The 72,089-nt window shown below is 46.3% G+C and overlaps 1 protein-coding gene across 1 annotated transcript; it reads right to left on the minus strand.

Annotated features, from left to right (window-relative positions):
- Positions 1-7,366: 7,366 nt before the first annotated feature.
- Positions 7,367-45,176, minus strand: LOC311125136 (proto-oncogene tyrosine-protein kinase Yrk-like). The gene is made up of 13 exons (XM_084199199.1): positions 45,039-45,176; positions 18,801-18,844; positions 16,497-16,739; positions 16,114-16,216; positions 15,899-15,997; positions 15,618-15,721; positions 15,121-15,270; positions 12,338-12,502; positions 10,723-10,902; positions 8,869-8,945; positions 8,356-8,509; positions 8,149-8,280; positions 7,367-7,956 (listed from the first exon to the last, which is right to left on the minus strand). Exons 3-13 carry the CDS (start codon positions 16,717-16,719, stop codon positions 7,748-7,750), a joined length of 1,596 nt encoding a protein of 531 aa, XP_084055325.1. The 5' UTR covers positions 16,720-16,739; positions 18,801-18,844; positions 45,039-45,176; the 3' UTR covers positions 7,367-7,747.
- Positions 45,177-72,089: the final 26,913 nt, after the last annotated feature.

Consider the following 72,089-nt stretch of genomic DNA (forward strand, 5'->3'; position numbering starts at 1 on the left):
TCCTTAAACGTGCTGAAAATGTTCCAAAGCCAAGCAACTATCCTGCACCATTCCCAGAAAGTTTATGGGAAGGTTGTATGCAAGATAAACATAGGACAACCACGCTCTCACCAAGCTCTAAGAAACATATTGTTCTCCGAACGTTACGTGCTAGCTGGGCTCTCTCCATCTCTAAGTAATTAGAGTAAACATCTGTCGGAGCGCGCCCTGGGCTCACGCCACAGCAGCACAGCAGCACCAGAGCACCGAATGTTCCATTGAGCTCGCCTCCATTCACGGTGAATGCAGAGGAGAGACAGTCTGTCTCAGTAACGGGGATCCGGTCCTGTGTGAATATGTGTTTGTATGGTAGACATCTTGGGTTTCACAACCAGCAGAAACAATAGCCTTAACTCTGTGTGTGTGTGTGTGTGTGTGTGTGTGTGTGTGTGTGTGTGTTAACCATCAGTAATAAGAGGGGAGCCCACCACGTCAGTGGCAGACTGACCCAGCGCGAGTTATAACGGCACCGCCGAGGTTAATACAAATTCCTTCAATAAAAAAAAATGCAGTGCTGCCGCGCGCTTCTGGCAGCGGCGCTTAGAACGGCCCAGTACGCAAATATGGGTTGTGTACACAGACGATGCATGCGCACTCACCGGGAGAGGCTCGGTGCTGCAGCGGGGCTTCTCTCCTCTCGTCGCGCGGGTCACGAATTTCTCGGTAATATCACGGCTGCCACCGCTGGCGCACAGCATTTTCCGTTCCTTCCTCCAGTTAACGTCGTTGTCTGTCTGTCTCCTTCTGTCTGTCTGTGTGCGTGCAGGGCTCCGACACAGAAAACCGTTTCTCTAAAAACAAGCTGGTGTTCATCAACAGCAGAGCCCAGAAAACGGAGGAAGATTTTTTTTTTTTTAAAGAAGACGATATGGAGAGAAGGGGAGACGGACAGGGGGGCGGATACCCCTTTTGCATGCACGCACTCACAGGATCACTCCTCAAACCCCGCTAGAACGATCCCGTGGCAGACAGGCGCGGGACAGACGTTCCAGGAAGAAAACAGAGGAAAGAACCAAATCTTTCATCCGTTTCTCTCTCCCCGCGATATTATATCCCCCTTTCTATCTCTGTCTCTCTCTCTCTCTCACACACTGCAATCTCCCCTCTCGTTTATCGCTAGACGTGCCTGGCTGTCAGTCCCACACGGGAACCCGTAGTTGCCCTCGGTTCTACCGATAAGAACTCTGGGAAGTGTATTTCTTTTTTCTTTCTTTTTTTTTTATCAGAAGCTGTTGTCTGGGTTACGCAATGCCGGTGGGGGTAGATAGAGAGTCATCAGAGAAAGAACGGAGATGGTGAAAGAGAAAGAGAGAGCGAGACGAGAGAAACAGTAGGGCACTCAGTGCTGTAATAACCGGTTGTAACCCTATGGTTATGGGGGACAGTGATGGCATAGGTAAAACAGCAGACAAACTGACCTAACCACAGGAGGAACCCAATTTGTAGTAGACTCACCACACCAGTCAAAATGTGTGTGTGTCTGTGTTTGTGAGGATGGAAAGACAAATGTGTATGCAGACTACCCTTAGACACAAAGGAAAGAAGACACACGGGTATTGTGGAATAGACCTTTACCACAGGCACAGAAACATCTGAAGGTTCCAATCATCATAAAAACAGTAAAATAAATAAATCCACACTCCTGCTCATGGTCCCAACTCCGACCTCTCACCTTTCACCTATATGACCTCTGATCATTAGTGTGACCCCTCACCTGGCTCACCTCACCTGGCTCTCCCATTGGTTAAAATATGTATACAGGACAGAGAAGTGAAACAGTCAAAACAAGGTTATTATAGTTTTTATTTCTATTAGTTTTTAGATTTTTATTTGAAATTCAGTTTAGTTTCAGTTAGTTTACAGACTTGATTTACTAGTTTTTATTCAGTTTCAGTTCGATAAAAACATTTATATTTAGTTTTTATATGTTTCAGTTTCTGTTTTCGTTTCAGTTTCAGGGGCAGAAAGCAGCCTATGTGTGGGAAGAGCCATTTATGTGTTGTAGGCCTATAGTTCGTTTTTTGGGGATGTCACTTCTTGCCACTGGTGGGCAGTAATCAAATCCAGGCTCTGTCGTAGCCGGCCGCGACCGGGAGACCCATGGTGCGGCGCACAATTGGCCCAGCGTCGTCCAGGGTAGGGGAGGGAATGGCCGGCAGGGATGTAGCTCAGTTGGTAGAGCATGGCGTTTGCAACGCCACGGTTGTGTGTTCGATTCCTACCAGTATGATTTATTTTTATTTTTATTATAATAATAATAATAATGTATGCACTCACTAACTGTAAGTCGCTCTGGATAAGAGCGTCTGCTAAATGACTAAAATGTAAATGTAAAATCCAGTAACATATAAGGAGATGGGACCATAGACTTGGATAGACAGCATCTCTGTATCTGTGTCATGACGGCGTCTGTGAGAGCATGGGCAGCTCCATCTTGAAATAGTACATTTTCTTCTTCCAAGAGTAAAATGTATCATCTGATCCCTCCTGATGACCCGGCTGTCACGACTCCAACCGGGTCATCAGGTCACGCCAACCCGGGTCATCAGGAGGGATCAGCCAATGAAGTTGGAAGTCCCGCCCAGTTGACTGAATCAAAATGGCTTAAGTTCTCAGTGGCGCTGCCCATGCTAACTCAGGCTTTTGGCCACTAGAGGACTCTATACAACTCCATGGCCAGGACATAGGTTTGGTTAGGTTTAAAATTATAAATCAATCTTAATGTGACTTGGATTTAAAGGATACGCAACTAGACTGGTGTAAGAAATATGGTAGAAGGAAACTCTCTTGCCCATGTTTACACCAATCCAATGCTTTTTAAACGTTAGTTGTAGATGTAAGAAGAATCAAGTGTCTTTACCTTTACCTGACAGAAAGAGAGAGGAAAAAAAAACAAATGAAGTCATGGCACATTTGACATGTTATGTTTATGTAATATTAAACATGTCACTGATTAACCCCTTCAAATAGGGTTAATAAAAAACAACAGCAAAAACATAAGCAATACAACACTTCTTCACAAATCTATCAGTGTGTGTTTCTGTTCAACCAAACAAGATTCTCTGGTTCATCTTCAAGAAGAATCTGCGTTCCAGAGAGGTGGTTGTTCGGTTTCTCAAGCCTGATGAAAGGCTGAATATTCTCTCCAATAACGCTTGGGATGCAGGGGCAGACACCAGATCCAGTGCCACAGGTCACAGCTTTAGATAAACATCCATCCTGTCAGTGTCACAATCGTCGTAATGAGCGGACCAAGGCGCAGCGTGATATGCGTACATCTTTTAATGAGTACTTACATAATAACACAAAACAACAACACGATACGTGAAGTCCTAAGGTTAACAAACACAAACCTCTCCGGAACAAGATCCCACAAATGACAAGTGCAAAACAGGCTGCCTAAGTATGGTTCCCAATCAGAGACAACGAGCCACAGCTGTCTCTAATTGGGAACCACCCTGGCCAACATAGAAATAAACGATCTAGAAAGAAACACATAGAAAACAAAACATAGACACTACACACCCTGGCTCAACATTTAAGAGTCCCCAGAGCCAGGGCGTGACAGTACCCCCCCCCCCCCCCCCCCCCAAAGGCGCGGACTGTGACCGCGCCACACAAACTCAAGAGGGTAGGGGCTGGGTGGGCATTCCGCCTCGGAGGCGGATCCGGCTCCGGGCGTGACCACCACTCTCTAGCTACCCCCCCGTAGCGCCCCTGGTCTGGTCCCGCTGGCTGGAGCTGGACTGGACATCGGTGGAGCGGATTGCTTAGGCTCCGGTGTGGAGCAGCTGACCGGTACCTGACCAGGCACCGGTGGAACAGGCACGGGCTGTGCCGGACTGACGACGCGCACCACTGGCTTGGTGCGGGGAGCAGGAATGGGCCGGACCGGGCTGACGACGCGCACCACTGGCTTGGTGCAGGAGCAGGAACGGGCCGGACCGGGCTGATGACGCACACCACTGGCTTGGTGCGGGGAGCAGGAACAGGCCGGACCGGGCTGACGACGCGCACCACTGGCTTGGTGCAGGAGCAGGAACGGGCCGGACCGGGCTGACGACGCGCACCACTGGCTTGGTGCGGGGAGCAGGAACGGGCCGGACCGGGCTGACGACGCGCACCACTGGCTTGGTGCGGGGAGCAGGAACAGGCCGGACCGGGCTGGCGACGCGCACCACTGGCTTGGTGCGGGGAGCAGGAACAGGCCGGGCCGGGCTGGCGACGCGCACCACTGGCCTTGGTGCGGGGAGCAGGAACAGGCCGGGCCGGGCTGGCGACGCGCACCACAGGCTTGGTGCGAGGGGCAGGAACAGGCCGGGCCGGGCTGGCGACGCGCACCACAGGCTTAGTGCGAGGGGCAGGAACAGGCCGGGCCAGGCTGGCGACGCGCACCACAGGCTTGGTGCGGGGAGCAGGAACAGGCCGGGCCGGGCTGGCGACGCGCACCACTGGCCTTGGTGCGGGGAGCAGGAACAGGCCGGGCCGGGCTGGCGACGCGCACCACAGGCTTGGTGCGAGGGGCAGGAACAGGCCGGGCCGGGCTGGCGACGCGCACCACAGGCTTAGTGCGAGGGGCAGGAACAGGCCGGGCCAGGCTGGCGACGCGCACCACAGGCTTGGTGCGAGGGGCAGGAACAGGCCGGGCCGTACTGGGAACACGCACCACTAACTTAGTGCGGGGAGCAGGAACGGGCCGGACCGTACTGGGAACACACACCACTGGCCTTGTGCGGGAAGCAGGAACGGGTCGGGCCGTACTGGGAACACGCACCACTAACATAGTGCGGGGATCAGGAACGGTCCGAACCGGACTGGTGACACACACCACTTTCTTGGTGTGAGGAGCGGGACTGGGTTTCCTCATAAACCTCCGCTCCCTCTGCTGCCTAACCAGTTCCTCTCGCCGTGCCTCTACACTCTCCTTCTCCCTTATCGCCTCCAGTAGTTCCTCCCTCTGACCAACTAACTCCTGCTCCCTCATGACCAATAGCCCCCGTAACCTGGTGGCCTCCTCTCCTATTCTGCAGATTCGCCCTGTAGCTGCCTCCTGCTGCCCCGTCGTCCAAGCCGTGTGCCCCCCCAAAATGTTTTATTGGGGTTGCCTCTTGCGTGTCCGACGTCGGCACGGTTGGTGCCGCTGCTCCTCTCTATGGCGCGCCTCCATAGTCTCCTCCCACGGACGGCGATCCATTCCGGCCTGGATTTCCTCCCAAGTCCAGGATCCCTTCCCATCCAGGATCTCCTCCCATGTCCAGGCTGTCTGCTCCTGGACACGCTGCTTGGTCCTGTTTTGGTGGGATCTTCTGTCACGATCGTCGTAATGAGTGGACCAAGGCGCAGCGTGATATGCATACATATTTTAATGAGTACTTACATAATAACACAAAACAACAAAACGATACGTGAAGTCCTAAGGTTAACAAACACAAACCTCTCCGGAACAAGATCCCACAAATGACAAGTGCAAAACAGGCTGCCTAAGTATGGTTCCCAATCAGAGACAACGAGCCACAGCTGTCTCTAATTGGGAACCACCCTGGCCAACATAGAAATAAACGATCTAGAAAGAAACACATAGAAAACAAAACATAGACACTACACACCCTGGCTCAACATTTAAGAGTCCACAGAGCCAGGGCGTGACAGTCAGACCTGGAGAGGTGACTCTGTCCCCCTTTACCTCTTCCAGGTAGTTCCAGCTCACACGGGGCACTTAATGCCCTGCCAGGTTGACCCTCCAGCTGGACAATCCTCGATGCGAGGAAGCTATATTTCTGAAGAACTGTGGTCGAGATGCTTGCTTGATTCAAAGTGCTGGCATCTTGCTTGGGTCCTGCTGCTCCACGGCTGTATTCTCTGATTTGCTGAAGTACAAAAAGACTCTGCTTCCCTCATCAGTGGCTCCATCTGTGTTGAGCGAAGTGCCAGAGACACACTTGGGTCCATCAGGCAAGCTGCTGCAGGGGTTGGATCGAAGTTGGCTGCCAGAGGAGTCAGTATGCATGCGAAGCGCTCACACAGTGACTTCAGGAGGATCTGTGCCAACTGTTTTGCAACAGTAGTTGACTGCAGGTGTGCCTCAAGGTTGAGAAGGTACACCACCACATCAGACTGCGACTGGATGTTAGTTTGAAGTTGGTCGGTGTGGATTACGAACGGGCTCCAGCAACTTCACAAGCTGCTGTAGCTTGGCTCATTCACGCTTCGTGCTCACCCTAGGATTTCTTCCCTGTTAGCTAGCGTTGGCTAGTGATGGATAGTGATAGCTAGTGATAATGATGCACAAGCTAGGCTTATTTGTAACATTGGCATTTACTGGCAGCATTCTTCTCTGCATATCTGCTAAAATCTGGGTAAAAGATTGAAAGGAATGTGAGTACTTATTCAGTACATTTAGTTATTGCTTGCTTTTTCTAAAGTCTACCAACCTTGACAGCAGGCATGCCAGCTAAGACAGACAAGCTAGCTACTCTAACGTGATTGATAGCCTGAAATGGCTTCTTGGTATCCAGTTATGAGGTTGGGAGATTGGGAACCTATCTGGGCTAAAACCAACTTTATAAAATTACTAGGTGGCTAGTGGTATTACAGAGAAACAACAACAACAATATATATATATATACACATATATATTTTTTATTGAATGTTTTTAAACAGGGCACATTTGAGGGGGCACGTGCCCATGTGCCCCCCTATGGGCATGACCCCTCTGGTAGCATTTACTCTCCAGATTCAGAAGCTCTAAAAAAACAAAAAAACTAAACCAAGGTTGTCATAAAATATCTGACTTAAAGGGGAATGGAAACACTAGGATCTAGAACGGCAGCTAACTGTAACTGTAAATCGGCATATTGGCATTGTTGCGTCACTGGCAGGAGAGAAAATGTTGGAACTCCCCAAAATTTCTCAGAGTCTGAGAAAGAGTTTATAACAGAGGATGAAATAGCGTTAGTTAGGGAGCCAATAAACCTACTGAAGCCATTCATGTTTGAGCCGATCGTTGTCCCAGATCAAAGAGTTTGTTCTCGTAGCAGTAACAACACAGACGTGCTGCCTGAAACAGCTCAGCTAGAGGGTCAGCGGTGACACAAACTGGTGTGAGTGGGGATGCTGCCAGATAATGGATAGAGAGTGTGTTGTAGAAAGATGGTTACAGTAAAAATCCACTTTGACATTAAAGATGGTTAAAGAGTAAAAAGCATTGGAGTGAAGTCATCATCATCATCATCATCATCATCATCTTACACTGAGTAAAGATTTAAGGCACAAACTGGCCCGCTACAGCCTACAAAACTATAACCTGGATCCCTAACCCCCATATAACCCAAACCCTAACCTTAACCCCCCCCCCCCAACCCGCCATCTATAGATGTAGCCTTGTTGTCATGGTAACACAGTAAAGCTATCAAGACACAGTCCCATTAACTCTGCTGGTCTGGTCTGGGCAGCCGAGCACAGATAGGAGGAGAGGGAGAACTCTGTGGCTTGTGTTTGATTGCTCTGCCCTGACAGCAACAACAACAACAACAACAACAACATAGAGTAGATAAGGCTTACAGTATGTAAGGTTGTAGGTTGTGTGTGTGTGTGTGTGTGTGTGTGAGTGTGTGTTTATGTGAGTGTCTGTCTGTCTGTGAACACACAAGTGTGTGTGTGTGTGCATGCGTGTGTGTGTGGGTGTGAGTGTGCATGTGTGTGTGTGTGGTCACAGGTTCTCCCCAGGCTGGTACTGGGGTTCAGTAGCAGTGAAGTAGTCTTCCAGGAAGCCCTGCAGGTATTCAAAGGTGTGTCTCTCGTCCGCCTCTCTCCTCCAGCACTGCACCATCAGCTCATGGAGGGAGGCAGGACAACCCAGCGCACAGGGCATCCTGTAGCCCCTCTCCACCTGCTCCAGGACCTCACGGTTATTCATACCTAGAGAAGAGGAGGGAGAGGGAGAGGGAGAGGGAGAGGGAGAGGGAGAGGGAGAGGGAGAGGGAGAGAGGGAGAGGGAGAGGGAGAGGGAGACATACAGAGAGATGTTTAGTAGTGTAACACACGGCATCCTACGTCTGGAAAAAAGGAGGGAGATAGAGTCAGACCCCCCCCCCCCCCCCCCCCACCCACCTGGGTAAGGTACGCGTCCCTTTGTGATGAGCTCAGTCAGCAGGATACCAAAGCTCCACACGTCAGACTTGATGGTGAAGCGCCCGTATAGAGCTGCTTCAGGAGCTGTCCACTTGATGGGGAACTTGGCACCTGTAAAATCAATCAATCAATCAAATGTATTTATGAAGCCCTGTTCACATCAAGAGTTGCCACACGCTCCCTTACCTTGTCTGGCAGTGTACTCGTTGTCCTCTATGAGTCTGGCCAGACCAAAGTCAGCGATCTTGCACACCAGATTTTCACTGACCAGAATGTTAGCCGCTCGCAGATCACGATGGATGTAGTTCATTCGCTCTATATACGCCATGCCCGCCGCTATCTACCCACAACACGCACACAAACACACAAACAAACACACAAACAAACACACAAACAAACACACAAACAAACACACAAACACACAAACACACAAACAAACACACGCACACAAACACACAAACAAACACACAAACAAATAAACACACGCACACAAACACACACAAACACCAAACACACACACACACACACACACACACACACACACACACACACAGGAGGAAGGGTTAGAGATGCACGCCATCCGACTCACCACGTGTCCCCACCTGCAGCAGAGTGTGAGGCGGCACCAGTGTCCGAAGTGCTAAGCCGGCCCCCAACCACATGAGGAACATGGTCAAGATGGTGAATGTGTGTTCTTACCTGTGCTGCCATATCCACCAGTTGAGGCAACTTCAGATTTCCTCCTTCCCCGTCCTTTAGAAAGTCCAGTAGGCTTCCTACAGTACACACAGTTGAATAAATGTCAGAAATCTTTGTGAAAACATGTGGGGGTGTGGGTGTGTGTGTGAGTGTATGAGTGTGTGTGTGTGTGTGTGTGTGTGTGTGTGTGTGTGTGTGTGTGTGTGTGTGTGCATGCTACAGTGGGGAGAACAAGTATTTGATACACTGCCGATTTTGCAGGTTTACCTACATACAAAGCATGTAGAGGTCTGTAATTTTTATCATAGGTACACTTCAACTGTGAGAGACGGAATCTAAAACAAAAATCCAGAAAATCACATTGTATGATTTTTAAGTAATTCATTTGCATTTTATTGCATGACATAAGTATTTGATCACCTACCAACAAGTAAGAATTCCGGCACTCACAGACCAGTTAGTTTTTCTTTAAGAAGCCCTCCTGTTCTCCACTCATTACCTGTATTAACTGCACATGTTTGAACTCGTTACCTGTATAAAAGACACCTGTCCACACACTCAATCAAACAGACTCCAACCTCTCCACAATGGCCAAGACCAGAGAGCTGTGTAAGGACATCAGGAATAAAATTGTAGACCTGCACAAGGCTGGGATGGGCTACAGGACAATAGGCAAGCAGCTTGGTGAGAAGGCAACAACTGTTGGCGCAATTATTAGAAAATGGAAGAAGTTCAAGATGACGGTCAATCACCCTCGGTCTGGGGCTCCATGCAAGATCTCACCTCGTGGGGCATCAATGATCATGAGGAAGGTGAGGGATCAGCCCAGAACTACACGGCAGGACCTGGTCAATGACCTGAAGAGAGCTGGGACCACAGTCTCAAAGAAAACCATTAGTAACACACTACGCCGTCATGGATTAAAATCCTGCAGCGCACGCAAGGTCCCCCTGCTCAAGCCAGCGCATGTCCAGGCCCGTCTGAAGTTTGCCAATGACCATCTGGATGATCCAGAGGAGGAATGGGAGAAGGTCATGTGGTCTGATGAGACAAAAATATAGTTTTTTGGTCTAAACTCCACTCACCGTGTTTGGAGGAAGAAGAAGGATGAGTACAACCCCAAGAACACCATCCCAACCGTGAAGCATGGAGGTGGAAACATCATTATTTGGGGATGCTTTTCTGCAAAGGGGACAGGACGACTACACCGTGTTGAGGAGAGGATGGATGGGGCCATGTATCGCGAGATCTTGGCCAACAACCTCCTTCCCTAAGTAAGAGCATTGAAGATGGGTCATGGCTGGGTCTTCCAGCATGACAACGACCGAAACACACAGCCAGGGCAACTAAGGAGTGGCTCCGTAAGAAGCATCTCAAGGTCCTGGAGTGGCCTAGCCAGTCTCCAGACCTGAACCCAATAGAAAATCTTTGGAGGGAGCTGAAAGTCCGTATTGCCCAGCGACAGCCCCGAAACCTGAAGGATCTGGAGAAGGTCTGTATGGAGGAGTGGGCCAAAATCCCTGCTGCAGTGTGTGCAAACCTGGTCAAGACCTACAGAAAACGTATGATCTCTGTAATTGCAAACAAAGGTTTCTGTACCAAATATTAAGTTCTGCTTTTCTGATGTATCAAATACTTATGTCATGCAATAAAATGCAAATTAATTACTTAAAAATCATACAATGTGATTTTCTGGATTTTTGTTTTAGATTCCGTCTCTCACAGTTGAAGTGTACCTATGATAAAAATGACAGACCTCTACCTGCTTTGTAAGTAGGAAAACCTGCAAAATCGGCAGTGTATCAAATACTTGTTCTCCCCACTGTATGTGCATGTGCTTGCATATGTGAGTACCTTGGCTCATGAACTCTGTGATGATGTAGATGGGTTCCTCAGACACCACAGCGTACAGCTGCACCAGTTTGTCATGTCTCAGTCTCTTCATGATCTGAGCCTCTTCTAGGAAGGCCTCTGGAGACATGGTGCCTGGCTTCAACGTCTTCACTGCTACCTTGGTGGTGCCGTTCCACATACCTGATACACACAACAGGCAGTTACACACACACAGAGGCAGACACCCACACAAACAATGATATACACACACGCACACCTACACACAGAGTTATATAGTAAACACATGAAGAGTGAGGATGAGGTCATGCATGGAGGAGGCAGGGTGGGGTAACAGTTGGGAGAGAGGGGAGGAGAAAGGGGAGGAGGGAGGGGAGGAGGGAGAGGAGGAGAGAGGAGGAGGGAGGGGAGGAGAGAGGGGAGGAGGGAGAGGAGGAGAAAGGAGGAGAGGAGAAAGGGGGAGGGAGGGGAGGAGAGAGGGGGAGGAAGGGGAGGAGAGAGGAGGAGAGAGGGGAGGAGGGAGAGGAGGAGAAAGGAGGGGAGGAAAGAGGGGAAGGAAGGGGAGGAGAGAGGGGAGGAGAGAGGGGAGGAGGGAGAGGAGGAGAAAGGAGGGGAGGAGAAAGGAGGGGAGGAGAAAGGGGGAGGGAGGGGAGGAGAGAGGGGGAGGAAGGGGAGGAGAGAGGAGGAGAGAGGTGAGGAGGGAGAGGAGGAGAAAGGAGGGGAGGAAAGAGGGGAAGGAAGGGGAGGAATGAGGGGGGAGAGGGGAGGAGAAAGGGGGGAGGGAGGGGAGGAGAGAAGGGAGGAGAGAGGAGAGAGAGAGGGGAGGAGAAAGGGGGGAGGGAGGGGAGGAGAGAGGGGAGGAGGGAGGGGAGGAGAGAAGGGAGGAGAGAGGGGGGAGAGAAGGGAGGAGAAAGGGGGAGGGAGGGGAGGAGGGAGGAGAGGAGGGAGGGGAGGAGAGAAGGGAGGAGAGAGGGTGGAGGGAGGGGAGGAGGGAGAGGAGGAGAGAAGGGAGGATAAAGGGGGAGGGAGGGGAGGAGGGAGGGGAGCAGAGAAGGAGTACCAGCATGAAGCTACAGTAGCAGCATGAAGCTGGACCAGTAACAGACCTCCTGGTGTGGACACACACAGACACTATTACACTGACACAGAACAGCACTGGACTGGACACTGGGAATAGAGAGCGCTAGATACACCACCATATAAGCACCAGATTGGGAACATCCAGAGACACACTGAGAAGCCCTTCTGGGACACAGACTGTAAGCAGTGTGTCAACATACAGTATAAGAAGGTGACTGATTGATTGATTGACAGTCGGTCTCACCCATCCAGACATCTCCGAAGCAGCCCTGGCCCAACTTCCTGTTTAGGGCCAGCATTTCCCGGGCAACCTCCCAGGCGTCCCGCCCCAACCCCAGGGTGAGGGGCGTTGAATTGGGACAGGACATGGTCAAGAAGTGACACATCCCATCGTTACTGCCTAGAAGAGGGAGGGGGTGGAGAGGGAGGAGGGGATGGTAGGAGTGGAGATGGGAGGGAGAGTGATAGGAGGATGGGGTAGAGGGAGGGAGATGAAATGAGATGAAGAGGCATGCAAAGACAGAGAACTAGTTCCTACCCATCCAGACTTCTCCAAACTGCCCGTTGCCCAGCTTCTTAATGAGCTGGAGAGACTCTCTGGGAATCTCCCACACGTCCTTTGTCTTTACCGATAGGTCCGCAAGCTTAGGCATGCCCCGCCTACAGCTGCCAATCAACCTACAGCACAGACCTGCAGCTCGCTCTGAGGGGAGTGAGAGAGAGACACAGAGAGAGAGACAGAGACATAGAGAGACAGAGACAGAGAGAGAGAGAGAGAGAGAGAGAGAGAGAGAGAGCGAGAGAGAGAGAGAGAGAGAGAGAGAGAGAGAGACAGAGACAGAGACAGAGACAGAGACAGAGACAGAGAGAGAGAGAGAGAGAGAGAGAGAGAGAGAGAGAGAGAGAGAGAGAGGACAGAGACAGAGACAGAGACAGAGACAGAGACAGAGACAGACAGAGACAGAGACAGAGACAGAGACAGAGACAGAGACAGAGAGAGAGACAGAGACAGAGACAGAGACAGAGACAGAGACAGACAGAGACAGAGAGACAGAGACAGAGACAGAGACAGAGACAGACAGAGACAGAGAGAGAGAGAGAGAGAGAGAGAGAGAGAGAGAGAGAGACAGAGACAGAGACAGAGACAGAGACAGAGACAGAGACAGAGACAGACAGAGAGAGACAGAGAGAGAGAGAGAGAGAGAGAGAGAGAGAGAGAGAGAGAGAGAGAGAGAGAGAGAGAGAGAGACACACAAAGGGAGAGAGACAGAGACAGAGACAGAGACAGAGACAGAGACAGAGACAGAGACAGAGACAGAGACAGAGACAGAGACAGAGAGACACAAAGGGAGAGAGACAGACAGAGCGAGAGGGGAGGAAGAGATCAAAGGCAACATACACATATAGAACATATAAAACAGCTTTACTTGATCCACTAAAAAGTACTAACAAACATGTGGACACCTGCTCATCGAACATATAATTCCAAAATCATAGGCATTAATATGGAGTTGGTCCCCCCTTTGCTGCTATAACAGCCTCCACTCTTCTGGGAAGGCTTTCCACTAGATGTTGGAACATTGCTGCGGGGACTTGCTTCCATTCAGCCACAAGAACATTAGTGAGGTCGGGCACTGATGTTGGGCGATTAGGCCTGGCTCGCAGTCGGCGTTCCAATTCATCCCAAAGGTGTTCGATGGGGTTGAGGTCAGGACTCTGTGCAGGCCAGTCAAGTTCTTCCGTACCAATGTCAACAAACCATTTCCGTATGGACCTCGCTTTGTGCACGGGGGCATTATCTTCCTGAAACAGGAAAGGGCCTTCCCTAAACTGTTGCCACAAAGTTGGAAGCACAGAATCGTCTAGAATGTCATTGTATGCTGTAGCGTTAAGATTTCCCTTCACTGGAACTAAGGGGCCTAGCCCGAACCATGAAAAACAGCCCGAGAGCATTATTCCTCCTACACCAAACTTTACAGTTGGCACTTTACACTAGGGCAGGTATCGTTCTCCTGGCATCTGCCAAACCCTGATTTGTCCGTTGGACTTCCAGATGGTGAAATGTGATTCCTCACTCCAGAGAACACGTTTCCACTGCTCCCTGAGTCCAATGGCAGCGAGCGTTACACCACTCCAGCCGACGCTTGGCATTTCGCATGGTGATCTTAGGCTTGTGTGCGGCTGCTCGGCCATGGAAACCCATTTCATGAAGCTCCCGACGAACAGTTCTTGTGTTGAGGTTGCTTCCAGAGGCAGTTTGGAACTCAGTAGTGAGTGTTGCAACCGAGGACAGAAGATATTTACGCGCTACGGACTTCAGCACTCGGTGGTCCCGTTCTGTGAGCTTGTGTGGCCTACCACTTCACGGATAAGCCGTTGTAGCTCCTGGAAGATTCAGCACTTACAGTTGACTGGGGCAGCTCTAGCAGGGCAGAAATGTGACGAACTGACTTGTTGGAAAGTCACTGAGCTCTTCAGTAAGGCCATTCTACTGCCGATGTTTGTCTATGGAGATTGCATGGCTGTGTGCTCGATTTTATACACGTCAGCAATTGGTGTGGCTGAAATAGCTGAATCCACTAATTTGAAGGGCTGTCCACATACTTTTGGTGATGCAGTGTATCTTACAGACACACACAATGCTATCCAATAGCACTGACACACAATGCTATCCAATAGCACTGACACACAATGCTATCCAATAGCACTGACACACAATGCTATCCAATAGCACTGACACACAATGCTATCCAATAGCACTGACACACAACGCTATCCAATAGCACTGACACACAACGCTATCCAATAGCACTGACACACAATGCTATCCAATAGCACTGACACACAATGCTATCCAATAGCACTGACACACAACGCTATCCAATAGCACTGACACACAATGCTATCCAATAGAACTAACACACAATGCTATCCAATAGAACTAACACACAATGCTATCCAATTGCCACAGCTGCTTATTTAATGTGCTTGATAATGCATTACTTGATCATATTTAGTATGCTAGAATGGATATTGGACATACAGACACAGGAATTAGCACACACATACGCAGTGCAGTGAAGCTGCAACACAAGACCGCACCACCAGAGGGCAGACAGACACTGGGAGAGAGGAGAGGAAACAGAGGGATCTGACTTACAGAAGGCTTGGACATAGATACATACACCCCCTCTGCACTTTACCCATAGCCCCTAGATTCTATTTACTCCCCCCCTAGCCCCTACACCCTATCCCCTATCCCCTACACCCTATCCCCTACACCCTATCCCCTACACCCTAGCCCCTACACCATAATCACACCTTTGTAGTGCTCCACCAGTTGTTGCACGGTGTCAAACTGTGTGCGTGTTGTGATGTAATATCCTCCACTGTCCAGCTTCCTGATCTTATAATGCTTGACGTGGTCACCTTTACCATCATCCCAGTCACAGACAGACAGAGAGTAGGCACCTAGAGAGAGAGAGAGAGAGAAAGAGGGAGGTGAGAGAAAGAAAGAGAGAGAGAGAAAGAAAGAAAGAGAGCGAGAGAGAGAGAGAGAGAGAGAGAGAGAGAGAGAGAGAGAGAGAGAGAGAGAGAGAGAGAGAGAGAGAGAGAGAGAGAGAGAGAAAGAAAGAGGGAGGTGAGAGAAAGAAAGAGAGAGAGAGAAAGAAAGAGAGCGAGAGAGAGAGAGAGAGAGAGAGAGAGAGAGAGAGAGAGAGAGAGAGAGAGAAGGGAAATCGAGAAGTTAATACCCTGATGATTCTAAAGCTGTACCCAAGACAATGTGTGTGTGTGTGTGTGTGTGTGTGCGTACGTACCCTTGGTGGTCTCACTCTCTCTGATAAGGAATGTTCCTCTGGGGTTCCCCTGACCCAGGAGCTGTCTCTCCGCATCCTTCCTCCCCATCTTCCCAAAATACCACCTGGCAACACACACACACACATTTCACATATTAGTCATACAATATATCACCATGACAACCAGTCACCTCTATATTTCTTACAGTTCAGACACAGATGTTGTACTGTAGTTGGCGAGTAGGGGTGTGTGTGTGTGTGTGTGTATGTGTGTGTTTGTGTGCATGTGTGTGTGTACTCACTCCTCAGCCTGTATAGAGTCAACAGGAGCGACGTAGTTACTAGGGACGTATCCTGAGTTCCCCGTGTCCAACGACCGGGCCTCCCACCAGTCCCCCTCTCTGTTGAGACAGACAGTCATCACATTGGATGGAGCTGACTCTTCATTTGATTCACTTCTGAAAGTGTGGAAAGACACTATCTGGAGCTGAGTGTGTAATGTGAACGTGACTCTCACGTGTTGTTGATGATGTGGAACTTCTCTCCCTTCTGGAAGGACAGATCATCTTCAGTACGAGCATCATAGTCATACAACGCTATAAAGAGCGTCACACCTCCACCTGCACACACAAACACACTATGAAGAGAGTTACACCTTCACACACACACACACACACACAGACAGACAGTAAGCATTGATAGTACAGCCACAAAATCAAACACACTATGAAAAAAAAAGAGTTCCCCTCTGCACTCCACAGTTCACACACAGACACACATACTTCACACACAAAGACAGACATCCCTACACACTACCTGTGATGGCCCCTGCAACAGACACACATCACTACACACTACCTGTGATGGCCCCTGCAACAGACACACATCACTACACACTACCTGTGATGGCCCCTGCCCGGGGTTGTGTGTTGGTGTTGGGGAAACAGGCAGAGCCAAATGGCCTGTTGAAGTCAGGTATAGTCTGGTGGGTGGGGTCAGGGTGATAATGGGGCGTGGCCAACACTGTAGACACACCCCCATCAGGGCTGTTGCTAGGAGACGGGTCAGATACCTCGGCTGCCTTGGCTGCAGCATTCTTCTGCTTACAGTGGGCACAGCCCATAATAACCACAGAGACTTTCGCTACGGAGACAGAGAGAGGAGGGGGGGTGCATATAAATATCATTATTTCACAGTAATTGTCTTTCTATAGAGGGGTGAAAGAGGGGACAAATGAGAGAGAAAGAATGAGAGAGAAAGAGAGCGAGAGAGAGGCGAGAGAGAGAAAGAAAGAGAAAGAGAAAGAGAGAGAGAGAGAGAGAGAGAGAGATGGGGGGGGAGCGAGAGCAGCACCTAGATCTTCTGCACAGATTCTGTCAGACCTGGGCCCTGACAGTAAATCTCAGTAAGACAAAAATAATGGTGTTCCAAAAAAGGTCCAGTTGCCAGGACCACAAATACAAATTCCATCTAGACACCGTTGCCCTAGAGCACACAAAAAACTATACATACCTCGGCCTAAACATCAGCGCCACAGGTAACTTCCACAAAGCTGTGAACGATCTGAGAGACAAGGCAAGAAGGGCCTTCTATGCCATCAAAAGGAACATAAAATTTGACATACCAATTAGGATCTGGCTAAAAAATACTTGAATCAGTTATAGAACCCATTGCCCTTTATGGTTCTGAGGTCTGGGGTCCGCTCACCAACCAAGAATTCACAAAATGGGACAAACACCAAATTGAGACTCTGCATGCAGAATTCTGCAAAAACATCCTCCGTGTACAACGTAAAACACCAAATAATGCATGCAGAGCAGAATTAGGCCAATACCCGCTAATTATCAAAATCCAGAAAAGAGCCGTTAAATTCTATAACCACTTAAAAGGAAGCGATTCCCAAACCTTCCATAACAAAGCCATCACCTACAGAGAGATGAACTTGGAGAAGAGTCCCCTAAGTAAGCTTGTCCTGGGGCTCTGTTCACAAACACAAACAGACCCCACACAGCCCCAGGACAACAACAACAACAACACAACTAGACCCAACCAAATCATGAGAAAACAAAAAGAGAATTACTTGACACATTGGAAAGAACAAACAAAAAAACAGAGCAAACTAGAATGCTATTTGGCCCTAAACAGAGAGTACACAGTGGCAGAATACTTGACCACTGTGACTGACCCAAACTTAAGGAAAGCTTTGACTATGTACAGACTCAGTGAGCATAGCCTTGCTATTGAGAAAGGCCGCCGTAGGCAGACCTGGCTCTCAAGAGAAGACAGGCTATGTGCACACTGCCCACAAAATGAGGTGGAAACTGAGCTGCACTTCCTAACCTCCTGCCAAATGTATGACCATATTAGAGACACATATTTCCCTCAGATTACAGCGATCCACAAAGAATTCGAAAACAAATCCAATTTTGAAAAACTCCCTTATCTACTGGGTGAAAAACCACAGTGTGCCATCACAGCTGCAAGATTTGTGACCTGTTGCCACAAGAAAAGGGCAACCAGTGAAGAACAAACACCATTGTAAATACAACCCATATTTATGTTTATTTATTTTCCAATTTGTACTTTAACTATTTGCACATTGTTACAACACTGTATATATACATAATATGACATTTGAAATGTCTTTATTCTTTTGAAACTTCTGAGTGTAATGTTTACTGTTAATATTTATTGTTTATTTCACTTTTGTTTACTATCTACTTCACTTGCTTTGGCAATGTTAACACACGTTTCCCATGCCAATAAAGCCCTTAAATTGAAATTGAAATTGAATTGAAAGAGAGCGCGCGAGAGAGAGAGAGAGAGAGAGAGAGAGAGAGAGAGAGAGAGAGAGAGAGAGAGAGAGTAAAAAGTAATGTTTACTGTTAATATTTATTGTTTATTTCACTTTTGTTTACTATCTACTTCACTTGCTTTGGCAATGTTAACATACGTTTCCCATGCCAATAAAGCCCTTAAATTGAAAATTGAATTGAGAGAGAGAAAGAGAGCGAGAGAGAGAGAAAGAGAGAAAGAGAGACGGAGAGAGAGAGAGAAAGAGAGAGAGAGCGAGAGAAAGAGAAAGAGAAAGAGAGAGAGCGAGAGAGAAAGAGAGAGAGAAAGAGAGCGAGAGAGAGAGAGAGAAGAGAAAAAGAGAAGTAGAGAAAAGGAGGAAGTGGAGAGTAATATTGGGCAGTTTCTTACCTGCTGTCTTCCTCTGTCAAATCATCTGTCAGTCAACATCGCCACTAAAGAGAGAGAGAGAGAAAGGGAGAGAGAAAGATATGACAAAAGAGAGAGCGATATGAAGAAAGAGAGAGATAGAGAGAGAGAAATATTAGCCACTTCCCTTTTCAGTCCACTGAGGAAGAGACCATGACCTACAGAATTCAATTCAATTCAAAAGGCATTATTGACATGGGAAACATATCTATCTATCTATCTATCACAGGTGTGGTCTGCAGTGAGAACATGACACAGTGACACTTGACTTAGGGATTATCATTACCACAGGTGTGTGTTATCACTCACTACACTTCCTGCTTTGCAGTGAGGTAGGAAGTCACAGCAGAGATCAGGAAGAACAAAATGGATGTTGAGAGGAAACGGTCTGAATTTTCTCTCTCCAGGACTAGCACTGATATACTGTACATGTAATGCTCTCTATTCCAACGCAAAACCCAGAATTCAGACTTAGTCACAATGACCCAACATATTCTACAAAGCATCATCACTGCTATTGGATCCATCCGTGGATCCAGGTGACTACACCTCAAGTCTTAGGAAGGCGACATCTCTGTGCGATGCTAGCTTAGCCATCCACTGCACTAGCACACTCCCTCCTTACATACTGCCATACAGGTCTGGAGATCTTAATAACATACAGTTGGGAGAAATCTGAGATCCCTGATTTACCAGGACTAATCGCATCTCGGGAATACCAGCCCATTTATCAAAAAAAATCCCAAACTTTCTCAAAACAACAAAAGCATGATGTTGATGGGCGCAATCCAAAACACATTTCAATGCTTACTGCTTAGTTTGCAACAACATTTTCACAAGAACTCCCAACACACACACACTATCTGGTCGGCCATCAGGAGAGCCACAGGAAGTCAGCCCTGTTAGAGTTTCCTGTACACCCCTCTGATGGCTCCCCCTTTTTCCTGGAAACACAGGACACAGTCCATCAACACACACACACACACACACACACACACACACACACACACACACACACACACACACACACACACACACACACACACACACACCCACACACACACACACACACACACACACACCTCTCCCTCTCTGTGCTGTTTCTCTCCTATGAGAAGAGAAGAGGAATGTCAGCTCACTGTGCTGCTATTTCAAAAGGTAACCTTTCAATGAGGCATTGGTGGGCCAAAACCAACACTTTTTTGGTTACTACATGATTCCATAAGTGTTGTTTTATAGTTGTGATGTCTTCACCATTATTCTACAATGTAGAAAATAGTAGAAAAATAAAGAAAAACCCTGGAATGAGTAGGTGTGTCCAAACTTTTGACTGGTAATGTATATTACTTTAAATATATATCTTTTAAAATATATTTTCCTCTATTATTATGATTTTCCCCTAACCCTACCACCCCTCCCCTAATTGGAGTAAACTAATGGACAACATTACTAGGCTTCCACTTCCAGCTTATACATACTACATACATTTCACAGACAGTATATTTTACATGAGTTATCTTTTGTTTGTTTTTAGTCCCAGCCTTCAGATAGCCTCAACTTGGGATGTGGTGGTCATTCATTTTGTCAGCCGGTGATCATCAAGCAAATAACTGCTTGTCTCAGGGTAATTGTGCGTTAATTAACATAAACACATTTAGCATCTCCTGGCTTCCACACATAGCCTACAAGCCACTGATGCTGACCTTTGGAACATTTAAAAAAAAGTCTAATAAATCCATGTAATATAGCCTACACCATCACAATAAATCCATGTAATATTGCCTACACCATCACAATAAATCCATGTAATATTGCCTACACCATCACAATAAATCCATGTAATATTGCCTACACCATCACAATAAATCCATTATTTATTTTAGACGGGTATAAAGAAACATGATATGAAGAAAATGTATTATTATCCATTTCAGTTGTCCTTGTGTTAGGCCCTGATCTGGCTATGGCATATGGCCGTGGGCTACACTAGTTCATTTAGCAGACAAGATTAGCTTAGAATTCCGTGGCATTATTTAATATTATTTTATAGTATGAAGAATACAATTGAACATTGCTGAATAAAATAGAAAGGATATTTTCTCCAAATGATTTGAGGGATGTGTTATGTCAGAGTGATGGAGAATGACAGATCTATAACACACATTTATTTCTATGTGAATTTGGTCGGGTCGCCCCAAAAAGTGACATTTTGCAGCTTTAATGATAATGCAGAGGACTTTCCCAAGGTTGCTGTTGACGCATATCCCACGGTAGTTATTGGGGTCAAATTTGTCTCCACTTTTGTGGATTGGGGTGATCAGTCCTTGGTTCCAAATATTGGGGAAGATGCCAGAGCTAAGGATGATGTTAAAGAGTTTAAGTATAGCCAATTTGAATTTGTGGTCTGTATATTTTTATAATTTCATTTAGGATACCATCAACACCACAGGCCTCTCTCCACCCTCCCCAGTATCTCTCAACTCTCTCTCGCTCTACTCTCTAGCTCACTACACTTGCTTTCTCACTCTTTCTACTTTCCAATCTCAATGAGAGGCAAATGAAACACACACAGAGGGCGGATGCAGGGCGGCTCTGGTCATTGTTCTCCATTGAGTTCCTGTTGACTAGAGTTTCTTTTTTCTCTCTCTCTCTCTTTCTCTCAAAATGCGTTGTTTTTGGCAGAAATGCCTTCTGGAACATGTGAACTTTCATGTGCCTTAATAACAAACTTCTATGCCATCTGTAAATACTAATACAATTGTTAAATTACCAGCCTAGTTTGTTTAGCCACGGAAAGAGACAGGAAACTTCCCGTTAGCCATGATTGGCTGAGATAATGCTGAGATAATGGATGGCCTGGACTTGCCGAGAGATGAGTTTGGATTGGTCTGCCATGTAGCACGCTTCTGTCTATAACATGAGCTACTCAGTTTGTGTAGGTAATCCTTTCTAACGCGGCTTTCTTGAAAGATATCACAAAGAACTGCAAAAGTGTTGCTAATGCTTTCGACTTTCTGGAGGACAGAGTTTAGAAAGCAATGCAATGCCCGGTGGAAACAGAGTATGATAGCTAAGGAGATGGAGAAAATTCAGGCGTAGGGAGCCGAAAAGAGAACACACAGAAGGCTGTTGCATAAAACACCTGTCTCTGGGTTACATCTTCAAACTAAGGGCAACCATGGCATCCATGACAGAGAGGGAGAAACATTTGTCCATATATACAGGTAAGAGAGTCTAGCTAGCTACATTTTCAGATATTATACGTTTCTAATTTTGTCAGAAAGTCGTTTTCCTTGCAAGTTAAAGCGCACTGTTAGTTAGCTAGCTAACATTGAAACTAGTTGGTTAGCATTAGCAACCTGTAGATTCATGCAGGGTAGTAACGTTATGAGTTGGGATAATGGTTCATTGTTTAGCTAGCTAGCTACATGTCTACACAAAATACTCCACTATGCAATGAACCATTTCACTGTACCGTTTACATCTTCTGTATCCTGTGCGTGTGACAAATAAACTTAGATTTTATTTGATACAGTGTGTGTTTACCACAGATGGTAATGTGAAGAACAACATGACCTGCACCAAAGTCAAATTAGGAATATAACGTTAGGCCAACGAGACAGTGTCCAAGTTAAAAGAATATCCGGTAGAATGCCCTGCTTTTATTTCGTCACACTCACAACGGTAAGCTATTTTGGGCGGCAGGTAGCTTGGGTGGCAGGTAGCTTAGTGGTTAAGAGTGTCGTGCCAGTAACTGAAAGGTCGCTGGTTCTAATCCCCGAGCCGACTAGGTGAAAAATCTGTTGATGTGCCCTTGAGCAAGGCACTTAACCCTAATTGCTCTAAATGACTAAAATGTAATTAGCTCGCAATTAACTTGTAAATAATGATATTGTTGGGAATTTATTTTCCTGTATTAATGAATACAAATTAAATAAAGTTAAGACGTTGTCAGCTATATGATATGGTCATTATTTGAACTGGCTAGCCAGCTAACAAGCTAGAAACTAACCAAAACATTGTTTAGAAAGTTGCCTGGTTTGCTAGATTGACATACACTAAATTAAATTTTAAACGGATGGATTTATTGATGTTAAAATACACCAGTTATGCTATTTTGGACCACCCGGCTGCTGATGTCATGCAGCCTGCAGTTTTTCTGTTTCTACTTTTTCATAACGACAACAACAAGCTTGATGTCAGATGACAATAGAATGTTCGTGATGTCACTGCGACAACTGTCTACAGACATGTCGATAGACGTAGTATAAACCAGCCTTTAGTCTTGAAATCTTTGGTTGTTTAGTACACTACCGTACTCACTCTGTTTAGCACATGGCCTCACATGTAAATCCTTAAAGAGATGGGTGGGGCTAAGGCTTAAGAGGTTGTGAATTATGCTTAATGGGTGTAGACAAAGAAGAGCTTCCCAGTAGGTGTACCAAAACATTCAAGGGCAATTTTCTCAAAAGTGGGGTTACAAGTTTATCAACTTTCAAAGCAGAATTACTTTCCCATTGTTCCTCAACTGTAGTGTATGATATACAATTTTCTAGCTCTGAGTCTCTACTTTTATCCATTTGAAACATTGTTACATAAGACTGAATCGAGCCGGTCGGTCACATTTATTAAAATTGAAAGTGGATTACGCTGGTAAAGTCAAACATCTCAACACATTCTGAACCACTCCGGTGACAAACCCAATTTTTTCCTAGTCTCCATTCGTCCACATGCGCTTTGCTAACACCTAAAATATCGTGAAGATGGCCCATTAGTTTGTTTTTGTAAGGACCCAAAATTGAGGCAGTTGGAGAATCTATTCAAGTAAGTACAGTGAATTCGGAATGTATTCAGACCAGAGCATATGAGCGGAGTGGAGCGGGAGCGAGCGTGGAGCGTGAGCGGACGGATTTTGAACAGAGCGCAGAGCGGCATTTTTAAAAGGACGGAGCGTCGCCCTATGTCCCGCTCCAATTTCGCTCGCTCACACCAAGAGTCTGAAGCATGCTCAAGCCTGACCCAGAATCCATCTGTTTAATTTAATTTGTGTCGTCCAAGAATTTGTATTTTATAGAGCGAGGAGCAGCAGCAGCAACAAGAGAAAAGGGTTGAGGAATTCAGAAGTTTATTCACTGCACGCAAAGGCCCAACCATAACAAGGGAGAGAAAAAGAGAGCTGGATGTAGCATTTTAAAAAATGATTTTCATGGACTATGAACCGCTGAGTAAAGGAGAACGCGAAGGGATGCAACACTTCGCCAGCGCAGCTCAACCGGGCTACACCCCCCCCAAGAAACTATGATAAATCAGTACTTTACTTTGTCAAATTTACATCTGAGATGCCCCATTCACATGCTTCAGCTGGCGATCAAAAACGCCGTTAACGAGCACGACAACATTAATAGGCTGTTAGTGAAAGTCGGGCACCTGGTGAAAAGTGTACGCAAGAGCACAGAGGAAACCGACCAATTAGGTGTCCGCCCCACAAATGCCTGCGCCATTCAGTCGTTCATCCGGTTGTTCCAAAAAGACCCGTTATGGCAAAACAAACTCAAGTCTAATGTTGCTAACATCACCCTGAATCAAGTACCGCAGCTGACGCACCTTGTCCGTGTGCTGACACCACTAGCAGACCTCACAGACAAAATGCAGAAGGAGCTGGGGAACCTGGGGATGATCCTCCCTGCTGTCACAGAAATCAAATCCCTGCTCACCGATTACACTCCCGCTGCACTTCCAATGGGCATCGCTGCTTTTGCAGAAACATTGGCAAACAACGTGTCAATTCGCTATGGAATATACTATACTGATTAACATCTCATTTTAGAGTCAGTGTTAGATCCCCGTTTCAAGACAGAATGGATAATCCGAGATGAGTCTGTATGCAACAAATTCGGGGAGATAAAGTAAGGCTGTGGTTTAAGCTAAAAGTGAAATACATGCAGATTTCGTTCCTTTTTTGGAGTGAGCGGGGGCGATTTGAGTGGAGCGCGATGCAAACTACGTTGAGCGCTGAGCGATAATGAGCGGACTGGCCTGATGTGGCTTTGAGCGGGGGGAGCGGAGGGGTGAACAACTCCGTGAGCGAGGAGCTGAGATTCTCACCGCTCCACTCCGCTCATATGCTCTGATTCAGACCCATTGACTTTTTCCACATTTTGTTACATTACAGCCTTATTTTGTTTATGTGTCCTCATCAATCTACACTCAATACCCATTAAGACAAAGCAAAAACAGGTTTTTGAAATTTTTGCAAATGTCTTACAAATAAAAACTGAAATATCACATTTACATAAGTATTCAGACACTTTACTCAGTACTTTGTTGAAGCACCTTTGGCAGAGATTACAGCCTTGAGTCTTCTTGGGTATGACGCTACAAGCTTGGCACACCTGTATTTGGGAATTTTATCCCATTCTTCTATGCAGATCCTCTCAAGCTCGGTCATGTTGGATGGGGAGGGTCGTTGTACAGCTATTTTCATGTCTCTCCAGAGATATTCGATCGGGTTGAAGTCTGGGCTCTGGATGGACCACTCAAGGACATTCAGAGACTTGTCCCGAAGCCACTCCTGCATTGTCTTGGCTGTGTGCTTAGGATCATTGTCCTGTTGGAAGGTGAACCTTCACACCAGACTGAGGTCCTGAGTGCTCTGGAGCAGGTTTTCATCAAGGATCTCTCTGTACTTTGCTCCGTTCATCTTTCCCTCGATCCTGACTAGTCTCCCAGTCCCTGCCGCTGAAAAACATCCCCACAGCATGATGCTTCCCCCAACCTGCTTCACAGTAGCTATGGTGCCAGGTTTCCTTCAGACGTGATGCTTGGCCAAAATTGTTCAATCTTGGTTTCATCAGACCAGAGAATCTTGTTTCTCATGGTCTGAGAGTCTTTAGGTGCCTTTTGGCAAACTCCAAGCGGGCTGTCATGTGCCTTTTACTGAGGAGTGGCTTCCGTCTGGCCACTCTACCATAAAGGCCTGATTTGTGGAGTGCTGCAGAGATGGTTGTCCTTCTGGAAGGTTGTCCCATCTCCACCGAGGAACTCTGGAGCTCTGTCAGAGTGACCATCGGGTTCTTGGTCAACTCCCTGACCAATGCTCTTCTCCCCCGATTGCTCAGTTTGGCCGGGCCGCCACCTCTAGGAAGAGTCTTGGTGGTTCCAAACTTCTTCCATTTAGGAATGATGGAAACCACTGTGTTCTTGGGGACCTTCAATGCTGCAGACATTTTTCGGTACTCTTCCCCAGATCTGTGCCTCGACACAATCCTGTCTCAGAGCTCTACGGACAATTCCTTCGACCTCATGGCTTGGTTTTTGCTCTGACATGCACTGTCAACTGTGGGACCTTATATAGACAGGTGTGTGCCTTTTCAAATCATGTCCAATCAAATTACCACAGGTGGACTCCAATCAAGTCGTAGAAACATCTCAAGGATGATCAATGGAAACAGGATGCACCTGAGCTCAATTTTGAGTCTCATAGCAAAGGGTCTGAATACTTATGTAAATAACATTTTTTATTTTTTTGAAATGTCTAAAAACCTGTTTTCGCTTTGTCATTATGGGGTATTGTGTGTAGATTGATGAGGGAAACATTAATTTAATCCATTTTAGAATAAGGCTGTAACTAACTGTTACTTACTGTTACTTTCCGAATGCACTGTATATACATTTTTACAATGTAAATAAACCTGATGTATTAGGCCACTTTGTAGGCTAACTCGACTGAGCTGCTTGCTAGCTAGTTAACTTTACACACTCTCTAGCTAACTGAATTAAATGCAGTCATCTAGCTAACTTCCGATTAGCTAGCTATCCTGATGTAATCATTTTTAAAAATTAAAAAAAACAGTCTCCAAATGCATTTGTAGCTCCAGCGGTCAGTAAAGGGAGAGTGTAGGCTACTGGATAGGAGGGCGGGTAATTTTGTGTGAGGACATTATGAAAAGATGATCCAGTTCCAGTCCCTAGAGGGTTAATCCTGTGAGTCAATGTAAGTAACATAGAACAACCCCCATTAAAATCCAGTCAGTATAAACTAGAGAGGCCGTTGCCTGGACCGTACTGAATATACCTCAGGACCACCAGTCAGTATAAACTAGAGAGGCCGTTGCCTGGACCGTACTGAATATACCTCAGGACCCCCAGTCAGTATAAACTAGAGAGGCCGTTGCCTGGACCGTACTGAATATACCTCAGGACCACCAGTCAGTATAAACTAGAGAGGCCGTTGCCTGGACCGTACTGAATATACCTCAGGACCACCAGTCAGTGTAAACTAGAGAGGCCGTTGCCTGGACCGTACTGAATATACCTCAGGACCACCAGTCAGTATAAACTAGAGAGGCCGTTGCCTGGACCGTACTGAATATACCTCAGGACCACCAGTCAGTATAAACTAGAGAGGCCGTTGCCTGGACCGTACTGAATATACCTCAGGACCACCAGTCAGTATAAACTAGAGAGGCCGTTGCCTGGACCGTACTGAATATACCTCAGGACCACCAGTCAGTGTAAACTAGAGAGGCCGTTGCCTGGACCGTACTGAATATACCTCAGGACCACCAGTCAGTATAAACTAGAGAGGCCGTTGCCTGGACCGTACTGAATATACCTCAGGACCACCAGTCAGTATAAACTAGAGAGGCCGTTGCCTGGACCGTACTGAATATACCTCAGGACCACCAGTCAGTGTAAACTAGAGAGGCCGTTGCCTGGACCGTACTGAATATACCTCAGGACCACCAGTCAGTGTAAACTAGAGAGGCCGTTGCCTGGACCGTACTGAATATACCTCAGGACCACCAGTCAGTATAAACTAGAGAGGCCGTTGCCTGGACCGTACTGAATATACCTCAGGACCACCAGTCAGTGTAAACTAGAGAGGCCGTTGCCTGGACCGTACTGAATATACCTCAGGACCACCAGTCAGTGTAAACTAGAGAGGCCGTTGCCTGGACCGTACTGAATATACCTCAGGACCACCAGTCAGTATAAACTAGAGAGGCCGTTGCCTGGACCGTACTGAATATACCTCAGGACCACCAGTCAGTATAAACTAGAGAGGCCGTTGCCTGGACCGTACTGAATATACCTCAGGACCACCAGTCAGTATAAACTAGAGAGGCCGTTGCCTGGACCGTACTGAATATACCTCAGGACCACCAGTCAGTATAAACTAGAGAGGCCGTTGCCTGGACCGTACTGAATATACCTCAGGACCACCAGTCAGTATAAACTAGAGAGGCCGTTGCCTGGACCGTACTGAATATACCTCAGGACCACCAGTCAGTATAAACTAGAGAGGCCGTTGCCTGGACCGTACTGAATATACCTCAGGACCACCAGTCAGTATAAACTAGAGAGGCCGTTGCCTGGACCGTACTGAATATACCTCAGGACCACCAGTCAGTATAAACTAGAGAGGCCGTTGCCTGGACCGTACTGAATATACCTCAGGACCACCAGTCAGTGTAAACTAGAGAGGCCGTTGCCTGGACCGTACTGAATATACCTCAGGACCACCAGTCAGTATAAACTAGAGAGGCCGTTGCCTGGACCGTACTGAATATACCTCAGGACCACCAGTCAGTATAAACTAGAGAGGCCGTTGCCTGGACCGTACTGAATATACCTCAGGACCACCAGTCAGTATAAACTAGAGAGGCCGTTGCCTGGACCGTACTGAATATACCTCAGGACCACCAGTCAGTATAAACTAGAGAGGCCGTTGCCTGGACCGTACTGAATATACCTCAGGACCACCAGTCAGTGTAAACTAGAGAGGCCGTTGCCTGGACCGTACTGAATATACCTCAGGACCACCAGTCAGTGTAAACTAGAGAGGCCGTTGCCTGGACCGTACTGAATATACCTCAGGACCACCAGTCAGTATAAACTAGAGAGGCCGTTGCCTGGACCGTACTGAATATACCTCAGCACCACATTGTATCATGGCAAAAGTAAAAGGGAGATTTAATGTAGCTTCTTACATGGCCCTCAGGCTGAAAATAATATGGGTGGCAATACAGAAGGGCTCCTCACGGAGACACCCTCTCACATGTTCTCCCAGGCCCAGAACCCAGGAGACTTGAAGCCCCACCCGTCTGCACCCAAATAAATAAATAGACTTCCCCGCTGTCACAGGTACAACTCATCACCTGTGATCAGAGATACAGGGAGGAGAGAGGGAAAAGAAGAGATCAAAATGACACCACATACTCTTTCACACAACGCCTTAAGAATAACGGATCAGGGTGTAATGATGAAAGTATGCGTATAACTGTAAGTTGATGAAATATGGATTATGATACTAGCCAGTATAAGTGGTCCTCTGTAGCTCAATTGGTAGAGCACGGCGCTTGTAACGCCAGGGTAGCGGGTTCGATCCCCGGGACCACCCATACGTAAAAATGTATGCACACATGACTGTAAGTCGCTTTGGATAAAAGCGTCTGCTAAATGGCATATTATTATTTTATATCAAAGGATTAACACAAACACATCCATATTTCCACTCTCTCATACTCAGCCGTCCCATCTAGACAAAGATGGCAGGCACCCCCGTGAAGATCTCTCTTCACATTTCCCAGACGAGATAAATAGTCTGCCACTATGTTGGAAGTGCCTGGCCTGTCTACCCTCAAGCTTGTAGTACGACTTTGTCTTTGCTTCACGAAAGTCCACTCTCTAAGTGTCTTTGTTGATTTCATACGTTTTGAGAATCGCTTCCTTAACACTGTCATAATCAGGAACGAAGTTAATGTCCATAGTCACATAGGCTTAAATAAATAAATAAATATGCCATTTAGCAGACGCTTTTATCCAAAGCGACTTACAGTCATGCGTGCATACATTTTTTTTTTTTTTTGTGTATGGGTGGTCCCGGGGATCGAACCCACTACCTTGGCGTTACAAGCGCCGTGCTCTACCAGCTGAGCTACAGAGAACCACTGTTGCCTTTCCTGTTAGCAGACTTACGAGCCGAATCACTCATGCTTCTCTCAGCCAGCCTCACGTAGCCGCCATCCATTCAAGCGTTGCAAGGTACACTACATTTCATCTTTGTCAGTGAGCTTGGGCAGTGACGGGTCCAGCCGGAACGTCACTGCCACCGGTCCCTTTGGATCTGGGTACAGATTGGCGCGATCAGGTGAGCCTCCACCACCATCGGCCCAGCTGGCCTTATGCCCCGATGCCAGCTCTGTTTTCTTGTAGCTCAATAAGAGTCATCTCTACCAATGGGAGCTGAGCCTCCTGTCTGTTGCTCGCGCTTTTTAATGCTCCGTTTGAGCAAGTCCATGAGCTCCAGCATTAGCGCACAGCTGTGGATCACGTTGCCTCTCGCCCACAGAAAATGCAGGATTGCTGATATGTGGTTGTCTGTGCGTCCCCAGCCCACTCCACAATATATCCTGCTGCATTCCGCCTTGTGCTACTGCCATCCGTACCTGGTTCCTTGGTAGTTTTGTGGTAGCTCCAAACTCGCGCTCCATCGTCGTATACAAAACGTGGTCCGTGCACTTTCTGTTTTTAGCGCACTAGAATCCTCAAAACCGCTGCCACCAAATGCCACAGAAAGATATCTGGATACACAAAAATGTATGCACGCATGACTGTAAGTCGCTTTGGATAAAAACGTCTGCTAAATGGCATATTATATTATTAATTATATTAATGTGGGCTGCGTCTCAAACCACCGCATCTGCCGACGTCGGCCTTCTGCGGTGGAAGGTGGCAGAACTACAGCAGTGTTTGTCAGACCATTTGAAATCCCGAAAATCGGTCTTCTAACAAAATGAAGCATCCGAACGGTTTGGCCTATGAATTACTATGACTACTCTATGGAAAGATGAGACTCTCACAAATCCGATGGTGTTCTCTGTTTTGCTCTATGACCCCAACAAGTGTCACGGGACTCGTCTGAAGGTAACCCATACAAAATGAATGGAAGTATGGAGGTAGTTTTGTGCCAACAAAAACAAGGGGTTAAATATGTGTCTGAAAAAAACATTGAGCTTTCTAATATCTCCTAGATATAGGACAGGCACTTTAAAACCTTATTCCTTATGATTTATGTTTGCCACCTATGAATGTGTTTTCAATGCATTTCTATGGGCTATAGTAGTAAAGGCCAAATTCAATATTTTATTTTGAAAGTGGCCCTAAAATCAAATAGCTAAATAATCCATGGTATGACCATTTTAAAACAATGCCATATGTTAGCTTACACCGGGTTCCGACCCCTCTTCAGCTGATTTCTCCCACTGTAGGGAAGCCTGGTTCGTGACGAGGCTACACACACACACACACACACACACACACACACACACACACACACACACACACACACACACACACACACACACACACACACACACACACACACACACACACACACACACACCCTGCTGAAAAAAACAGCATAGACCAGCCTAAATTTCAAATTGGTCGATACTGGTCTATGCTGGTCCATGCTAGTCCATGCTGGTCCATGCTAGTCCATGCTGGTCTATGCTGGTCCGAGCTGGTCAGTGCTGGTCTGACCAGCATGGTCTAGCTGGTTAGGTTGACCGACTAGCTGGTCAAGCTGGTGATGCTGGTATCCTGGTGACTGAGCTGGCCTATGCTGGTCCTGCATGTCTTATTAAGAACATTTAGGTCACCCCCTCTTAAACTTCCTTCACTTCCTGTTGAACGCAGAACGAGGGAGAACTCGGTTTGTTGTTTTCGAAAGTTCTGAAAGTTTATTGAAAAAGTTACTAGCTAGCTACCTTTTGAGTTTGGATCCCGCGACTTGGTTGGCATCGGTTGCTGGCGACAATACTATTTGTCCAGTGATCCTGCCAACCAAGGCCAGGTCTGAGGAGCTGCTTGGCATAGCAGCTAGCCTAGCCGCTAGCCAGCTTCCTAATTCCCTCAGGAATTGTGAAAAACTGAGTTTAAATGTATTTGGCTAAGGTGTATGTAAACTTACGACTTCAACTGTATACTGAGATCATGTGACAGATGATGTGACACTTAGATTGCACACAGGTGGACTTTATTTAACTAATTATGTGACTTCTGAAGGTAATTGGTTGCACCAGATCTTATTTAGGGGCTTCATAGCAAAGGGGGTGAATACATATGCACGCACCACTTTTCTGTTACTTGTTTAGTCAAAAAAATTTAAACAAGTTAGTTTTTTTATTTCACTTCACCAATTTTGACTATTTTGTGTATGTCCATTACATGATATCCAAATAAAAATCCATTTAAATTACAGGTTGTAATGCAACAAAATAGGAAAAACACCAAGGGGGATGAATACTTTTGCAAGGCACTGTAGCTGTTCTGGAAAGAGCCAAGAACTTGAGAGAAACGTACATCTTCCTCAACAAGGATAATCCTGAAGCTGTGCGCCAGAAGAGGAAAGATCTTATCGCAGCCATGAAAGGTGCCAGAGCGGGTGGGGACATTGCTTACATCCACTATGACAGGGTCATTGGTCACCCTCCCTCCCAAAAGCCTGGAAGGGATGAGAGAGCCAAGCCTATGGGTTCGTGGCTTCAACCCTGTAGCACACCAACTGATTAATGGACAGCTGAATGTATTTTTTTCTTTTCCTTTGTTCGCTCTTTTCCATATTATGTCTATATCTGATAAGCTACCCAGGAAAGGGCTGAAAATAGCCCATATTAATATATTGTATGTAGCCTTAGAAATAAGGTTCATGAAATCAATAACTTGTTAACATCAGATAACATTAATATATTAGCCATTTCTGAGACTCACTTAGATAATTCCTTTGATGATACAGCAGTAGCAATACAAGGATATAACATATACAGAAGAGACAGGAATGCCTGTAGGGGAGGTGTTGCTATATATATTCAGAGCCATATCCCTGTAATACTTAGAGAAGATCTTATGTCAAGTGTTATTGAAGTGTTGTGGTTGCAGGTTCACCTGGCAAATCTAAAGCCTTTTCTTTTGCGGTTTTGCTATAGGCCGCCAAGTGTTAACAGTCAGTATCTAAATGTGTGAAATGCTTGACAGTGAATGTGCTGTAAACAAAAAGGTAGACTTTCTTGGGGACCTGAATATTGACTGGTTTTCATCAAGCTGTCCGCTCAAGAGGAAGCTTCTCACTGTAACCAGTGCCTGTAATCTGGTTCAGGTTATTAATCAACCTACCAGGGTGTTTACAAACACTACAGGAACAAGATCATCAACACGTATCCATCACATTTTTATTAATAGTGTAGAACTTTGTTCTAAAGCTGTATCTGTACCCATTGGATGCAGTGATCACAATATAGTGGCTATATCCAGGAAAGCCAAAGTTCCAACAGCTGGGCCTACAATTGCTGTGAGTTATGTGGATGATGTTAAAAAATATTTGTTGGTCTCATGTGATTAATAAGGAGCATCCAGACGCTGCATTTGATGAATTTTGTAAACTGTCATGAATTTATGAAATTGCTTCTTCCAATTATTGACATGCACCTGTTAGGAAACTGACTGTTAGAACTGTTAAGGCTCCATGGATTGATGAGGAATTTAAAAACTGTATGGTTGAAAGAGATGGGGCAAAAGGAGTGGCTAATAAGTCTGGCTGCACATCTGACTGGCTGACATACTGCAAATTGAGAAATGATGTGACTAAACTCAACCAAAAAAAAAAGAAACTGTATTATGAAGCCAAGATCAATGATATAAAGAGTACTAATAATAATTTGAGTACTTTAAATGTAATTACGGGCAGAAAGACAAATTAAACTCCACCTTCATCGAATCTGATGGCTTATTCATCACAAAACCATTTGATGTTGCCAATTATTTTAATGATTACTTCATTGGCAAAGTCGGCAAACTTAGGCAGGAAATGCCAACAATGAACAGTGAGCCATCGTATTCATGCATAAAAAAAACAAATAATGAAAGAAAAGCATTGCAAGTTTGAATTTTGGTAAAGTTAGTGTGGGAGAGGTGGAAAAAGTATTGTTATCGATCAATAATGACAAACCTCCTGGCATTGACAACTTATGTAGATGGAAAGCTACTGAGGATGGTGTTTTGGCTTTTCAACCTCTGCCATATTGTGGATTCAGAGCCACCTATCTAATAGAACGCAGGGGGTTTTCTTTAATGGAAGCTTCTCTAATGTCAAACATGTAAAGTGTGGTGTACCTCAGGGCAGCTCTTTAGGCCCTCTACTCTTTTCTGTTTTTACCAATGACCTGCTACTGGCATTAAACAAAGCATGTCCATGTATGCTGATGATTCAACCATATACACATCAGCAACCACAGCTAATGAAGTCACTGAAACCCTTAACAAAAAGTTGCTGTCTGTTTTGGAATGGGTGGCCAATAAATAAACTTATCCTTAACATCTCTAAAACTAAAAGCATTATATTTGGTACAAATCATTTCCTAAGTTCTAGACCTGAGCTGAATCTGGTAATGAATGGTGTGGCTGTTGAACAAGTTGAGGACACTAAATTACTTTGTGTTACCTTAGATTGTAAACTGTCATGGTCAACACATATAGATTAAATGGTTGTAAAGATGGGGAGAGGCCTGTCCGTAATAAAGAGATGCTCTGCTTTTTTGACACCACACTCCACAAAGCAAGTCCAGCAGACTCTAGTTTTATCTTATCTTGATTATTGTCCAGTAATATGTGATTCGTTTCAGGAAACTAGGCGTATGTCGCGGGTCACTACTTCACAGGAGAGCCATTTTTCATTTTTTGGCAGAAATGCCTTCTGGAACATGTGAACTTTCATGTGCATTAATAACAAACTTGTACGGTATCTGTAAATACGAATACATTACATCTTCAAACTAAGGGCAACCGTGGCATCCATGACAAGGAGACACGTCCATCATGCATTATGTATACGGGTAAGATAGTCTAACGAGCTACATTTTCAGATATTACACGTTTCTAATTTTGACAGAAAGTGGTTTCATTTCAAGTTAAATTGTACTGTTAGCTAGCTAGCTAACGTTACGTTATGATCTTATTATTCGTATCTCAGAGCCATTTGCTTGCTAACATTTAACCTGGTTGGTTAGCTACCTGCAGATTCATGCAGGGTAGTAAAGTCATGAGTTGGGATTATGGTTCATTGTTTAACTGGCTAGCTAACATTAGCTGGCTGGCTCACTAGCTAACATTACGTGTATGATCTTATTATTCGTATCTCAGAGCCATTTGCTTTGCTTGTTAGAGCCTAATGTTAGCTAGCTAACATTTAACCTGTTTGGTTAACTACCTGCAGATTCATGCAGGGTAGTAACGTCATGAGTTGGGATTATGGTTAATTGTTTACCTAGCTAGCTAAGCTACATGTCTTAACAAAAGACTCCACTACGCAAGTAAACATTTCAGGTGCGTTCGTAAATTCAGTCTGAGTATGCCAGAGTGCAGAATAACTGATGAATTTACAAAAGCACAACACCCGTTGAATATGGACAGTGTCAGTAAACATTGGCAAAAAAGCTGAATTAAATTGTTGCCAGCAGCACAGTTACAGTCACCAACTCTCTGGATAACATGAAAACAGCCTAACCAGCTCTGCTAGCGCGACAATAGAATGTTGGGAAAGTAATTCTGCTTTGAAAGTTGATAAACTTGTAATCTCACTTTTGAGAAAATGGCCTTTGAATGTTTTGGTACCTACTGAAGAGCTCTTCTTTGTCTACACCCATTCAGCATCGTTCACACCCTCTTAAGCCTTAGCCCCACCTATCTATTTAGAGATTCACATGTGAGGCCATGTGCTAAACAGAGTGAGTATGGTAGTGCACTAAACAACCAAAGATTTCAAGACTAAAGGCTGGTTTACACTACGTCTATCGACATGTCTGTAGACAGTTGTCACAGTGACATCATGAACATTCTATTGTCGTCTGACATCAAACTTGTTGTTGTCGTTATGAAAAAGTATAAACACAAAAACTACAGGCTGCATGGCAACTTTCTAAACAATGTTTTGGTTCGTTTCTAGCTTGTTAGTTCAAATAATGACCATATCATATACAGTGAGGGAAAAAAGTATTTGATCCCCTGCTGATTTTGTAAGTTTGCCCACTGACAAAGACATGATCAGTCTATAATTTCAGTGGTAGGTTAATGTTATAAATTGATTTGCATTTTAATGAGGGAAATAAGTATTTGACCCCTCTGCAAAGCATGACTTAGTACTTGGTGGCAAAACCCTTGTTGGCAATCACAGAGGTCAGACGTTTCTTGTAGTTGGCCACCAGGTTTGCACACATCTCAGGAGGGATTTTGTTCCACTCCTCTTTGCAGATCTTCTCCAAGTCATTAAGGTTTCAAAGGCTGACGTTTGGCAACTCGAACCTTCAGCTCCCTCCACAGATTTTCTATGGGATTAAGGTCTGGAGACTGGCTAGGCCACTCCAGGACCTTAATGTGCTTCTTCTTGAGCCACTCCTTTGTTGCCTTGGCCGTGTGTTTTGGGTCATTGTCATGCTGGAATACCCATCCACGACCCATTTTCAATGCCCTGGCTGAGGGAAGGAGGTTCTCACCCAAGATTTGACGGTACATGGCCCTGTCCATCGTCCCTTTGATGAGGTGAAGTTGTCCTGTCCCCTTATCAGAAAAACACCCCCAAAGCATAATGTTTCCACCTCCATGTTTGACGGTGGGGATGGTGTTCTTGGGGTCATAGGCAGCATTCCTCCTCCTCCAAACACGGCGAGTTGAGTTGATGCCAAAGAGCTTGATTTTGGTCTCATCTGACCACAACACTTTTACCCAGTTCTCCTCTGAATCATTCAGATGTTCATTGGCAAACTTCAGACGGGCCTGTATATGTGCTTTCTTGAGCAGGGGGACCTTGCGGGCGCTGCAGGATTTCAGTCCTTCACGGCGTAGTGTGTTACCAATTGTTTTCTTGGTGACTATGGTCCCAGCTGCCTTGAGATCATTGACAAGATCCTCCGTGTAGTTCTGGGATGATTCCTCACCGTTCTCATGATCATTGCAACTCCACGAGGTGAGATCTTGCATGGAGCCCCAGGCCGAGGGAGATTGACATTTGCGAATAATCGCACCACCTGTTGTCACCTTCTCACCAAGCTGCTTGGTGATGGTCTTGTAGCCCATTCCAGCCATATGTAGGTCTACAATTTTGTCCCTGACATCCTTGGAGAGCTCTTTGGTCTTGGCCATGGTGGAGAGTTTGGAAACTGATTGATTGATTGCTTCTGTGGACAGGTGTCTTTTATACAGGTAACAAACTGAGATTAGGAGCACTCCCTTGAATAGTGTGCTCCTAATCTCAGCTTGTTACCTGTATAAAAGACAACTGGGAGCCAGAAATCTTTCTGATTGAGAGGGGGTCAAACACTTATTTCCCTCATTAAAATGCAAATCAATTTATAACATTTTTGACATGCGTTTTTCTGGATTTTTTTGTTGTTATTCTGTCTCTCACTGTTCAAATAAACCTACCATTAAAATTATAGACTGATCATTTCTTTGTCAGTGGGCAAACGTACAAAATCAGCAGGGGATCAAATACTTTTTTCAAACACTGTAGATGGTGACCAGTGTCCAAAACACAACAAAGGCTGGTGACCAGTGTCCAAAACACAGCAAAGGCTGGTGACCATTGTCAAAAACACAGCGAAGGCTGGTGAACAGTGTCCAAAAAAAACAGTGAAAGCTGGTAACCAGTGTCCAAAACACAGCAAAGGCTGGTGACCATTGTCGAAAACACAGCGAAGGCTGGTGAACAGTGTCCAAAAAAACAGTGAAAGCTGGTAACCAGTGTCCAAAAGACAGTGAAGGCTGGTGACCAGTAACCAAAACACAGCGAAGGCTGGTGACCAGTGTCCAAAAGACAGTGAAGGATGGTGACCAGTGTCCAAAAGACAGTGAAGGATGGTGACCAGTGTCCAAAAGTGACCAATGTCCAAAAGACAGTGAAGGATGGTGACCAGTATGACCATCCTATGCTGATCTATGCTGTTTTTTTCAGCAGGTCAGCCACACACACACAGAGACACACAAACACACGGTAAGCTCCATCCCTGTACCTGTGGCCCTTGTCAACAACAACACTTGGCACTCTGACTTCTGATGTTCATTGCTGAAACACTGTTTCTCAACTAACCAACAGACTAACCAACAGTCTAAGGAACAGACTAACCAACAGACTCCACTGTCTTCCTCCTTTGATGAACACTCAGACAGACAAGGGCCTGGGGGAGTCAGGACCCAATCTGTCTGTTTTAAAAATGACCTTTAAGCTAGAGGTTGAGAACTGACAAAAAAAAAGTGAGAGATGATTGTCTGACGGACTGGTAAGCAACACAGACCAGACTGACTTCCCCACAGACCTGAGGTTGCGAGTGTATGTGAGGGAGAGTGTATATGTCTGTGAGTGAAACTGTGTGTCTGGTGTGAATGTTGCAGTTCTCAGAAGTGCGGTTACAGTTCATATAAGGTCTGATTATGTCAGAGTAAATTTACCACTGTAGTTCCCCTCTGCTCTACCCTAACCAGTTCTCTCTCTCTCTCTCTCTCTCTCTCTCTCTCTCTCCCTCTCTCCCTCTCTCTCTCCCTCTCTCCCTCTCTCCCTCTCCCCCTCTCTCCCTCTCTCCCTCTCTCTCCTAAACTGACATTTGCGTAGATGAAAAAAAGAAGCAACACTATATCAGAGTGTTTTGGAGATAATGCCATGCCTATACACTAATACAAATACTTTAAAGTACCACTTAAGTACTTTTTTGGGGGGTATCTGTACTTTACAACTTTTACTTTACTACGTTCCTAAAGAAAATTATGTACTTTTTACTCCATACATTTTCGCTGACAACCCAAAGTACTCGTTACATTTTGAATACTTAGCAGAACAGGAAAATTGTGAAATCACGCACAAGAGAACACATGGTCATCCCTACTGCCTCTGGCCTGGCGGACTCACTAAACACAAATGCATCTTTTGTAAATAATGTCTGAGTGTGCCCCTGGCTATCTGAACATTTTAAAAACAAGAAAATGGTACCGTCTGCTTTGCTTAATAAAATGAATTTGAAATGATTTATACTTTTACTTTTGATACTTAAGTATAGTTTGGAATTACATTTACTTTTGATACTTAAGTACACCACCAGTCAAAAGTTTGGACACACCTACTCTTAATTTTTGCTATTTTTTACATTGTAGAATAATAGTGAAGACATCAAAACTATGGAATTTATTTCCTTCTTAATGCGTTTGAGCCAATCAGTTGTGTTGTGACAAGGTAGAGGGGGGGTATACAGAAGATAGCCCTATTTGGTAAATGACCAAGTCCATATTATGGCAAGAACAGCTCAAATAAGCAAAGAGAAACGACAGTCCATCACTACTTTAAGACATGAAGGTCAGTCAATGCGGAAAATGTCAACGTTTCTTCAAGTGCAGTCGCAAAAACCTTCAAGCGCTATGATGAAACTGGCTCTCATGAGAACTGCCACAGGAATGGAAGACCCAGAATTACCTCTGCTGCAGAGGATAAGTTCATTAGAGTTACCAGCCTCAGAAATTGCAGCCCAAATAAATGCTTCACAGAATTCACAGACACATCTCAACATCAACTGTTCAGAGGGGACTGTGCGAATCAGGCCTTCATGGTTGAATTGCTGCAAAGAAACCACTACTAATGGACACCAATAAGATGAAGAGACCTGCCTGGGCCAAGAAACACGAGCAATGGACATTAGACCGGTGGACTTTGGTCTGGAGTCCAAATGTGAGATTTTTGGTTCCAACCGCAGTGTCTTTGTGAGAGGCGGTGTGGGTGAACAGATTATCTCTGCATGTGTAGTTCCCAACATGAAGCACGGAGGAGGAGGTGTGATGGTGTGGGGGTGCTTTGCTGGTGACACTGTCTGTGACTTATTTAGAATTCAAGGCACACTTAACCAGCATGGCTACCACCGCATTCTGCAGCGATATGCCATCCCATCTGGTTTGGGCTTAGTGGGACTATCATTTGTTATTCAACAGGACAATGACCCAAAACACACCTCCAGGCTGTGTAAGGGCTCTTTGACCAAGGAGAGTGATGGAGTGCTGCATCAGATGACCTGGCCTACACAATTGAGATGGTTTGGGATGAGTGGGACCGCAGAGTGAAGGAAAAGCAGCCAACAAGTGCTCAGCATATGTGGGAACTCCTTCAAGACTGTTGGAAAAGCATTCCAGGTGAAGCTGGTTGAGAGAATGCCAAGAGTGTGCAAAGCTGTCATAAAGGCAAAGGGTGGCTATTTGAAGAATCTCAAATATAAAATATATTTTGATTTGTTTAACACTTTTTGGGTTACTACATGACTCCATCTGTGTTATTTCATCGTTTTTATGTCTTCACTATTATTCTACAATGTAGAAAATAGTAAAAATAAAGAAAAACCCTTGAATGAGTAGGTGTGTCAAACTTTTGACTGGTACTGTATATTTAAAACCAAATACTTTGACTTTTACTCAAGTAGTATTTTACTGGGTGACTTTCACTTTTACTTGAGTAACTTTCTATTAAGGTATCTATACTTTTACTCAAGTATGACAATTGGGTACTTTTTCCACCACTGACTGTAACACACCTGATTCAGCTAATCAAGGTCCTGATGAGCATCTGATTACTAGAATCATGTTAAAGCAGTGGTGGAACAAAACCCAGCACACCCAGAATCTCTCAAGAAGGAGGGTTGGCCACCCCTGATCTACAGGCAGTGACTCTCCATGCACTCAACAGGTTACAAGAAGTTCACTGGTTCAAATCCAACTCAGGCTATTCCCACCTAAATTGCCTAGCTAATGAACATCGAGGTATTTTTCAAACATAAACCATTTTCTCGGGACTGAAAACACATAGCAGACACACACCACCCTCATTCATCACACTCACAGACATCCAAACACACCCTTTCCTGCCCAATCTCCTACAGATAAACTGCTCCCAGCAGGGAATTCACAGTAGGAACAACACGCATGCACAGCTATGTGGAGTAAGTTTTGTTATTGCTAAGTAACTTCAGATGAGTTTTTATAAGGGACGATGGCCAGTGAAGCGTGAAGGGCTGTGCGTACAGTTCACACTGAGCCTGTTAAGTCAGTTATTTTGAAATCAAATTACAGAGCAATAAATGGAACACTAGATTAGGAGAAAATAACGGTGGTGAATCAAAGGCTGCATCTGACAACATGACAGTGTAGCCTATTCCCTATATATATGCCTAGTGTACTGTAGGCCCACTGGGCTAGTTTTGTCTAGAGCCATATAGGGAGGGATGCTACATAGGGAGGGATGCTACATAGGGAGGGATGCTACATAGGGAGGGATGCTACATAGGGAGGGATGCTACATAGGGAGGGATGCTACATAGGGAGGGATGCTACATAGGGAGGGATGCTACATAGGGAGGGATGTTACATAGGGAGGGATGCTACATAGGGAGGGATGTTACATAGGGAGGGATGCTACATAGGGAGGGATGCTACATAGGGAGGGATGCTACATAGGGAGGGATGTTACATAGGGAGGGATGCTACATAGGGAGGGATGCTACATAGGGAGAGATGCTACATAGTACATAGGGAGGGATGCTACATAGGGAGGGATGCTACATAGGGAGGGATGCTACATAGGGAGAGATGCTACATAGTACATAGGGAGGGATGCTACATAGGGAGAGATGCTACATAGTACATAGGGAGGGATGCTACATAGGGAGGGCAAAAAGTACTACAGTAGAGGAATATGGCTCTGGTCAAAAGTAGCCTAGTGCATTATATGGAAAATAAGATATAGCCTGACACTTTTCTGTTAGCTTGACAAATGGCTTTTTGGACGTGGTCATTAACGATATAAGGAGAATCTTCGGCTCTGTCGATTACAGGATGAGTGTACTCCTATGCCATAAAGGTTCAGACCTCTTGGTAGAGGCTATAGTATGCTAGAGGCAGGCGCCCACTGAAGCCTTCTTTCACTCTATATCCGTCAGTCTCTCTTTGACGCCTACTGAAGCCTTCTTTCACTCTATCGCTCCCTTTCTCTACTTTTCTCTATGGAGGAGGATGTGATGACATCACGTGGAAACAGGAAGACCCTGTGCCTGAGACAGCTGACTTCCCAGAACTTTTCCATCTCTCCCTCCCCCTTCATCCTTCTCTCTGTTTTTCTACCCCCCAACCTCCCCCTGTACCTCTCACTCAGTGGAGGCTCCTCAGAGGAGGATGGGGAGGACATTCCTCCTCAGTGAATTTCATAAAAATTTAAATGGTAAAACATTAAAAAAATATATCATTTTTTGATAAAACTGTGCTAAATATATTCATGTCACCAAATAATTGATTAAAACACACTGTTTTGCAATGAAGGTCTACTGTAGCCTCAACAGCACTCTGTAGGGTAGCACCATGGTGTAGCCGGAGGACAGCTAACTTGCATCCTCCTCTGGGTACATTAACTTCAATACAAAACATAGGAGGCTCATGGTTCTCACCCCCTTCCATAGACTTACACAGTAATTATGAAAACTTCCGGAGGACGTCCTCCAACCTATCAGAGCTCTTGTAGCATGAACTGACATGTTGTCCACCCAATCAAAGGATCAGAGAATGAATCCAGTACTGAAAGCATAAGCTACAGCTAGCTAGCACTGTGATGAGTAGTTGACTCAAATAGAGAGAAAGACAATAGTTGAAACGTTTTGAACAAATTAATTTCTTCCAAAATGAAGGAGAAGCAAGAGAGAGATATTCATTTTTGTTCACTTTCAGTTTCACTTACTTAGCTAGCAAACGCAGCTAGCTAGTTTAGCCTACTCAAACACAACACTGGAACTCTTCCAAGTCAAGGTAAGCTTTTGGTTTTACTAATTTATTGCCACTGGGGTCCGCCGGTGTAAGTGCTAAACTGCTTACTGACTATCCACTGTAATGTTACTGCATGATTGTAGCGGGTTTACTAACGCGTTAGTTCTATTAGCTATGTTGACTATGACGTTACTTTAGCTAATATGGTGACAACGATGTAGGCTGTGTGTAGTGGTTATGATATGGTTTGGCTTGGAAAGTTGTTTTCGCCTAGTCACATACAGCTGATGTGTTGTACATTGAAGTCCACAAGTGAAGGGAAAAGGTTAGAGGAGGAGAGCGTGTAGATGCGATTAGGCATACAACGTGGCTGCTATGAAAGTTAACTGTGTTTTTTCTCTCGACCTGTGTGCACCTACGTTGTAAACTTTCATTCATAGGCTAGGTTGTAGCAACCTCATGATGGGTATAGGGAAAATGTGAGTATCATGTAGTAGCCTAAACCTATTGCTGTTAAATTGAACTGGGTGAATGGAGTATGAATGACAGTCATCCAATATGCTGTAATAGAAATAAGGCCATGCTCATGAAGAAATAAAAATCGTGCTCCCTCATCTTAAACTGCACCGACCGCCACTGCTCTCACTATCCTTCTCTCTCTCTCCCCTCCTATTCTCTGTATATCTCCACCATCCTCTCTTTCTCTACATTGAAGGTTACGCTTTGAGAAAAATGTAGGGCTCAGTGTCCTATCACTACTGCTCCACTCACACCCTGCATCCTGTGGTGTTTCCTGTTAACCAGGAGAGAGACAGAGAGAGAGAGAGAGACAGAGACAGAGCAGAATTAGGCCAATACCCGCTAATTATCAAAATCCAGAAAAGAGCCGTTAAATTCTATAACCACTTAAAAGGAAGCGATTCCCAAACCTTCCATAACAAAGCCATCACCTACAGAGAGATGAACTTGGAGAAGAGTCCCCTAAGTAAGCTTGTCCTGGGCCTCTGTTCACAAACACAAACAGACCCCACACAGCCCCAGGACAACAACAACAACAACACAATTAGACCCAACCAAATCATGAGAAAACAAAAAGAGAATTACTTGACACATTGGAAAGAACAAACAAAAAAACAGAGCAAACTAGAATGCTATTTGGCCCTAAACAGAGAGTACACAGTGGCAGAATACCTGACCACTGTGACTGACCCAAACTTAAGGAAAGCTTTGACTATGTACAGACTCAGTGAGCATAGCCTTGCTATTGAGAAAGGCCGCCGTAGGCAGACCTGGCTCTCAAGAGAAGACAGGCTATGTGCACACTGCCCACAAAATGAGGTGGAAACTGAGCTGCACTTCCTAACCTCCTGCCAAATGTATGACCATATTAGAGACACATATTTCCCTCAGATTACAGCGATCCACAAAGAATTCGAAAACAAACCCAATTTTGATGAACTCCCTTATCTACTGGGTGAAAAACCACAGTGTGCCATCACAGCTGCAATATTTGTGACCTGTTGCCACAAGAAAAGGGCAACCAGTGAAGAACAAACACCATTGTAAATACAACCCATATTTATGTTTATTTATTTTCCCATTTGTACTTTAACTATTTGCACATTGTTACAACACTGTATATATACATAATATGACATTTGAAATGTCTTTATTCTTTTGAAACTTCTGAGTGTAATGTTTACTGTTAATATTTATTGTTTATTTCACTTTTGTTTACTATCTACTTCACTTGCTTTGGCAATGTTAACATACGTTTCCCATGCCAATAAAGCCCTTAAATTGAATTGAAATTGAATTGACACAGAGAGAGAGAGAGAGAGAGAGAGAGAGAGAGAGAGAGAGAGAGAGAGAGAGAGAGAGAGAGAGAGAGAGAGAGAGAGAGAGAGAGAGAGAGAGAGAGAGAGAGAGAGAGAGAGAGAGAGAGAGAGAGAGAGAGAGAGAGAGAGAGAGAGAGAGAGAGAGAGAGAGAGAGAGAGAGAGAGAGAGAGAGATAGATAGATAGAGATAGATAGATAGATAGATAGATAGATAGATAGATAGATAGATAGATAGATAGATAGATAGATAGATAGATAGAGAGAGATAGAGAGAGAGAGAGAGAGAGAGGAGAGAGAGAGAGAGAGAGAGAGAGAGAGAGAGAGAGAGAGAGAGAGAGAGAGAGAGAGAGAGAGTTTCATACCTGGGCCTGTGCCCTCAGAAATCGGGGGAAACAGCCAAAACAATATACCATTTACATTGCTACACACAGACATTTTTACTTTGCCATAGAAACACATACACACACACTGAGTATCTTAGTTTAGGCTACAGAGGTTGACACTCAGTCTCACACAGCTATAAAGAGTGGCAAACACACACCGACTGACTCACCGGAGAGCAGGAAGGGTCACCCGTTATTCGCGTGGGCTGGCGGAGAGAGGTGTGAACAACACCACGGAGTTAAAGCTCCAGGCACACGGGACAGAACGGGATGAGACCGTGGCTCGCGGAGCGCTGGGCGATAGCTGAGCGCTTCTCTCTAGAGGGGATGTGAACCTGCGGCGCTCTCTCGCTCTCTGTCCGGAAGGGTTGGATTGACTGACACGCGCACTGACTGACGTCCACTCCGAAGCGCGCAACCTGGCTTTGCTTGTGTCACTCACGGAATTTAAACAGGAAAAAATAGGAATCTGGTTTTGACTTTGAATAACGTGATTCATGTAGAAATTGTTCAAACGCAAAGTCCGGTGATTTGACACAACCGCTGAGCCCGGGAATAGAATCGCTGGGCCTGTTCCAGTCAGGTAGTCCCTTCCTATTATCCTGCGAGAGAGACACACAGAGAGATATAGAGACACCAAGACAGACAAAGAGACACTCTCTCTCTCTCTCTCTGTCTGCATCTAGAGAGGTGTGAGTGTGCTACTGGAAGATATTGCAGTGTGACCTCGCCTACAGTCTATAACTAACGAACGGGTTTTCAGTATAACATCAGTTTGTTCAAAACTGGAGACACCATAGAGCAGGGGTGTCAAACTCATTTTAGCTCAGGGGCCACATGGAGGAAAATCTATTCCCAAGTGGGCCGGACCGGAATAATCATGGTATATATAACTTAAAAACAACAACTTCAGATTGTTTTCTTTGTTTTAATACGATCAACATACAACATAAAGCTGGAGCCTGAGGACAGTGTGTCCAAAATAGTACAAGCACAACATCACTATTAATCATAAAACACGTCAAGTTTATTTGAAAATTCTAAAGAAAAAGAACACAAACACACAATGCCTCAGTGATTAACAGAACTGTTTCACAGATCACAGAACTATATCAGGGGGTCATTTCTCAGGCAGAAATGTAGATAAAAAGAATGAAATCCTGTTCCCCAAACAAGTGCAAGAACCACAGAGTCAAGAATAGGTTAAATATACAAATAAAATAAAATCAATTAAAAACAATAGCACATCAACATAAAAACATATAAACATAAAGCTGGAGCCTGAGGACAGTGTGTCCAAAAGCACAACATCACTATTAATCATAAAACACCTCAAGTTATTTGAAAGTTCTGAGGACAAAGAACACACAAACACACAATGCCTCAGTGATTCACAGAAGTATATCACAGATCACAGAACTATATCAGGGTGTCTCATGTAGCACTTTAAGTGGGGTTGCATAGTTTATTTGACTCCTGATACCTGGCATCTTTTAGCTTTCACCAGCGCATCAATATCAGGCGTCACATCCTGAGTGGCAGCCAACTTCAGGATGTGATTCAAGTGCTTGTGCGTGAGCCTTGAGCGCAGCTTTGTTTTATTTATGCTCATTACAGAGAAAACTTGCTCACAAAGATATGTGGTTCCAAACATGCACAACAGTTTTGCAGCGAGGGCTGTCAAGTTGGGGTAACCTGGCAAGAGATTCTGATTAAATATGTCCAAGCCAGCTGCGGCAAAAAGTCTATTATTTCAAGTTGGATGCTGACGGGCAGATCAGAGGGATTCACGGTGAATGGCGAGCAAAAAACTTTGAAGTCTTTCTCCAGTTCACCAAAAATCTGAAAGCGTTGCTCAAACTCCCGTAACAGTCCCGTTATTTTATCTTTGAACCGCTTCATGTCTGCCACATGTTGGGTCGCGCACACATTTTTCAGACAGGGGAAGTGAGCTGCATCACCACCGGCAAGTTGCGTCTCCCACAATGACAGCTTCAACTTGAAAGAACGTATGCTGTCATAATACTGCGTGACAACTTTGTTGCGCCCTTGCAGCTGTTTGTTCAAGTTATTCAGGTGCTCTGTAACATCCACCATAAATGCAAGGTCCTGCATCCATTCTGCAGAATGGAATTCTAACACTGTTCAATTTCTTCTCGTAAATCAAAGAAACGCCTCAGCACCTCGGCTTAACCATCTTACCTCAGTGTGGTATGGCAGGCCATAGATGTGGTCTTTCTCTCTGAGAAGGCTGTCAAACTGACGGTGATTCAGGCTTCTGGATCGGATGAAATTAACAGTTTGGATGACCACCTTCATGACGTTATCCATCTTTAATGACTTGCAACACAAAGCCTCCTGGTGCAAAATACAGTGAAAAGTCAAAAAATCACGTCCTCCATTTGCAGATTGCACTTTCTCTCTGAACTTTGTCACAACGCCTGCTTTTTTCCCGATCATTGAGGGCGCACCATCTGTAGCCAGGCTGACAGCGCGGGACCAGTCCACTCCGACCCTGTCCAGCGCGCCGACGAGTGCGGTAAAAATATCAGCTGCTGTCGTTGTATCTGCCATCGGCACCAACTCCACGAACTCCTTGGTGATGGTCAATGTGTCATCAACTCCACGGATGAAAATGGCCAGTTGTGCAACATCTGTAATGTCCGTGCTTTCATCAATTGCAACCGAAAACGCAATAAATGACTTTACTTTTTGCTTCAACTGGCTGTCCAAATCCACTGAAAGATCGGAAATCCTGTCTGCAACTGTGTTTCTTGTCAGGCTGATATTTACAAAAGCCTGACGCTTTTCAGGGCACACAATCTCAGCTGCCTTCATCATGCATGTTTTTACAAATTCACCCTCACTAAATGGTTTTGAAGCCACTGCGATTTCATTAGCAATGAGGTAGCTAGCTTTCACTGCAGCGTCACTGATGTCTCGGCTGTGATTAAACACAGACTTGACCTACTTGCTCTGCCCCGGTATAAACAGTTTGCTTGCTTAACACAATTGCTATTGCGCCATCCAGTGGACGCAATTGGAACAGCAGTTTATTTTATTGAAAAATTGCAGCGCATTTTTATACTTTACAAAATCATCTCGCGGGCCGGATTAAACCCGTTTGCGGGCCTGATCCGGCCCGCGGGCCGGACGTTTGACACCCCTGCCATAGAGAGAAATAGTAATGGCGTCTTTTTGTAGGCACTAACTCCGCCATGGTTCCTTGGACAAAGCCTACCTGGAAAATGAATGGCGTGTTTGTGGGTTTTTTGGATAAAAGGCGAAAATATGGTCTGTGGTTAACAAATACGTTTTGTTCTATGAAGATAATCTTCATCAGCTAACTTCACTTTTTTTTGTTTGTGAAAAATCTATGTAATGAGTAAAAAAACTAAGCACATAAAGGCTTAATAATCCATTAAGGTAATGTTAACTGACTGCTATTATCTCATAGAACAAAACGTATGAGATCTCCTAAATCTGTGTTAACCTCAGACCTTATTTTCGGCATATATTTCAAAACCCTATTCATTCCACATTCATTTTTCCCATAGGGATGGCTGAACGAACCAGAGGTAATTTATATCCGGGTTTTATGACTACAAACTAGTCTCTGTTGGGAACTAGAGATTATTTTTATTTATTTAACCTTTATTTAACTAGGCAAGTCAGTTAAGAACAAATTCTTATTTACAATGACGGCCTACACCGGCCAAACCCAGACAACGCTGGGCCAATTGTGCGCTGTCCTATGGCACTCCCAATCACGGCCGGTTGTGATACAGCCTGGAATCAAACCTGGGGGTTTGTAGTGACGCCTCAAGCACTGAGATGCACTGCCTTAGACTGCTGCACCACTCGGGAGCCCTCATAATTATCTATGAGTTCTATGAAACTCAGAAATTGAGGGAGGAGCCAGTAAGAGAAGGGACGAGCTGTCCTTTGTCTCCACGCGGTGGCCAGTCTGTGGAACTGCAGATGCCTTCAGTATGAACAAATAAAGGAAAAATAAATAAATATATGCACTCACTAACTGTAAGTCGCTCTGGATAAGAGCGTCTGCTAAATGACTAAAATGTACATGTAAAAATACTGTATGCCTGCAAAGTGTCTGGAACTCCACACCATGTGTTGATTTTGAAAACAAAATACATATTATTGTACATAGAAATACATGAACCATTCATTAAATTGTCTTATGTCTGATCTGAACCATCAATCGTAACAGCCAGTGTGAACACAGTTTTTTTTTTAATTGGGTGGGGTAGAAGGATTACTGTTATACTATTCCAGGTATTCCTTAAAGAGGTAGGGTTTGAAGTGTCTCCGGAAGGTGGTCAGTGACTGCGCTGTCCTGGCGTCGTGAGGGAGCCTGTTCCACCATTGGGGAGAGCAACGAATAGCTTTGACTGGGCTGAGCGGGAACTGTGCCTCCGTAGAGGTAGGGGAGCTAGCAGGCCAGAGGTGGATGAACGTAGTGCCCTCGTTTGGGTGTAGGGTCTGAAGGTAAGGAGGTGCCGTTCCCATCACAGCTCCGTAGGCAAGCACCATGGTCTTGTAGTAGATGCAAGCCTCAACCGGAAGCGGGGTGACATGAGAGAATCCAGGAGCGGGGTGACATGAGAGAACTTGGGAAGGTTGAACACCAGACGGGCTGCAGCGTTCTGGATAAGTTCTAGGGGTTTAATTGCACAGACAGGGAGCCCAGCCAACAGCGTGTTGCAGTAATCCAGACGGGAGATGACAAGTGCCTGGATTAGGACCTGTGCCGCTTCCTGTGTAAGGCAGGGTTGTACTCTGCGAATGTTGTAGAGCATGAACCTGCAGGATCGGGTCACCGCTTTGATGTTAGAGGAGAACGACAGGGTGTTGTCCAGGGTCACGCCAAGGTTCTTTGCACTCTGGGAGGAGGACACAATGGAGTTGTCAACCGTGATGGCGAGATCATGGAGCGGGCAGTCCTTCCCCGGGAGGAAGAGCAGCTCCGTCTTGCCGAGGTTCAGCTTGAGGTGGTGATCCGACATCCACACTGATATGTCTGCCAGACATGTAGAGATGCGATTCGCCACCTGGTTATCAGAAGGGGAAAGGAGAAAATGAATTGTGTGTCGTCTGCGTAGCAATGATAGGAGAGACCATGTGAGGATATGACAGAACCAAGTGACTTGCTGTATAGAGAGAATAGGAGAGGGCCTAGAACTGAGCCCTGGGGGACACCAGTGGTGAGAGCACGTGGTGCAGAGACAGATTCTCGCCACACCACCTGGTAGGAGCGACCTGTCAGGTAGGACGCAATCCAAGAGTGAGCAGCGCTGGAGATGCCCAACTCGGAGAGGGTGGAGAGGAGGATCAAAGGCAGCAGATAAGCTCTAGAAGCGTGTAGTCATGTCATGTAGCGTGTAGTCATGTCATGTAGCATGTAGTCATGTAACGTAGCGTATAGTCATGTCATGTCATGTAGCATGTAGTCATGTCATGTAGCGTGTAGTCATGTCATGTAGCGTGTAGTCATGTCATGTAGCGTATAGTCATGTAATGTCATGTAGCGTGTAGTCATGTCATGTAGCGTATAGTCATGTAATGTCATGTAGCGTGTAGTCATGTCATGTAGCGTGTAGTCATGTCATTATTAGGCATGTAGTCATGTCATGTAGCATGTAGTCATGTCATGTAGCATGTAGTCATGTCATGTAGTGTGTAGTCATGTCATGTAGCGTGTAGTCATGTCATATAGTGTGTAGTCATGTCATGTAGCGTGTAGTCATGTAGCATGTAGTCATGTCATGTAGCGTATAGTCATATCATGTCATGTAGTGTGTAGTCATGTCATGTAGCGTGTAGTCATGTCATGTAGCGTGTAGTCATGTCATGTAGCGTATAGTCATGTAATGTCATGTAGCGTGTAGTCATGTCATGTAGCGTGTAGTCATGTCATTATTAGGCATGTAGTCATGTCATGTAGCATGTAGTCATGTCATGTAGTGTGTAGTCATGTCATGTAGTGTGTAGTCATGTCATGTAGCGTGTAGTCATGTAGCATGTAGTCATGTCATGTAGCGTATAGTCAGGTCATGTCATGTAGTGTGTAGTCATGTCATGTAGTGTGTAGTCATGTCATGTAGCGTATAGTCATGTCATGTTATGTAGCGTGTAGTCATGTCATGTAGTGTGTAGTCATGTCATGTAGCGTATAGTCATGTCATGTAGCGTGTAGTCATGTCATGTAGCGTGTAGTCATGTCATGTAACGTGTAGTCATGTCATGTAGCGTGTAGTCATGTCATGTAGCGTGTAGTCATGTCATGTAGTGTGTAGTCATGTAGCATGTAGTCATGTCATGTAGCGTATAGTCATGTCATGTCATGTAACGTGTAGTCATGTCATGTAGCCTGTAGTCATGTCATGTAGCATGTAGTCATGTCATGTAGCGTATAGTCATGTAATGTCATGTAGCGTGTAGTCATGTCATGTAGTGTGTGGTCATGTCATGTAGCGTGTAGTCATGTCATGTAGCGTGTAGTCATGTCATGTAGCATGTAGTCATGTCATGTAGCGTGTAGTCATGTCATGTAGCGTGTAGTCATGTCATGTAGCGTGTAGTCATGTCATGTAGTGTGTAGTCATGTAGCATGTAGTCATGTCATGTAGCGTATAGTCATGTCATGTCATGTAGCGTGTAGTCATGTCATGTAGCGTATAGTCATGTAATGTCATGTAGCGTGTAGTCATGTCATGTAGCGTGTAGTCATGTCATTATTAGGCATGTAGTCATGTCATGTAGCATGTAGTCATGTCATGTAGCATGTAGTCATGTCATGTAGCGTATAGTCATGTCATGTAGTGTATAGTCATGTCATGTAGCATGTAGTGTGTAGTCATGTAGCGTGTAGTCATGTCATGTAGCGTGTAGTCATGTCATGTAGCATGTAGTCATGTCATGTAGCATGTAGTCATGTCATGTAGCATGTAGTCATGTCATGTAGCGTGTAGTCATGTCATGTAGCGTGTAGTCATGTCATGTAGCGTGTAGTCATGTCATGTAGCGTGTAGTCATGTCATGTAGCATGTAGTCATATCATTTAGCGTGTAGTCATGTCATGTAGCGTGTAGTCATGTCATGTAGCATGTAGTCATATCATTTAGCGTGTAGTCATGTCATGTAGCGTGTAGTCATGTCATGTATCATCCACCTATGTCTACACTACGTATGTCAGTCTCATGAGTCCTACTCCCCCTAAGTCTACACTATGTATGTCAGTCTTATGAGTCCTACTCCCCCTAAGTCTACACTACGTATGTCAGTCTTATGAGCCCCAATCAGCCTATTTCATGTTATGTCAGTCTTACTCACCAAGTGTCATTCTGCAGTGTGCGACCCTGTGTGTGTCTGTTGGAGGGGGTGAGGGGGGGGGGGGGCTCCAACACATCCATGAAGAGAGGCGATGTTGGGGTGGGGGTGGGTTTGGGTGTGGGTGGAGGGGGATTGGGGGTAAGATTGGGGGGTAATTCAGGAAGGTAGCTAGGAGGGGGAGGCTGGCGGGTCGTAAAGAAGGTGGGCTATACATGACAAGGTGTAGCTGCTTCACTGACGACAGCACTCCCTCCTCTTCCTGACCTGCCTGGGAGCCACAGACATTCACAGTCAAACATGAACAAACATGAACAATTGGTTTGTGTAGTGTGATTAATGGATGGATGGATTAATGGATGGAGGAATTGACTGCCTACCTGAAGGGCTGGAGGAGAGGCCTGCTAGCAGGATGCTGTAGGCGGGGAGGGCCTGGGTGGTAGGAGGTGGAGGTAGGGAGACACCAGATGGAGGGAGGAAGGGGACGATGTGCCCTGCGTCCACCCATCAACTCTCAGCTTGCAGTTTAGTTTGGCCATTACCACACAGCTGAAGATGGAGTCCCTGTCAGCCCTCCCAATGTGGCCATGCTTCAAGACCCTGTCAGCCCTCCCAATGTGGCCATGCTTCAAGACCCTGTCAGCCCTCCCAATGTGGCCATGCTTCAAGACCCTGTCAGCCCTCCCAATGTGGCCATGCTTCAAGACCCTGTCAGTCCTCCCAATGTGGCCATGCTTCAAGACCCTGTCAGCCCTCCCAATGTGGCCATGCTTCAAGACCCTGTCAGTCCTCCCAATGTGGCCATGCTTCAAGACCCTGTCAGCCCTCCCAATGTGGCCATGCTTCAAGGGAAGTTGCACATTATCTGGAAGAGTTAATCATTACTTTTGGCAGATATAAAATATGTTTTTTATTGTTGATGTCTGTAAGCGGTCATATTGCTGTCCGAGCCTCCTGGGGTGTGGTGCGAGGAGGGGTGTGGGGTTGGGGGTAGGAGGGGTGTGGGGTTGGGGGTAGGAGGGGTGTAGGGTTGGGGGTAGGAGGGGTGTAGGGTTGGGGGTAGGAGGGGTGTAGGGTTGGGGGTGATCCTCACCATGATCCTCTGGGGCGTGACGCCCACCGTGGCGCGATCTCCATCCTCTTCTCTCCGTCTGGGTAGTGGTCCTCCTGGAACAGTCTACACACACAATCAGGTTACACTCAGACACACATAGACACACACACACACACACACACACACACACACACAATCAGGTTACACACAGACACACAATCAGGTTACACAGACACACACACAGACACAATCAGGTTACACAGACACAGACACAGACACAATCAGGTTACACACAGACACACAATCAGGTTACACACAGACACACAATCAGGTTACACACAGACACACAATCAGGTTACACAGACACACACACAGACACAATCAGGTTACACAGACACAGACACAGACACAATCAGGTTACACACAGACACACAATCAGGTTACACACAGACACACAATCAGGTTACACACAGACACACAATCAGGTTACACAGACACACACGCAGACACACAATCAGGTTACACAGACACAGACACAGACACAATCAGGTTACACACAGACACACAATCAAGATTACACGCAGACACACAATCAGGTTACACAGACACACAATCAGGTTACACAGACACACACGCAGACACACAATCAGGTTACACAGACACAGACACAGACACAATCAGGTTACACACAGACACACAATCAGGTTACACACAGACACACAATCAGGTTACACACAGACACACAATCAGGTTACACAGACACACAATCAGGTTACACACAGACACACAATCAAGATTACACGCAGACACACAATCAGGTTACACAGACACACAATCAGGTTACACAGACACACACGCAGACACACAATCAGGTTACACAGACACAGACACAGACACAATCAGGTTACACACAGACACACAATCAGGTTACACACAGACACACAATCAGGTTACACACAGACACACAATCAGGTTACACAGACACACAATCAGGTTACACAGACACACACGCAGACACACAATCAGGTTACACAGACACAGACACAGACACAATCAGGTTACACACAGACACACAATCAGGTTACACGCAGACACACAATCAGGTTACACAGACACACACGCAGACACACAATCAGGTTACACAGACACAGACACAGACACAATCAGGTTACACACAGACACAGACACACACTCTCCCCAACAGTGCTGTAGAGTGTGTCTTCTTCTTGGTCCAGGGGGGCAACAGGGAGAGGTATCCCATGGTTACCACTGGCAAGAGGGGGATGGGAAGCACCTGGCCACGCCCCCAGGCGCTGTAGCGAATCGAACGGCGAGTAGAGTACACTCGAGTCACCTTCACCTGTGGAGGAGCAGAGTGTGTGTGTGTGTGTTCGTTCTATATAGAATCTATCCTGTCCTTTCACATCCCCAAGTACCTAGGGGTTAGGGGTTGTGTCAACTGTTTAGAATACTGTGCAGAATACTATTATAATGACATCACTCCTGAAAATATGATGTCATCTCCTTTGTTTGGGACGGGGAGGAGGACTGACACTGTGGGGGGGGCTTCACCCCCCTGAGTGGGACGGGGAGGAGGGCTGATACTGTGGGGGGGCTTCACCCCCCTGGGTGGGAGGGGGAGGGGGGCTGACACTGTGGGGGGGCTTCAGCCCGCTGGGCAGGAGGGTAGGAGGGGGGCTGACACTGTGGGGGGGCTTCAGCTCCCTGGGCAGGAGGGATTCAAGCTGGGTGGGGAATAGAAGAGTCTGGAAGGGACAGTAGAACCCCACGCCAGAGCTCAGGTACCCGGAGGCATCATGAGTGGTGGGCATCATGCCGATAGGGTCATTCGCCACGCCGATGAGGTCGAGAGGCAGAGCCTCCTCTGAAGTCATCGACGATGGCCCCATCACTCCTTCCTCCTTCTCTACCTCCTCCTCCCCATCTCTCTCTCTCTCATGTCCTTCTCTACCTCCTCCTCCCCATCTCTCTCTCTCTCATGTCCTTCTCTACCACCTCATTTACATTTACATGTATGTCATTTAGCAGATGCTCTTATCCAGAGCAACTTACAAATTGGTGCATTCACCTTATAACCAGTGGGATAACCACTTTACAATATATATATTTTTTTTTCTTTCTTTGGGGTGGGGTAAGGGGGGGTAGAAGGATTACTTTATCCTATCCCAGGTATTCCTTAAAGAGGTGGGGTTTCAAGTGTCTCCGGAAGGTGGTGAGTGACTGCTGTCCTGGCGTCGTGAGGGAGATTGTTCCACCATTGGGGTGCCAGAGCCAGAACAGTTTTGACTGGGCTGAGCGGGAACTGTGCTTCCGCAGAGGTAGGGGGGCCAGCAGGCCAGAGGTGTATGAACGCAATGCCCTCGTTTGGGTGTAGGGACTGATGAGAGCCTGAAGGTACGGAGGTGCTGTCCCCTCACAGCTCCGTAGGCAAGCACCATGGTTTTGTAGCAGATGCGAGCTTCAACTGGAAGCCAGTGGAGTGTGCGGAGGAGCGGGGTGACGTGAGAGAACTTGGGAAGGTTGAACACCAGACGGGCTGCAGCATTCTGGATGAGTTGTAGGGGTTTAATGGCACAGGCAGGGAGCCCAGCCAACAGCGAGTTGCAGTAATCCAGATGGGAGATGACAAGTGCCTGGATTAGGACCTGTGCCGCTTCCTGTGTAAGGCAGGGTCGTACTCTCCGAATGTTGTAGAGCATGAACCTACAGGATCGGGTCACCGCCTTGATGTTAGCGGAGAATGACAGGGTGTTGTCCAGGGTCACGTCAAGGCTCTTTGCACTCTGGGAGGAGGACACAACGGAGTTGTCAACCGTGATGGCGAGATCATGGAACGGGCAGTCCTTCCCCGGGAGGAAGAGCAGCTCCGTCTTGCCGAGGTTCAGCTTGAGGTGGTGATCCGTCATCCACACTGATATGTCTGCCAGACATGCAGAGATGCGATTCGCCACCTGGTTATCAGAAGGGGGAAAGGAGAAGATTAGTTGTGTGTCGTCTGCGTAGCAATGATAGGAGAGGCCATGTGAGGATATGACAGAGCCAAGTGACTTGGTGTATAGCGAGATTAGGAGAGGGCCTAGAACTGAGCCCTGGGGGACACCAGTGGTGAGAGCACGTGGTGCGGAGCCAGATTCTCGCCACGCCACTTGGTAGGAGCGACCGGTCAGGTAGGACGCAATCCAGGAGTGAGCCGCGCCGGAGATGCCCAACTCGGAGAGGGTGGAGAGGAGGATCTGATGGTTCACAGTTTCAAAGGCAGCAGACAGGTCTAGAAGGACAAGAGCAGAGGAGAGAGAGTTAGCTTTAGCAGTGCAGAGAGCCTCCGTGACACAGAGAAGAGCAGTCTCAGTTGAATGACCAGTCTTGAAACCTGACTGGTTTGGATCAAGAAGGTCATTCTGAGAGAGATAGCAAGAGAGTTGGCTAAAGACGGCACGCTCAAGAGTTTTGGAGAGAAAAGAAAGAAGGGATACTGGTCTGTAGTTGTTGACATCGGAGGGATCGAGTGTAGGTTTTTTGAGAAGGGGTGCAACTCTCGCTCTCTTGAAGACGGAAGGGACATAGCCAGCGGTCAAGGATGAGTTGATGAGCGAGGTGAGGTAAGGGAGAAGGTCACCGGAGATGGTCTGGAGAAGAGAGGAGGGGATAGGGTCAAGCGGGCAGGTTGTTGGGCGGCCTGCAGTCACAAGTCGCAAGATTTTATCTGGAGAGAGAGGGGAGAAAGAAGTCAAAGCATAGGGTAGGGCAGTGTGAGCAGGACCAGCAGTGTCATTTGACTTAACAAACGAGGATCGGATGTCGTAAACCTTCTTTTCAAAATGGTTGACGAAGTCATCCACAGAGAGGGAGGAGGGGGGGAGGGGGAGGAGGATTCAGCAGGGAGGAGAAGGTGGCAAAGAGCTTCCTAAGGTTAGAGGCAGATGCTTGGAATTTAGAGTGGTAGAAAGTGGCTTTAGCAGCAGAAACAGAGGAAGAAAATGTAGAGAGGAGGGAGTGAAAAGATGCCAGGTCCGCAGGGAGTCTAGTTTTCCTCCATTTCCGCTCGGCTGCCCGGAGCCCTGTTCTGTGAGCTCGAAATGAGTCATCAAGCCACGGAGCAGGAGGGGAGGACCGAGCCAGCCGGGAGGATAGGGGACATAAATCAAATCAAATCAAATCACATTTTATTGGCCACATGCGCCGAATACAACAGGTGCAGACATTACAGTGAAATGCTTACTTACAGCCCTTAACCAACAGTGCATTTTATAGTGCAAAATAAAACAACAACAAAAAAAGTGTTGAGAAAAAAAGAGCAGAAGTAAAATAAAATAACAGTAGGGAGGCTATATATACAGGGGGGTACCGGTGCAGAGTCAATGTGTGGGGGCACCGGCTAGTTGAGGTAGTTGAAGTAATATGTACATGTGGGTAGAGTTAAAGTGACTATGCATAAATAATTAACAGAGTAGCAGCAGCGTAAAAGGATGGGGTGGGGGGGCAGTGCAAATAGTCCGGGTAGCCATGATTTGCTGTTCAGGAGTCTTATGGCTTGGGGGTAGAAGCTGTTGAGAAGTCTTTTGGACCTAGACTTGGCACTCCGGTACCGCTTGCCGTGCGGTAGCAGAGAGAACAGTCTATGACTAGGGTGGCTGGAGTCTTTGACAATTTTGAGGGCCTTCCTCTGACACCGCCTGGTATAGAGGTCCTGGATGGCAGGAAGCTTGGCCCCAGTGATGTATGGGCTGTACGCACTATCCTCTGTAGTGCCTTGCGGTCGGAGGCCAAGCAGTTGCCATACCAGGCGGTGATGCAACCAGTCAGGATGCTCTCGATGGTGCAGCTGTATAATTTTTTGAGGATCTGAGGACCCATGCCAAATCTTTTCAGTCTCCTGAGGGGGAATAGGCTTTGTCGTGCCCTCTTCACGACTGTCTTGGTGTGTTTGGACCATGATAGTTTGTTGGTGATGTGGACACCAAGGAACTTGAAGCTCTCAACCTGTTCCACTACAGCCCCGTCGATGAGAATGGGGGCGTGCTCAGTCCTCTTTTTTTTCCTGTAGTCCACAATCATCTCCTTTGTCTTGGTCACGTTGAGGGAGAGGTTGTTATCCTGGCACCACACAGCCAGGTCTCTGACCTCCTCCCTATAGGCTGTCTCATCGTTGTCGGTGATCAGGCCTACCACTGTTGTGTCGTCGGCAAACTTAATGATGGTGTTGGAGTCGTGCCTGGCCATGCAGTCATGGGTGAACAGGGAGTACAGGAGGGGATTGAGCACGCACCCCTGAGGGGCCCCCGTGTTGAGGATCAGTGTGGCAGATGTGTTGTTACCTACCCTTACCACCTGGGGGCGGCCCGTCAGGAAGTCCAGGATCCAGTTGCAGAGGGAGGTGTTTAGTCCCAGGATCCTTAGCTTAGTGATGAGCTTTGAGGGCACTATGGTGTTGAATGCTGAGCTGTAGTCAATGAATAGCATTCTCACGTAGGTGTTCCTCTTGTCCAGGTGGGAAAGGGCAGTGTGGAGTGCAATAGAGATTGCATCATCTGTGGATCTGTTGGGGCGGAGTCAAAGGATGCAGAAAGGGAGGAGAGGAGGGTTGAGGAGGCAGAATCTGGAGATTGGAGGGAGAAGGATTGAGCAGAGGGAAGAGATAATAGGATGGAAGAGGAGAGAGTAGCGGGAGAGAGAGAGCGAAGGTTGCGACGGCGCATTACCATCTGAGTAGGGGCAGAGTGAGTAGTGTTGGAGGAGAGCGAGAGAGAAAAGGATACAAAGTAGTGGTCGGAGACATGGAGGGGAGTTGCAGTGAGATTAGCAGAAGAACAGCATCTAGTAAAGATGAGGTCAAGCATATTGCCTGCCTTGTGAGTAGGGGGGGACGGTGAGAGGGTGAGGTCAAAAGAGGAGAGGAGTGGAAAGAAGGAGGCAGAGAGAAATGAGTCAAAGGTAGACGTAGGGAGGTTAAAGTCACCCAGAACTGTGAGGGGTGAGCCATCCTCAGGAAAGGAGCTTATCAAGGCATCAAGCTCATTGATGAGCTCTCCAAGGGAACCTGGAGGGCGATAAATGACAAGGATGTTAAGCTTGAATGGGCTAGTGACTGTGACAGCATGGAATTCAAATGAGGAGATAGACAGATGGGTCAGGGGAAAAAGAGAGAATGTCCACTTGGGAGAGATGAGGATTCCTGTGCCACCACCCCGCTGACCAGATGCTCTCGGGGTATGCGAGAACACATGGTCAGACGAGGAGAGAGCAGTAGGAGTAGCAGTGTTTTCAGTGGTAATCCATGTCTCCGTCAGCGCCAAGAAGTCGAGGGACTGGAGGGTAGCATAGGCTGAGATGAACTCTGCCTTGTTGGCAGCAGAACGGCAGTTCCAGAGGCTGCCTGAGACCTGGAACTCCACGTGGGTCGTGCGTGCAGGGACCACCAGGTTAGAGAGGCAGCAGCCACGCGGTGTGAGGCGTTTGTATAGTCTGTGCGGAGAGGAGAGAACAGGGATAGACAGAGGCATAGTTGACAGGCTATAGAAAATGGCTACAATAATGCAAAGGAGATCGGAATGAAATGAACTAAACATCTGGGAAAACGAGAGAGCGGGGCCTCCCTCACTTACGTTTCACTGAAACACCCAAATATAACTCTCCCAACTTCCACCTCAGAAACTATAATTATTGTAAACTATAGCGGTTCAATGTTTTCTAGGAATAGACTAACTTAGTTTATTCAGCTAGCTAACTTGGTACAGTATTCTTCCGTGAAAACCGTCCAGGGCACCTAGTCCTATGACGCCACAGCCAACTAGCATGCCAGCCTCCAACAACACGGTTTAGCACCAATACTCGGTCACAACAAACCACCAGTGTGTCAACACGCCAAGCAGATCATTCGTGTCCATGTCTAACGTTGTGGGTTAGTCCCGACAGCTTGAGCGAGTCCGTCGTCAACTTATTCAGCCAGTTAGTTAGCTAGAATAGTTAGCATACTAGCTAGCCATTGCTATCTGCCAACGAATAAACCCCTCCTCCCACGGCACGAACACACAGAGAGAGCCAAGCTAACGTTAACTAGTCACCCATGTCCCGAATTCCCTTGAACGACTCTGGCTACCAGTATGTAAAAACAAAACACAAATGTAGGTTATAACTTCCTCCTCCCCATCTCTCTCTCTCATGTCCTTCTCTACCTCCTCCTCCCCATCTCTCTCTCTCTCATGTCCTTCTCTGCCTCCTCCTCCCCATCTCTCTCTCTCTCATATCCTTTTCTACCTCCTCCTCCCCATCTCTCTCTCTCTCATGTCCTTCTCTACCTCCTCCTCCCCATCTCTCTCTCTCTCATGTCCTTCTCTACCTCCTCCTCCCCATCTCTCTCTCTCTCATATCCTTCTCTACCTCCTCCTCCCCATCTCTCTCTCTCTCATGTCCTCATTCTCCACCACACCCTCCTCCTCTACTTCCTTTTCTTTTCTGTCCTCCCTTTCCTCTTTCTCAACTGTCTCTTCTCCATCTCTCCTCACTCCTCCCTCCTCTTCGAAGTCCCTCACCTTCTCTCCAACCACCTCCACCTCTCTCTTCTTCTCTCTCTCCAACCACCTCCACCTCACTCTCCTCTCTCTCCAACCACCTCCACCTCACTCTCCTTCTCTCTCTCCAACCACCTCCACCTCTCTCTCCTTCTCTCTCTCCAACCACTCTCTCTCTCTCTCTCCTCCTATCTCTTCTTCCTTCTCTCTCTCTCTCCTCTCTCTCCTTTTCTATCCTTCATCCCATTATTTTCTCTCCCTCTCCTCCTCCAGTCTCATCTCCATGGTAACGCTCCTCCACTTCATCCTCCTGTTCCTCACACAGCAGGTTCAGTCTGCATACAGCCACATAGAGCAGCTGAGTATGACATAACATGACATAACACTGACATAACATGACATAACACTGACATAACTTGACATAACACTGACATAACATGACATAACACTGACATAACATGACATAACATGACATAACATGACATAACACAACATAACACAACATAACATGACATAACATGACATAACATGACATAACATGACATAACAACACTGACATAACACTGACATAACACTGACATAACTTGACATAACACTGACATAACTTGACATAACACTGACATAACTTGACATAACACTGACATAATTTGACATAACACTGACAGAACATGACGTAACACTGACATAACACTGACATAACACTGACATAACACTGACATAACACTGACATAACATAACATGACATAACACTGACATAACACTGACATAACTTGACATAACTTGACATAACACTGACATAACTTGACATCATAACATGATATAACACTGACATAACTTGACACAACACTTACGTAACTTGACATAGCATGATGGAGTGCCACAAAGTTCAAAATAGTGACACTGAGTAACTTATTTGATGATAAGTAAGGTAAAAGATACTGGTTTGGGTTAGAATGAGAAAGAATAATCAAGATCATGAGATAATGTGCAGTGCAGTCATGTTTTTGTCGTGTGTCAAATCAAATCAAATCAAATCAAATTTTATTGGTCACATGCGCCGAATACAACAGGTGCAGACATTACAGTGAAATGCTTACTTACAGCCCTTAACCAACAGTGCATTTATTTTAAACAAAAAAGTAAGAATAAAACAACAACAAAAAAGTGTTGAGAAAAAAAGAGCAGAAGTAAAATAAAGTGACAGTAGGGAGGCTATATATACAGTAAAATAAAGTGACAGTAGGGAGGCTATATATACAGTAAAATAAAGTGACAGTAGGGAGGCTATATATACAGGGGGGTACCGTTGCATAGTCAATGTGCGGGGGCACCGGCTAGTTGAGGTAGTTGAGGTAATATGTACATGTGGGTAGAGTTAAAGTGACTATGCATAAATACTTAACAGAGTAGCAGCAGCGTAAAAAGGATGGGGTGGGGGGGCAGTGCAAATAGTCCGGGTAGCCATGATTAGCTGTTCAGGAGTCTTATGGCTTGGGGGTAGAAGCTGTTGAGAAGTCTTTTGGACCTAGACTTGGCACTCCGGTACCGCTTGCCGTGCGGTAGCAGAGAGAACAGTCTATGACTAGGGTGGCTGGAGTCTTTGACAATTTTGAGGGCCTTCCTCTGACACCGCCTGGTATAGAGGTCCTGGATGGCAGGGAGCTTTGCCCCAGTGATGTACTGGGCCGTACGCACTACCCTCTGTAGTGCCTTGCGGTCAGAGGCCAAGCAGTTGCCATACCAGGCGGTGATGCAACCAGTCAGGATGCTCTCGATGGTGCAGCTGTAGAATTTTTTGAGGATCTGAGGACCCATGCCAAATCTTTTTAGTCTCCTGAGGGGGAATAGGCTTTGTCGTGCCCTCTTCACGACTGTCTTGGTGTGTTTGGACCATGATAGTTCGTTGGTGATGTGGACACCAAGGAACTTGAAGCTCTCAACCTGTTCCACTACAGCCCCGTCGATGAGAATGGGGGCGTGCTCAGTCCTCTTTTTTTTCCTGTAGTCCACAATCATCTCCTTTGTCTTGGTCACGTTGAGGGAGAGGTTGTTGTCCTGGCACCACACGGCCAGATCTCTGACCTCCTCCCTATAGGCTGTCTCATCGTTGTCGGTGATCAGGCCTACCACTGTTGTGTCGTCGGCAAACTTAATGATGGTGTTGGAGTCGTGCCTGGCCATGCAGTCATGGGTGAACAGAGAGTACAGGAGGGGACTGAGCACGCACCCCTGAGGGGCCCCCGTGTTGAGGATCAGTGTGGCAGATGTGTTGTTACCTACCCTTACCACCTGGGGGGCGGCCCGTCAGGAAGTCCAGGATCCAGTTGCAGAGGGAGGTGTTTAGTCCCAGGATCCTTAGCTTAGTGATGAGCTTAGAGGGCACTATGGTGTTGAATGCTGAGCTGTAGTCAATGAATAGCATTCTCACGTAGGTGTTCCTCTTGTCCAGGTGGGAAAGGGCAGTGTGGAATGCGATAGAGATTGCATCATCTGTGGATCTGTTGGGGCGGTATGCAAATTGGAGTGGGTCTAGGGTTTCTGGGATTATGCTGTTGATGTGAGCCATGACCAGTCTTTCAAAGCACTTCATGGCTACAGACGTCAGTGCTACGGGTCGGTAGTCATTTAGGCAGGTTATCTTAGAGTTCTTGGGCACGGGGACTATGGTGGTCTGCTTGAAACATGTTGGTATTACAGACTCAGTCAGGGACATCAGTGGGACTCAGTCAGTGAAGACACTTGCCAGTTGGTCAGCACATGCTCGGAGTACACGTCCTGGTAATCCGTCTGGCCCTGCGGCCTTGTGAATGTTGACCTGCTTAAAAGTCTTACTCACATCGGCTACGGAGAGCGTGATCACATAGTCGTCCGGAACAGCTGGTGCTCTCGTGCATGCTTCAGTGTTGCTTGCCTCGAAGCGAGCATAGAAGTGGTTTAGCTCGTCTGGTAGGCTTGTGTCACTGGGCAGCTCGCGGCTGTGCTTCCCTTTGTAGTCTGTAATAGTTTTCAAGCCCTGCCACATCCGACGAGCGTCAGAGCCAGTGTAGTATGATTCAATCTTAGACCTGTATTGACTCTTTGCCTGTTTGATGGTTCGTCGGAGGTCATAGCGGGATTTCTTATAAGCGTCCGGGTTAGAGTCCCGTTCCTTGAAAGCGGCAGCTCTACCCTTTAGCTCAGTGCGGATGTTTCCTGTAATCCATGGCTTCTGGTTGGGGTATGTACGTACGGTCACTGTGGGGACGACATCATCGATGCACTTATTGATGAAGCCAGTGACTGATGTGGTGTACTCCTCAATGCTGTCTGAAGAATCCCGGAACATGTTCCAGTCTGTGCTAGCAAAACAGTCCTGTAGCTTAGCATCTGCGTCATCTGACCACTTTTTTATTAGCCGAATCACTGGTGCTTCCTGCTTCAGTTTTTGCTTATAAGCAGGAATCAGGAGGATAGAGTTATGGTCAGATTTGCCAAATGGAGGGCGAGGGAGAGCTTTGTATGCGTCTTTGTGTGTGGAGTAAAGGTGGTCTAGAGTTTTTTCCCCTCTGGTTGCACATTTAACATGCTGGTAGAAATGAGGTAGAACGGATTTAAGTTTCCCTGCATTAAAGTCCCCGGCTACTAGGAGCGCTGCATCTGGATGAGCGTTTTCCTGTTGATTAATGGCCTTGTACAACTCATTCAGTGCAATCTTAATGCCAGCATTGGTTTGTGGTGGTAAATAGACAGCTATGAAAAATATAGATGAAAACTCTCTTGGTAAATAGTGTGGTCTACAGCTTATCATAAGATACTCTACCTCAGGCGAGCAAAACCTCGAGACTTCCTTAGTATTTGATTTTGTGCACCAGCTGTTGTTTACAAATATACACAGACCGCCACCCTTTGTCTTACCAGAGTCTGCAGTTCTGTCCTGTCGATGTAGCGTATAGCCCGCTAGCTGAATGTTGTCATTGTTGTCGTTCAGCCACGACTCCGTGAAACATAAGATATTACAGTTTTTAATGTCCCGTTGGTAGGATAACCGTAATCTTAAATCGTCAATTTTATTCTCAAAAGATTGAACATTGGCTAATAGGATTGATGGGAGAGGCAGTTTACTCGTTCGCCGTCGGATCCTTACAAGGCACCCGGATCTGCGTCCACGATATCTCCGTCTCTTCCTCACGCGAATGACGGGGATCTGGGCCTTGTCGGGAGTCTGTAGAATATCCTTCGCGAACGCTTCGTTGAAGAAAAAGTCTTCGTCCAACGCGAGGTGAGTAATCGCTGTCCTGATATCCAGAAGCTCTCTTTGGTTATAAGAGACGATGGCAGAAACATTATGTACAAAATAAATTACAAATAACGCGGAAAAACACACATAGTAGTACAATTGGTTAGAGGGCTGTAAAACGGCAGCCATCTTCTTCCGGCGCTGTGTGTCTGTAAATAGCCTGTAAATACCCTGTTTTTTATTTATTTTTCGTACATATTTCCCTATCAGACTTTTCATCCTTCTACAAAATATACTTTCCTGCAACCCGCCTCACTCAATGTGGAACGGATTCTATTATTGACTTACCTTTTATCTAGAATCTCCAGTTGAAACTAGCTAGCCAGCTAACTAGCTACTTGCTATTAGCCACAGTTAGCGGTATTTCACCCAGAACATTGGATTTTCTGCGGGAATAATTTAATCACTGGACATTAATCACCGGATCGCAACTAGCTAGCCGCAACCGAATGGATGTTGCTGTATGGCTAATCACCACTGGCCCCGATGCAAGCACCAGTTAGCCTCGAGCTAGCCTAGAGCCAGGCTCATATCTACCTCTAGGTCTACCGGACGGGAGTAGCCAGCTAACTAGCTACTTGCTATCAGCTACCGTTAGCGGTTTTTCACCATTGTCCGTGGCCTGCACCACCCACCAGCCAGCTCTAGCCTGGACTATTATTCGGCCAGTCTGCACTGTCTGCACAGCGCGTTATCGACCCAGAACATATCAGTTTTTCTGCCGGAATCACTGAATCACTGGACCTTTAACTCCGGATTCATCGCTACCAGCTAGCTGCAACAAAATGGACGTTGTGGTCTGGCTAATCATCCTGAGCTAGGCCCATCTCCCGGCTATCTACCTCTACGTCAACCGGACGGGACCACCTAGTGTTGACACGGAGCCCTGCCGATCCTACACGACTGGTCTGCCGACGAAATCGTCTGATGTGATTACAACAGGCTTCCCGTTACCACGTCGACCACGAAGATTCCATCTGCTAGCCCCGGCCCGCTAGCACACGCTAGCCGTGGCCTCTTGCTCGCTAGTGCTTTAGCAGCCCCCGAACTATCCTATTGCTGTTCACCGGACCTTATGATAACTCAGCTATACAGCTGATGCCTCCTGGACTGTTCCTTTTTACGGTACCGCATCCTGTTTATGTTTAGCCTCAGCCCAAACTGTGTCGTCATTACCAGCTGTTGTCTTAGCTCTCTCAAATTACACCGTGATTGCTTTATGCCTCTCTCCCATCTCAATATGCTTAGCTTATTGTTGTTTCGGTTATTTCTAATTGTACTATTTCACTGTAGATCCCCCAGCCCAGCTAAACCTGCCTTAGATAGCACCTTTGTCCCACCCCCCATACACGCGGAGACCGACTCAATTGGTGCCTCCAGTGATGCTATCTCTTTCATTGTTACCCAACGCTTAGGTTTACCTCCACTTTACTCATATCCTTCCATATCGTTGTCTGTACATAATGCCCTGAATCTTTTCTACAACGCCCGGAAATCTGCCCCCTTTATTCTATGTACCCAACGCACTAGAAGACCAGTTCTTAAAGCCTTTAGCCGTATCCTTATTCTAGTCCTCCTCTGTTCCTCCGGTGATGTAGAGGCTAACCCAGGCCCTGCAGCCCTCAGTATCACTCCTACTCCCCAGGCGCTATCATTTGCTGACTTCTGTAATCGCAAAAGCCTTGGTTTCCTGCATGTAAATATCAGAAGTCTACTTCCTAAGTTTGAGTTATTCACTGCGTTAGCACACTCCGCCAACCCTGATGTTCTAGCAGTGTCTGAATCCTGGCTTAGGAAGGCCACCAAAAATTCTGAAATGTCCATCCCCAACTATAACATTTTCCGTCTAGATAGAACTGCCAAAGGGGGTGGAGTTGCAATCTACTGTAGAGATAGCCTGCAGAGCTCTATCATACTATCCAGGTCTGTGCCCAAACAGTTTGAGCTTCTACTTCTAAAAATCCACCTTTCCAGAAATAAGTCTCTCACTGTTGCTGCTTGCTACAGACCCCCCTCAGCCCCCAGCTGTGCCCTGGACACCATATGTGAATTGATTGCCCCCCATTTATCCTCAGAGTTCGTACTGCTTGGTGACCTAAATTGGGATATGCTTAATACCCCGGCCATCCTACAATCCAAACTAGATGCCCTCAATCTCACGCAAATTATCAACGAACCTACCAGGTACAACCCTAAATCCGTAACCATGGGTACCCTCATAGATATCATCCTGACTAACTTACCCTCTAAATACACCTCCGCTGTCTTCAACCAGGATCTCAGCGATCACTGCCTTATTGCCTGCGTCCGTAACGGGTCCGCGGTCAAACGACCACCCCTCATCACTGTCAAATGCTCCCTAAAACACTTTAGCGAGCAGGCCTTCCTAATTGACCTGGCCCAGGTATCCTGGATGGATATAGATCTCATTCCGTCAGTAGAGGATGCCTGGTTGTTCTTTAAAAGTAATTTCCTCTCAATCTTAAATAAACATGCCCCATTCAAAAAATACAGAACTAAGAACAGATATAGCCCCTGGTTCTCCTCAGACTTGACTGCCCTTGACCAGCACAAAAACATCCTGTGGCGTACTGCATTAGCATCAAATAGCCCCCGCGATATGCAACTTTTCAGGGAAGTTAGGAACCAATATACACAAGCAGTCAGGAAAGCAAAGGCTAACTTTTTCAAACAGAAATTTGCATCCTGTAGCACTAACTCCAAAAAGTTTTGGGACACTGTAAAGTCCATGGAGAATAAGAGCACTTCCTCCCAGCTGCCCACTGCACTGAGGCTAGGAAACACTATCACCACCGATACATCTACAATAATCGAGAATTTCAACAAGCATTTTGCTACGGCTGGCCATGCTTTCCACCTGGCTACCACTACCCCGGCCACCAACTCTGCACCCTCCGCTGCAACTTGCCCATGCCCCCCCCGCTTCTCCTTCACACAAATTCAGACAGCTGATGTTCTGAAAGAGCTGCAAAATATGGACCCCTACAAATCAGCTGGGCTAGACAATCTGGACCCTTTCTTTCTAAAACTAGCCGCCGAAATTGTCGCAACCCCTATTACTAGTCTGTTCAACCTCTCTTTCGTAACGTCTGAGATCCCCAGAGATTGGAAAGCTGCCACGGTCATCCCCCTCTTCAAAGGGGGTGACACTCTAGATCCAAACTGTTACAGACCTATATCCATCCTGCCCTGCCTTTCGAAAGTATTTGAAAGCCAAGTTAACAAACAGATCACCGACCATTTCGAATCCCACCGTACCTTCTCCGCTATGCAATCTGGTTTCCGAGCTGGTCATGGGTGCACTTCAGCCACGCTCAAGGTCCTAAACGATATTATAACCGCGATCGATAATAGACAGTACTGTGCAGCCGTCTTCATCGACCTGGCCAAGGCTTTCGACTCTGTCAACCACCGCATTCTTATTGGCAGACTAAATAGCCTTGGTTTCTCAAATGACTGCCTCACCTGGTTCACCAACTACTTCTCAGATAGAGTTCAATGTGTCAAATCGGAGGGCCTGTTGTCTGGACCTATGGCAGTCTCTATGGGGGTGCCACAGGGTTCAATTCTTGGGCCGACTCTTTTCTCCGTGTATATCAATGATGTCGCTCTTGCTGCTGGTGACTCTCAGATCCACCTCTACGCAGACGACACCATTTTGTATACATCTGGCCCTTCATTGGACACTGTGTTAACAAACCTCCAAACGAGCTTCAATGCCATACAACACTCCTTCAGTAGCCTCCAACTGCTCTTAAACACTAGTAAAACTAAATGCATGCTCTTCAATCGAACGCTGCTGGCACCCGCCCACCCGACTAGAATCACCACTCTCGACGGGTCTGACCTAGAGTATGTGGACAACTACAAATACCTAGGTGTCTGGTTAGACTGTAAACTCTCCTTCCAGACTCACATTAAGAATCTCCATTCCAAAGTTAAATCTAGAATCGGCTTCCTATTTCGCAACAAAGCCTCCTTCACTCATGCTGCCAAACATGCCCTCGTAAAACTGACTATCCTACCGATCCTTGACTTCGGCGATGTCATTTAAAAAATAGCCTCCAACACTCTACTCAGCAAATTGGATGTAGTCTATCACAGTGCCATCTGTTTTGTCTCCAAAGCCCCATACACTACCCACCACTGTGACCTGTACGCTCTTGTTGGCTGGTCCTCACTACATGTTCATCGTCAAACCCACTGGCTCCAGGCCATCTATAAATCACTGCTAGGCAAATCCCCGCCTTATCTTAGCTCATTGGTCACCATAGCAGCACCCACCCGTAGTCTGCGCTCCAGCAGGTATATCTCACTGGTCATTCCCAAAGCCAACACCTCCTTTGGCCGCCATTCCTTCCAGTTCTCTGCTGCCAATGACTGGAACGAATTGCAAAAATCTCTGAAGCTGGAGACTCTTATCTCCCTCACTAACTTTAAGCATCAGTTGTCAGAGCACCTTACCGATCACTGCACCTGTCCACAGCCCATCTTAAATTAGCCCACCCAACTACCTCATCCCTATATTGTTATTTATTTTGCTCTTTTGCACCCCAGTATCTCTATTTGCACATAATCTCTTGCACATCTAGCATTCCAGTGTTAATACTAATTGTAATTATTTTGCACTATAGCCTATTTATTGCCTTACCTCCATAACTTGCTACATTTGCACACACTGTATATATATTTTCTGTTGTATTTTTTTTTACTTTATGTTTTTTTACCCCATATGTAACTCTGTGTTGTTGTTTTTATCGCACTACTATGCTTTATCTTGGCCAGGTCGCAGTTGTAAATGAGAACTTGTTCTCAACTGGCTTACCTGGTTAAATAAAGGTGAAATAAAAAAATTAAAAAATGAATATCTAGATTCTTGTGGATCTAGGCCTAGCTCGCGTGTACACACGCCAGGTGTGTTTATGATGGGGCTGAGAGGTGGGAATGTGAAATGCGTGATGAAGAAGATGCAAGAAGCTGTGGGAGTTGTGGAAGATTGGTCTCTAACATGGGGATTTAAGATGTCTGTGGCCAAGTCCTGCTTTATGGTGTTTTCTAAGAGGAAGGTTAAAGATGTTAGGCTGCAAATATGGATATAGGTAGGGTGTCTGAGTTTAAGTAGTTAGGTATTTGGTGATGAGAGGCTTATGTGGAAGAGACACGTTGAGTATATTGAAATTAAGTGTAGGAAGGTGCTGAACCTCATGAGGGCAGGATACTGAGCTACAGGCCTCCTGTAGCTCAGTTGGTAGAGCATGGTGCTAGCAACGCCAGGTTTGTGGGTTCGATTCCCACGGGGGGCCGGTATGAAAAATGTATGCACTCACTAACTGTAAGTCGCTCTGGATAAGAGCGTCTGCTAAATGACTAAAACGTAAATATGATTGAAGTCAGATAGACAAACACTGTTGTGTATGTATCAGGCACTGATCAGGTCACCTTTGGATTATGGGTGCTTTGTATATGGATCGGCAGCCAAAACGGTACTACAGCGCCTGGATAGTATACAGTCAAGGGCCCTGAGATGGTGTGTGGGATCCTTCAGGACGACACCTGTTGAGGCATTGCAGGTGGATAGTGGGGCACTGCCACTGAGGATAAAGGAGGGACAAACTGGCAATATCGTACTGGATGAGGTTGACAGGGAGTTCAAAAGGACATCCTGTGGTCACAGCAACTGGGGAATGCTGGGAGCGAGGAGGGGGTGGGCATACGGGCAGAAGGTGGAAGAATATGGACTGGGGGAGAGAGAGATAGGGCAGCAATTGCATTGGGGACCGTTCCTCCGTGGCTGTTTCTGAAACCAAGTGTACGGTCGTGGTCAAAAGTTTTGAGAATGACACAAATATTAATTTTCACAAAGTCTGCTGCCTCAGTTTTTATGATGGCAATTTGCATATACTCCAGAATGTTATGAAGAGTGATCAGATGAATTGCAATTAATTGCAAAGTCCCTCTTTGCCATGAAAATGAACTTAATCCCCCCAAAATATTTCCACTGCATTTCAGCCCTGCCACAAAAGGACCAGCTGACATCATGTCAGTGATTCTCTCGTTAACACAGGTGAGAGTGTTGATGAGGACAAGGCTGGAGAGCACTCTGTCATGCTGATTGAGTTAGAATAACAGACTGGAAGCTTTAAAAGGAGGGTGGTGCTTGAAATCATTGTTCTTCCTCTGTTAACCATGGTTACCTGCAAGGAAACACGTGCCGTCATCATTGCTTTGCACAAAAAGGGCTTCACAGGCAAGGATATTGCTGCTAGTAAGATTGTACCTAAATCAACCATTTATCGGATCATCAAGAACTTCAAGGAGAGAGGTTCAATTGTTGTGAAGAAGTCTCCCGAGTGGCGCAGTGGTCTAAGGCACTGAATCGCAGTGCTAGCTGTGCCACTAGAGATCCTGGTTCGAATCCTGTCTCTCTCGTAGCCGGCCGCGACCAGGAGACCCATGGGGCGGCGCACAATTGGCCCAGCATCGTCCAGGGTAGGGGAGGGAATGGCCGGCAGGGATGTAGCTCAGTTGGTAGAGCATGGCGTTTGCAATGCCAGGGTTGTGGGTTCGATTCCCACGAGGGGCCTGTATGAAAAATATATATATATATATAATGTATGCACTCACTAACTGTAAGTCGCTCTGGATAAGAGCGTCTGCTAAATGACTAAAATGTAAATGTAAGAAGGCTTCAGGGCGCCCAAGAAAGTCCAACAAGTGCCAGGACTGTCTCCTAAAGTTGATTCAGCTGTGGGATCGGGGCACCACCAGTGCAGAGCTTGCTCAGGAAGGGCAGCAGGCAGGTGTGAGTGCATCTGCACGCACAGTGAGGCGAAGACTTTTGGAGGATGGCCTGGTGTCAAGAAGGGCAGCGAGGAAGGCACTTCTCTACAGGAAAAACATCAGGGACATACTGATATTCTGCAAAAGATACAGGGATTGGACTGCTGAGGACTGGGGTAAAGTCATTTTCTCTGATGAATCCCCTTTCCGA

The sequence above is a fragment of the Coregonus lavaretus genome, assembly GCF_964263955.1.
Source record: "Coregonus lavaretus genome assembly, contig: HAP1_SCAFFOLD_1447, whole genome shotgun sequence".
Taxonomy (NCBI): domain Eukaryota; kingdom Metazoa; phylum Chordata; class Actinopteri; order Salmoniformes; family Salmonidae; genus Coregonus; species Coregonus lavaretus.

Excerpts from the sequence above, each read along its gene's own strand:
- LOC311125136 (XM_084199199.1), bottom strand. The coding sequence starts at position 16,719 with ATGGGCTGTGCCCACTGTAAGCAGAAGAATGCTGCAGCCAAGGCAGCC. Across the intron at positions 12,503-15,120 it reads ACTGGTGGAGCACTACAAAG|AGCGAGCTGCAGGTCTGTGC; the intron begins GTGTGATTATGG and ends CACTCCCCTCAG. Across the intron at positions 8,946-10,722 it reads CACAGAGTTCATGAGCCAAG|GAAGCCTACTGGACTTTCTA; the intron begins GTACTCACATAT and ends TGTGTACTGTAG.